Source organism: Psammomys obesus, unplaced genomic scaffold (genome assembly GCF_907164565.1).
Source record: "Psammomys obesus unplaced genomic scaffold, mPsaObe1.curated_primary_1811, whole genome shotgun sequence".
In the NCBI taxonomy this organism is placed as follows: Eukaryota; Metazoa; Chordata; class Mammalia; order Rodentia; family Muridae; genus Psammomys; species Psammomys obesus.
In genome coordinates, this window is record NW_026585644.1 from 28312449 (window position 1) to 28384051 (window position 71603).

Below are 71603 nucleotides of genomic sequence, written 5' to 3' on the forward strand. Positions count from 1 at the left end.
CAGATCTTTTGAGTTACTTCCTGTTTAAGGAGCTTCCTTGAAGGATAGGATGTTCCAAAAGAGGAGGAAACTGTTAAACAACACAGACTTGAAGGGAATCTGAAAAATATGAAGGTCATAGTGGAGGACAAGCTGCTTTCGGCTCTCCTTCCTTAGAAGTTTCCAGAGTGTCAGACAGGTCCTCCTAGCATTCCAGGATCCAGCTCAGTGGCCACCTCCTTTGGGACACCTTCGCTGTGAATGCTGATTGACTTGGAAACCAAAATGCAGTTGACCAGAGAGTGAATGGGAAAAGAGAGGGCAGTCCTGCTGGAGAGAAGGAAGAGATGGGAGAAGCCACAGGGTCCTTTTCTAAGGCTGGCACTCAGTGTCCCACATGGAACTGCAGGGCAGAGCATCAGTTGAGAGGAGGGCCTCTCCTATAAGGGACAAAGGAAGCATCCAGAAGACTACACTAGTTGTCTCTCCAAAATGAAGATTAATGGTGGGAGGGTCAAACTAGCTTGGCACCTCCTCTGAAGGCCTCGAAAGACTGAGTAACCCTCAGAGGAAGTAACCCTGCAGCAGGGAGAGGATGATGGGAAAGCCAGATGGGAACTGGAGATCAGCATGTGCTTCCCAACAGGGACCCTGACTCACAGAGCCCACAGCTTGTTCCAGGGTTGGCTGCTGTAGCCACTCTGTGGCTAATGTAGAGTCAGCACTTCAGCTCCACGCAGAGAGGCTCCCACAGAATTCTTCCATCTCCCATCAGCTCTCCTCCTGCCCAAACTTCATATATGACATCTTCAGTTTTGCAATCCTTTCGTGGGAGGTGAGGGGATATCTTGCTCATCTCTCTGGACCAGCCCCTCCATGACAATGCTGAGTCCTGCTGACAGTGACCAGGCCCTGAGTTCTTCTATGTCTCTTTAGAAGGGTGATAGGTTCCCTAAGGGCAGGGCCTCTATCTCAGAGGGATGCTGGGAGTTGAACATCCAGTTGCTGCTTGGTAGGAACTCAGCTCTGTCACTTAAGCCCCTCAAACTTGCTTTAACTCTCATAACCTACAGTATCAGGGAGCCAGCCAACATGGAGTTCTTCAGAATTCCTGCCTGAGGCTCAGCTTACATGGGCTTGCCAGGACCCACTCAGGTTCTAGATCTAAGACCTAGGACCTAGAGTTAGCTAGTGATCCAGCAAGGAAGCGCCCAACAGCTTCTAGTCCCTGCTTGCTGTTCCTCTCCCCATCAGAAGCCAACTGCTGACGAGTCAGTCATGGGTGCAAAGGGAAGCATGGCTTTTTGTAGTGTCCACAAACATGAAGGAGGGTTTCTCTGCTGCCTCAGGGAAGGTTCCTGCCACAGCACAGCCTTTAGATTTGTAGTCTGCCATGTCCATGAATATTCATGTCAATTTACAGCCAAGGGAGCAAGGCCAGTTCCTCTTCTCGGGACTATCTGTGGATGCCTTAGAAGCCATGTGTCTATTGCGGTACAGGAGATGTGGTCTGGGACCACATGGCCCTGGAGGAAAACCCTGGGAAGGCCGACTATGCTGCCTCCTGGGTGGTGGCTGGGGCTGCAGCTGGCCCTGTGCCTTTCATCTCCAGATGCCTGGGCCCCAGTCCCCACATGGTGTCCAGAAGGTTCCAAGGGCTGCCCTTGCTAGAAGCTGCCAGTGGCAGTGTTGACAGCAGGGGGCTACGCCACTCAGTGCCCTCGCAGCTTGTGGATTTTAGTTTTCACCACACCCGTCTCTGCCCTCAAAGTCCTGAACATCCTTTTAAGGGGTGTTTATTAACTGGATGTAGGGAAGAGGGTGGTCCACGGGTGGGGGAGGGCAGTGAGGGCATATGAGCAGGTATGGCTTTGTTCAAAAGGAGCCCTCTCCTGGGACTCCTGAAGACACGTTTGGGCTACTGTGTGTGTGTCTCTGTGACTGGTTGCTGCACCTGGCTGCTTGAAAAAATGGCCTTTTTCCTGGTCGCAGTGATGACCATGTGCCTTCGAAGCTCCAAGTGCCCAAAAGGGGTGCTATTTGCAGTGTGCACAGAGAGAGTACGTGCTTCTACAGAGCCTCTAACTATTGCTGGGGGAAGGGGGTGTCACCCATCCCTGGCCAGAATTAGGATATGGAGAAAGACTCAGGAGGTGTGCAACCACCAGTCAAAACTCAGTTCAAGCCAGGCTGTGGTGGTGTACACCTTTAATCCCAGTGCTTGGGAGGCAGAGGCAGGGGGATTTCTGAGTTCAGGGCCAGACTGGTCTACAGAGTGAGTTCCAGGACAGCCAGGGCCACACAGAGAAACCTTGCCTTGAAAAAAATGAACAAAGAAACTAAAAACCAAAATCACCAACTCAGTTCAAAACCTCAGTTGCCTGCTGCCAGAGCGGCTTCTTCTTCTTCAGTGCCCTACCTGGCTGGTGGCTGTAGCTACTCCCTGAGACCCCAGCTGCTTTGGGGCCAGCTGGACCCTTCCTTACTGCATATCCCCCAGAAGACAGTGCAGAGGGCGAGCAATCCAGGCCCTTCCAGAGACTAAATTCTCTCAGCTGAAGGCCAGGACTAGACTAAGCCAAACCCCAGTAGGCTCTGGGATCAGCCAAGTCTTCCCTTGGGATCTCAGTGTTTCCTATGTGTCCCAGGCAGGAGGGACAGGACAGGATCAGCCTTCGACACTCCTGCATTCTCACAACTTAAACTGAAAACATACACACAAAGAGAGAGAGCACTCTGCGGAGGAGACTAGAGAAGCTAGGACCTTCCCTGGCTGTGGTTCTGACACTGTGACCTGAATAAAAAACTTAACACAGTCTGGCCACATACACAGAGGAAGGGTGCTGTGGCCCAAGTGACCTCAGTTGCCCCATAATGACCCCTTTAAAAGCTGTTCTATGCCTTGTCCTTTAGCACCTTTCCTCTGCTCCTCATTCTCACCCAGCACCAGGAGCAAAGAGCTGGGAGACACAACAGTTAACGCCTGAACGAGTACGTGGATGGAATGAGTACGTGGTCTCTCTCTACCCTGGCTTTCAGCCTTCTAATCCCCTTCCCATCCCAGGGCCTGGCTAGGGGGCAGAGCCCAGGTGTTTCTCATTAAGAGTTTTATTGCAGATTCTCAGGCTCCAGCCAAGGAAGGCTGAGAGAGGGCTTAATCCTGTGCCCCGCCCCCAAACTGAGCTCCCACACAGCAGGAGTCAGGTTACCACGCAGGAGTTTGTCCTCTCTGGCCTTGCATCCTCTTGATAGGTCATCCAAGCCCCTTCCTTCCCCTGTCTTTCCAACTGCAACTACCAGACCATAGCATCCCTATAAGAAACAAAGCTAATTATCCTTTGTCCATATTTAAAATTCACTGAAGACTGCAACTCTTCCCTCTTGGTTCTTCATCTTCTTCTTCAATACAACCCCTGATTTGTGGCTCTTGTCCATTTCCATGGTGTAAAAATTACCACCATGGTCAGTTTTGAACCACCAATGTAAGTCTCTGAACTCAGACACACAATCAGCTCTCACAAGTCAACAGGAGTTCAGCATCATCCTCTCTGTCCCTCCTTTACTGGCCTCTGGCATCCCTCCAGCCCCATCCTCCACCACTTCCCCACCCCTGATACAAACTCAGTACATTGAGTGACTCCTAAGTATAACTAGAACGTTCCAAAAGCACCCTGTCCTCTGCCTGGCCAGCTCCTTCAGGGGTTTGAGTTCAGATACCTCCTCCTCTGGCGAGACTCCTCTGACCCCATGCTGAAAGGCATGGTCACTAGCTGTGCCTACAGCATGCTTTTGGACCTCTATGTGGGTTCTTGCCATGGGACTGTGAGTTCCTTTTCTGTTCACCCAGGGTCTTGGCCCCTGACCTAAAAGAGATTAATGATTGTATTGAAAGAGTGAGAGGCAGACAACAACCTTAGGTCTCCCTTTGGACCCAGGACCATCTCCCATATAAGCTTCCATGTGGAACCCTGAGCTGCCTTTTTGGCTAGCATCCTCAGGGCTTGTGTTGCCCATAGTCCCGCTACTGATAGGACATGGCCCCCAGGGTCTGCTGTGAGCTATGCCACGGGTATAAGGGCACAGAGATGCCTGAGGTGAGGAAGACATGAGCTTTCATCTTCCTTCCTCCCGGCTTTTTGGTTCCTTGTAGGCTTATTACCATCATGAACCAATGCAGCTCACAGGAGCATTCTCGAGACCACTCTTTCCTGTGCATTAGAATAGCCTCAGGCTTGGCAAGGCAGCTGCAGCTAAGAGAACATCCCCCTACCTGTCCAGGTAGCTTCTGTGACTCGAGCAGGAGTGCTTGCAAAGAGCCCACAGCAGACTGGTCAGTGGTTATAAACATTACCTTAATGTATGCTCCCACAGACCTAAATGATGAGCTGAGAGCTGCCCGCCCTATTTCCCAGACAAGAAAATTGAGGTTCCAACGAGTTAGCAGTCAGGCAGCAAGCGGAATGGGGTCTAAGCCCCAAACCCTGCTTCTGTATTACTCCTTGACGCTAACACAGGTGGGTGGGTGTGTCTGGGGTCATCGAGTTCTAGGCATGTAAGTAATGCTAGCTCTCATTTGCAGAGATCTAGATCCTGCTGAGCGGCAAGGAAGAAGAAAGCACATTTGTCTGTCTCTTTCACAGTCTTGGCTGAGCCTGAAGAAAAGCAACCACATGTTTGGATTTCCAATGAGGAATCGGAGGCTGAAGGAGGTGGAAGGCTCTGCTATAGGCCCTCTGCTAGTGCAGCAGAGCTTATCTAGACACCCGAGTCTGAGATTTTAGGCTTCTGTCTGGCACAGGTGAGGATGGAGGTTGTAAAGGCAAGGCTAAGAAACCCTTAAGAGCTGCAGGTCAGGCTCTGCCCAGCATTCTCTCCTCTGTCCCCACAGTGGGCAGCCTTGCAGCCTTGAGCAAAGTCTCCCCTTCCTACACACATGTCCTCTCCCCCATCTGCAGGATGGGAATTAAACCTGCACCCTATGCAGCCTCAGGGTTTCTGATAGTGAGACTGTGATAGATTATGATGGTTGTAACAGCTAAGAACTGTGGGTGGGAGCCCTGCTGAGGGTGGGGGTGAGCCTAGGTCACCACTCATACTGAACTTTTACTATAAGGAACATCTCAGGGACGCTCAAGCTCTCCTCTAAGAAGGGAAGATCAGGCCAATCGTTTGTGGTCAAAGCAATGAAAAGCTCCTTGGGAGGATGCCCTGCTTTGTGTCCAGCTTCTGAGAACTGGAAGACCCTTGTCCGTTGTACCAAAATAAACATGGCACATCTGACACAGAAGGATGACTTTATTAAAGAGAGAGGCACAGTAATTAACATGTGTTTCTTATAGCCCTGGGAACCTGGAGGGTGCAGACCAGTAGCTGATGAAGTTCCTCCTCCTTCGGAGCAGAATACACCCACATGTCACAGGTTCCATGCTGGCTAGGCTGTACTTACAAGGGAGGTCTGACCTGCTTCTGTATTAGGAGCCGTGGGGCACGGTGCAGGCTTTGTCCCTCATCCCTTAGGCAGGAGGACCAAGCATGAAGGAGGATGTTTGACTCTTTCTTCATTACCAGTCCCAGGCCTGGCTGCCAGTAGGCATGGGTGACCATGTCCTGGGAGAATCCTAGAAAATGTGAGTGGTCATCTCTCAACTAGCACGTTCTCCAGCTGGTGGGGAGTTGAGGCGTAGACTGGGGAACTGAGGTGCAGATGGTCGTGGGGCAAGGGAGTAGAGGGCCACTCCAGCCTTGAGCTGTCACCATGCAGTCACAACTCCCATCATTTACAAAGAGCAACTGCTGTCCATTGGGTGCCTCAGCCCCATGGCATGTTTGGAGATAGTTCACATGGCTGAAAAATGATTGAGCAAGTGCTTTGAGCCCAGGTGTCCAGTTCCAGAACTTTCTCTGAACCTCCATCTTGTCTTCCTCTGTGGGCTCTAAAGGCATGACCACATCCCCTGCTACCTCCATTTGCACAGATTTAGAATTGAAAGTGTCACTTTTGCCTGTCCACTGGCTGTGCAGATGTCAATGCATCCATTCCTTAACAGAGGGTATCCCAAATACAGTCTGCTTAATGAAGCTGTGGGACTTTGCAGGGATGAAGGAATGAATGTAGACTAAAATATTGCTGTCTGGTAGGGAAAGGTATCCTTACCAGAGCTGGAGACCAGCCTGGGAAGCTAGACTTAGAAGGTTCATCCTAAGAAATTTTATCCATAGGATATCTGGAAATCCATGTCAAAGCTATGGGGACAGAAAGATCTGAGGGCGGAGAGAGTTAACCATTAAGAACATGGAGAAAGGGGCTGGAGAGATGGCTCAGCAGTTAAGAGCACTGACTGTTCTTCCAGAGGACCAGGGTTCAATTCCCAGCACCCACATGACAGCTCACAACTGTCAATATACTCCAAGATCTGATATGGATGTCAAACAGACATACCTGCAGACAAAATTCCAATGTACACAAAATTTTAAAAAAGGAAATAAACTTGGAAAAAAAAGAACATGGAGAAGTTTGGGGAACAGAGTAGGTCTATATCAAACTCTAGTGACAGCAGAGACAATTTTGCTATCCCTAAAATATAGTTTATGTACTTTTATTTGAGACAGGGTCTCTCAGTACACAGAATAGGTTGGCCTCACACACAAGAATCCAATTGCCTCCACATCTGAATGCTGGGACTAAAAATGTGGGCCACCATGTCCCCTGATATACTTTATATGTTTGGGAAAACTCTATCTCCTTTCTGTCTTTTTCCCATTTTCTTTTAGCAATGCTAGGGATCAAACATGGGGCTCGTACATATGAGGCAAGCCCTCTCCCAGTGAGCTATAGCCCAAGCCCTTCGTCTTCCCTTCATCCGAACTCACCCCATGAACACAAACTAGAAAAGAAGTTCAACTAAAAACAAGAGGAAGTTTTAAGTAAATCTTAAAAAAAAAAGTTCACCTTTGTTTTAAGTGTTTTCTACAGGTCAGGTCCTGGAGTCTCCATGGAGAAGGGCTGGGGCCAGAATCCCAAGCAACTAGGGATGTAGATCCTTTCTCACCTCCCAGCTCAGTGCATCCAACTCAAAGCGATCACTATTTCCCTTTCGGGGGATTTAATGGCTCAACTCCAAGGAGACATATGTAGGTCGGTGTATTACTATGTGTTGAAATACTGGAATTTCTGAGCTGTTTATATGGCTTAGAGGACCATAATATTTAATGTAGGGAGGGACTGGGAATGGTCCCCTCTCTTGTTGCCCTGTCCCCTGTCATTTCCCACACAGTCAGAGCAGCAGAAAGGTGGCATGGTGACTAGGCCTGTAGTTGGCTAGCTGGCTGGTTTACAGATAGGACTCACGTCCAGGCTTGTCAGTCACTAGACATACAGGGAAGGGCAGTAGGAAACAGAACCAAAGGAACTCTGGACTTTTATTTCCGAAAACCTCAATCCACTGATTGGTCTTGCCTTTATGAACACCTTCTAAAGCCATTCACAGATCCTTCTCTGTGGCCCCTGATTGCTCCAGGCCATCATACCTCTCAAAGATCCCATCTAGGCTTCCTGAACCAACCAGCCCCCAAATCCCCTAGCATTGTAGCAGTGGGGCTGCCTGAAGACCAAGGCTCCACATGCTAATCCCTCCAATACCTTAGTATTGGACTCAGGACCCATCTACAAGTTGGGGGCGGGGGGAGAGCTGATGAGAAAAGTGGGTCCCAAATGTGAAAAATTAGATTACCTTGGGAGGAGGGGTGGAGAAAGAATAATAATAATAAAAAAGAAAACACAAGGGCTGAAAAGATGGCTCAGTGGTAAAGCACTCGCCTTGAAAGCTTGAAGGTCTGCCTGTGGGTTCTTACTGTATACCCACCTATAATCCCAGATGGCAGGACACAGAGATAGTAGACCACTGCAGCAACATGACTATCTAAACTAGTCAAACCAGTGAGTTCTGGGTTCAGATGAGCGACCCTACCTCAAAATATATGTTGAAACACACACACACTTATTTGATGGTGATCAAGAATAACACATCAGCCTCTGCCTTCCACATGCGTGTGCATGAATACCTGTGCGTACATACACCAAGACCCACACACATTTGAACAAGCATAGAGAATATGAGCACACTACTCCCCACACAGACAGAGAAACACACACGGTGAGAAAGGGTGATGAGATTCCTACTTCATTTGCAGTTAAACAAATTCGAACAAGAAGCACCGTGATGCCGTCTCCACCCCCACAGACAAGCAAACGGGCCCGTTTGTCAAGCTGTGGCAACAGTTCTTGTTGCAGTCTGTGTGCAGTGACCAGTGTGACACACTGACACCTTTTTCAGAAGACGAGTGTGAAGAACATCCTCTTCCATCTATCCAGGACCCCCAGCGAGAAGGGCTCCCTAAGTGTATGTGCTCACGGTAGTTCAGGAGGCTGTGCACGGTAGACCTAAGGACGGCAGCATATGCCTGCTAACCAGGCATCCACCAGGGGAAAGAGCTGTGGTGGCTTCACTGAGTGGGCTCCTCAGCCATTATGAGAACAGGGCGGAGCTGTCTGCAGGTACTGGCACGCTAAAGGAACCACACAGCTCTCCAATGCAGAGAGCCAGCCATTTGTGCGCGTTTTAAAAGCATAGACTTACCCTCATAGGAACATACATGGAAAAAAATATTCTGGAAACATTCCCTGAAATCCCATTAAAGGAAGTTGCCTTTGGCCTGAGCCACAGGTGGGAAGGAGGAACTTGCTTCCATTTTGTGCTTTCTCTCTCTGTTTGGATTTCTAGCCATATGCTCACAAGTAGTAAGTTTTTAATTTTTCAAATGTCATTATGAAGAATCTAGATGGTAGCCTTGAGATAAGCTTGGTTCTGTCTCTGCCTGTTTGCCTTCCTGCCTTCCTCACCCTCCTCCTCCTTCTTTTCTTCTTGCTACCCCCATACTTTTGATTAAACCTAAGGCCTGGTGTATGCTAGGCAACCTCTGAACCACTGACCTATATTTCCATCTATCCTCCCTTCTCTTTTATTTGTTTGTTTGTTTGCTTGCTTGCTTGTTTATAAGTAGGCTCTCACCAAATTACCCAAGTTGGCTTCGAACTTGCAGTTCTTTGGTCTCACCTTTTGGAGTAGCTGGGATTCCAGGCCTGTGGCACTGTGGTCAGCCAGTTTTATCTAGTATACTTTTCTATATTAAAAAACAAAACAAAACAAAACAAAAAAAAAACAAAAAACAAAAACTAAAAAAAAAAACCAATGTATTTAAATGCTTTTGCAACTACCACACTCTGCCCTAGAGATAAAGTCCACACAGCCTCAAACAGGTATCCTGGGTGGCTTCCTGTCTACCTTCTCTCCAGTTTCCTCTCCCTAGACTCCTGGTTGCAAATCTAGTTGATCCTATCAACTTCCTAAGCCTCATGGGCATTGTTGAGTTGAGGCCTTAGCCATGCTGTTCCATATTCCCTCCCAGATATCCCCAGCACACAGCTTGGCTCGGGGAACACCTCGTGCTTGCCCCCAGGGACAGAATCACCCTGACCGGTTCCTAGCACCTTTCTCACTGCCACCATGTTCTTCCCCGATGTCATGGCTTTCCACTGACTGGCCTCTCTCAGTCTCTTATACCAGCCTGGAAAGCAAAGCCAAGAGCAGCACTCAGCCTGGCATGGAGGAGGCTTTGTCAACCTGGGCTGGAGGAACTGGCTGGTGACTAAACACTAAATAAAGTGCTGACACCTAGGTCGTCCCCACCACCAGCTCCTTTGCAAGGTGGCATTCATTTTCTCTGTCCTAGACACAACCAGCACCGAGGCAGTCTGGAAGGGCAGACAAAGCAGTCTGCAGCAGGCAGCCTGCTCGACTCCAAAGTGGATTTATTTCCTCTTCTGCGGGTGCCAAGTCCCTGAACAAATATTTTCCTGGAGTGGAGGAATGGATTAGCTCTCAGCTTTAAGTGCTGGAAACAGCGTCTGGGGAAGGCAGGTTCCAGGAAGCAGGGAAAGAGCAGGGCCAGGTCGCTGCTGGAGCGTGGGGACACCCACCAGTGCTGCCCTCTGTGCGATGTCCACCATCCTATAGTTGAGAAGGGGCTCCACTCAACAGGCCCAGTCAGACCCAGACAAGCAGCTGGCTTGCTTGGCATGCAGCTGTGGCCAGCTTTGCCATGGGCCTCTTCATCCATAAATTAGAATCCTCTGGGATTCTGAAGAAAACGCCAGCCATGTGGGCTGCCCTGATTCTACTGAAAAAGCTACAGTGGAGCTTCAAGGAACTAATTAGAGTCTCAGAAGCCCTTTTATAATAAGCCGCTTTTCTTCATGTAACTTTCCTATGGCAGAATCACATGCCCAGAGTACACTCACCTAACTGCATGACCGATGGTTTATTTACATAGAACTTCACCCTTGTAATCACCACCTACATCAAACCAGAGAATATTTCCTGTACTTTAGAAAGTTCTTTTGCATCCTTGCCTAGCACACCCTCGGACAGAGGCTCCCAATGGTTTCTATTATGGTCAACTAGGTTCCTATAGCTGGGATTATGTAACCTAGGTTCCTTTCCTTCTGGCTTCAAGCAGTTAATAAGTTGCCTGTGTTGTAATTGCCTTGGTACTTTGGTTCCTTACTTATTGCCAAGTAGTATTCCTTTGCATGACTATGCCACCATTTATTTTCTATTCTTCTGTTGAATTTACTTCTGTATCTGGTGTGTGATGGCTACAGATGCTAGGAGCAGCCTCACACACATCTTTTGACAGATATATGCTCTTCTTTCACTGGAGCTATGGAGAGGTGACTGTTTTCAGTAATTACTATCATGCAAATCTTCCAATGTGAACTGGCACCCCCTCCAACAGCTCAGAAGCACTCCAGTGCCTTCCTCTGCCCTCTAACACTGTTGAGCCTTCTATTTCTAGATTGGTAGAGGGGGTTATCTATATTATTCATTCATTTCTAAGACTTGTTGGATTTAGAACAGAATAGCAGCCTTGCTAGACACGGTGAACACCCCAAAGGCGCTCTTGCAGGCTCAGACTATTTCACACCAAATGTCAGCCTTCAGGGAGCAGCCAGGGCAGCAGACATCTTTGGTCAAGTAGCAATATATGCCCGAAAAGAAGAGTGGTTAGGAAGTAATAAGGTAGCATTCATGTGCCTCTCCTAACTTGAACTTGAGTAGTCATGGTCTGATTGGGGCAATTTCATCATATGAATGTGCATAACCAAGAGTCAGTATAGTTTGGGGGAATGCTACGATGTTGGTTAAGAAGGGAGAGGGAAGGGAGAAAGCCAGAAGGCTTGGCCACAGCCAGGTATGGATGAAAGAGCCTGAAACTGCAGCATTGTGGTGGTGAAGCCAAAGTATTTTCTAAACCCCTCTAGATCCCTGGCTCAGGACCACCTCACAGCTACAGGGAGCAGGCGCTCACCCTCTCTGAGGTAGCCTGTGACTCTTCATGAGCCAAGATGGAGAAAAATAACTTGACAGGTACAAATGGCTGGGATACTTCTGAGGTGGCCGTTTCTTGTATTTTGATTCCTGTCATGCATTTCCTAGTCTGCCAGGTATCATTCTGGGGCCAACCACCATCAGAGCCTGATGTAGGAAAGGGCTCAAGATTTCTCACTTCAAGGGCTACTGTTCTCTCTCCTCACATAACCTTTCCTCACCAAGAGGAAATCTCACACCTTTGCCTTTGGGCTCCCTTCAGGCTGACAAAGGAGAGAAAGATTATCCAGGAGCATGCTTCAAAAACCCTGATAGCTCTGCCTCTAAGTCTCAACACAGGCCCTCCATGCTGCCCTATTCATCTGTAAGGCCTCCTCTTGCCCTGGCCATCATCACCTTTCTAGTGCTTGCTTCAGCTTTCCAGGCAGTGTGATGCCTCTGGAACCCTGTCTGAGGTGAGGTGGACCTCCTGCCTGCAACACCTCTTCTCTATGTCAGAGGCCACTTTGATCCTCCAGATTTGGTGAACCTCCTGCCTGCAACACCTCTTCTCTATGTCAGAGGCCACTTTGATCCTCCAGATTTGGTCCAAGGGCTTCCTAGGTGAGTTACAATGACCCTGATGCTGGACAAATGTCCCTATCTTTTTGATCCCCACTAGCCCCCACAGAACTGCCTTGGACACCACTCTGCCCTTCTCTTCATCCGTCGTCTGTCTCTATAGTCTCTGTATTCCAGACAGCAGGAAGATTTGCATGATTGAGGCCCAGGATCTCCATTCTGGATGTGACACAACATCCAGAGCACAACCCCAGAGGCAAGCAAGGCTCAGACTGCAATTCAAACAGAAACCAGATACAAACTAAGAACATGACACTCTCAAGCAACACTCAGAAAGTCACTCAGAAGAACCCTCAGGGGGAAATCCATGACTATGACTTCCTACACAGAAACCAGCACCCTCATCCCAAGCTCTTCTGATGGCAGGAATTAAAGATAAAGTGACAGAAAGGTGCCCAGTGGCTTCTTGCAGGGGGACAAGGGTTCTATGAAACACAAGACAGCAAGCTGGGGTGAGGTGAGGAGACAGGTTGTGAATTGCCTGAGGAATTTACAGTGATGTTTAAATGACTCCGTGTCTTAGCTTCTTCCTATAGGTCTCAGGTGGAATATAAATTAATAAAATTAAGGGCTATCTGGAAGGACAAGTCTATCACTGTTTTTATTACCCAGACCAGGGACTGAAAAAGAACCAGTATTCTTTTTTGGGGGGAAAGGAGGGAATTGTTTTTGTTTTTGTTTTTTAAGACAGGGTTTCTCTATGTAGCCTTGGCTGTCCTGGACTCACTTTGTAGACCAGGCTGGCCTTGAACTCTCATAGATCCTCCTTTCTCCACCTCCTGGACTGCTGGGATTACAGGCTTGCGCCACTGTGAACCAGTATTCTTCTTTTCAGTGTTTTAAGGAAAAAAAAAAGAGGTTGATCTAAGGGAATGTTTTTCTGGTCAGTATTGGTGACAGAAGCTAGGGCCTCGCTCATTCCAGAAAGGCAAGTGTGCCACCACTGAGCTACACACCTCCAGCCCTCTTTGCAGCTTAATTTTTTTAATATTAAAAATTGTAATTTCTGAAGAAACTGCGATGGTACCCGACTATAAGCTTCATCCCTACTGACTGGTGCTCATGGTCCTGGAAGGTATGCTGCTAGAGGAGAGAAAGTAATCAATGTTACCCAGCTACCAACCCTGTAACCTACAACAGCAACCTGCCTGCAAAAGACACCATACAATAGTGGCACAACTGTTATGGGAGTCATTAGCCACTTTTTGATGGAATTTAAGGCTCACTCTATGAGATGGAACCCATACCTGACGTGGCTAAAATAGCCGAGAACCTGAGACTAGAAAGGTTGTGGGCACTAGGAGAAAACCTGTTACTGCTAGTCTGTTAAAGGAACATAGCAATAGAATGACTCCTAAGGACACATCGCTATACCCACAGGCCAGTGCGCCACCCAGCCAGCATCAAAGAAGCATCTGTAGGTGGTAATTCAGACAGAGACTCACAACTGGACAATATGCAGAGTTGGAGACTTTGGAGCAGTCAGCCCTCAAAGGGATGTCCTTATCAAACCTCTCCCCTTAAGGCTCAGGGATCCATCTGCTCAGAAGAGGAAACCAAATAATTTAAGAGCCAGAGGTGGTGTACGACTCCAGAGAAGTGCCACCTTCCAGACACAATAGGGCTGATGCACATATGGGCTCAGAGACTTGGATGGCACACACAAGACCCGCACAGGTCCAAGCCACACAAACGACAGCATGGAAGAACAGAATGTGACACAAAGCCCTACACCTTACCAAGAAGCTATCAGGAAGCTATTTGCGATGGATGCCTGCTGGGAAATGGAAAATCAGTTTTCTCCAGGGGAATGACACTGTACGGGCATGTGAATTACACACACCAGAGCCCCCATGCCCAGGAATAGTTAGCCATGTTTTTGTGTGCTGTTTTTGTGTTTATTTGTCTGCTTTTGTTTGTTTTGATTTGGACTTTTGCTTTTTTTCTTTTTGGGAGAGAGAAGTTGGGTGGAGAGGGAAGTGAGGAAGACTGGAAAGGAGCTGAGGGGAGAAGGGTATGATCAAAACATAAATTTTTTAAATGAGCAAAAAATAATTTGGTTGACTTAGTTGGGGAGGGTGCTCCTGTGTATGTGTGTAAAAGTCAGAAGGCAACTTGCAGGAGTCTGCTATCTCTCTCACGCCTCTGTATGGGTCCTGGGGTCAAACTCAGGTTGTCAGAGTTGGTGGCAAACACCTTTTTACTTACTGAGGCATCTTACTGGCCCCTCTTTTTGCTTTTCATTCTGAGTCAGGGTCTCTGAAAGTTGTCCAGGCTGACCTCGAACTCATTCAAACTAGGTAGACCTTAAACTATCAAGCTTCCTCCCTGAGCCTTCCAAGTTGTTGGGATTACAGGTATCTGTGTCGCCAGGCCCAGCAACCAATACTGCATGGGTGGAGGATGCCATCTGTTAAGCAAGCTGGAACCTGCAGACACTGCTGTTATCAACAGGTACAGTGGTCCTTCCTGCTCTGTACCACCAAGGACATGTCAGGTGCCAGGGTTGGCCTGCACCAAGAGCCAACATCTAGCTGACCCATAATCTGGGGGCCTCCAGGTGTTCTGTGCCTTTTCAACTTGCCAATCTTTCCCTGTCATTTTTTCCCATGCTTGTGAGCCTGACACATGAAACTGTTTGCTAATGAAAGTCTGAGAATTGCACAACAAGCAAATAGAACAAAAGCAAACTCTGAAATTCAGAGTCAGCAGAGCCTTCATGACCTCAGGGAAAGGAATAATCTAGAGGGCTGGACAGGTGCAAAGCCAGGAGCCCTAGGATGAGGCAAGCCCAAAGTCTTGCCCTGGGGCCTGGGCAATGATGGCAGAGTCTGTTGCTACCTGGAACCAACCAAGCCATAATGCAGGCCAGTTAGGCTCCCATTCCAAAAACCAGACAGAGCAGGCCATGGCCAGACCAAGAAGAAACTCCACAAGGACCACCAAAGTGTCTGCTGTCCAAATGGACATATACCATTTATTGCAATTACATGGATGGGCCCAGCCTGAGGCTCAGGCACTGTCTCACAAGCCCTCAGCTGAGTGCTGTCTCAGATCTGACCCCACCCCCACCCCACATCATATCCAGCCATATGTTCTGGCAACAAGTTCTGGGATGAAACACAGGGCACAGGCCTTTTGTCTAGCTGAGCCACCAAGCAGCCTAGCCAGCAGCTGGAGCATCGTTGAGCTAAATAAGCAAGGAGTCCTCAGAAGTGTCCCAGCAAACCTGAGGGAGGAAGGTCATCCCAGGTGTCTGCTCTGCAAAGCAAGCGTGACTCTAGTGACCCCAGGTCAAGATATGCTCAAGTCCCGGTTACTTAAACCATTTAGAAGAGCAGACGTCAGGTCCTGTAAAACCTTGAGTGAACCTACCAACTTCCAAAAGAGGTTTAGCCAAAAGAAAAACAAAACAAAACAAAAAAACAAATAAATCAGAGGAACCCTGGATCCAGGATCCTATCCCTTGGAGAACTGGAGGCACATAGCCTTGAGCCAAGCTTTCCTGAGCTATCAGGGTTTGGGCAAGGACTGGCTATGTCTATACCACCAGCCCAGAGAAGAAGCAAAAGCAGTAGAGTTCATAGGACTCCTTTATATTAAAGTTTATTACATCTGCAAAATCTACTGTACAGAACCCATTGGATTAAGTAGCGTTTTGCCAAAAGCAAAAGACACTCACTCTTTGGGAAACATTTCTGACTCCAGCCTGGGACAGGGCCACAGGAGCTGAAGGTGAACTTGGTTCTTGATGGAGGAGCCAGTGCCAGCCATACTCAAGATGTGTCTTGTCAACTTCCAGGAGAAAGGGTGACCAGAGATGGTACTAAAGGCGGGGCCACCCCTCCCCCCAGCTCTACAGTCTTCTTCCCTCCATTCCTAGACTGTGACCTAGGAGTAAGTTCTCACAAAGGCTCTTCCATGTCACAGTGGCCCAGGCACAGCCATGGCCCTGCGTCCATGTACACAGGCATGAGCACTCAAGAGGTGGCTATCCCATGGCACCCTGGACTAGCCTGGACAGCTTACTTGTAGGCCACCAAGAATGGGGCACCACACAGATAGTCCATACCCTGTTGCACACGTGAGCGACAAACTCAAGAGACAACACACAAACTAAGCCTACATTTTGGCGTCCGGATTTGGTTCTTCTAGGTTAAAAAACAAAACAAAACCAAACAAAAAAAACAAAACCAAACAACAGAAACAAAAAGTCTCATTAACCCCAATATTGTCCCCCGAATGTAGATTAGGGAAGCGAGGTGAGGAACAGCAGTCAACTGACTTGCCTTACCCCAGGAGTAAGGTCTACTGGGGCTCTAAACAGAGAAGTTAGAGGAAACATGTGCAAAAACAAGTTGATCTCTAAAGTAGACCTCCCCACAATGAGAAGTGAATTCCGAGGAGCCCTGGACTCCATCCCCCCCAACCACCACCACCACAGCACGGCCAACCCTAGCGGTCTCTATGGGTAAGTGCTATGGCAAGTCAGCCGAAGCCCCTCTCCTGTCCCCAGGATCCTCCAGCCCCAATAGGGCAATCTAGGTCCAGAGCAGTTGGGTCCCCTTTCCGTCCAGAGCTGGGTCTCCATTTGGAGTAACCAAGTTGGAAGAGCAGACATCAGGTGTGGCTGTGGTAGAAAGATCAGATGCAAGAAACCCTTTGCGCCCAAGCTTCTAGGCAGAAGTCAAAGAAGTAGAATGAATTCCCAGCACACCCTGGGAGCACTCGGGCAAGAACAGCTGGAAGAATCTGGGTACTGAAGGGATGGCACAGCGGTGGGGAGGCCTGAAGTTTTTCACAGAAGAGGCGAGTGGGAGTCTAGTGAGTGGTAGGGGTTGGGGGGAGAACTATTCCCCCATCAGGCGTAGAACTCCTCCTGCTTGGTGGGTTTCTGGTAGGCACCACCATTGGCTTGTTTGGGCTCCTCCAAGGAGTAGCTGCCTTCATCCTTCTTCTTCATCCGATACAGCATGAAAGCCACCAGGCACACAGCGAAGATGAGCCCCACCAGGCCTCCAGCAATGACACCTAGGGAATGGACAGAGGCTGGCTCAGATCAGTAGCTACATGGATTCAGCAGCAGGCTCTCCCCAGCTGTAGTCAGCCCTACTCCTTCCCCAACCTGTGGCCAAAGATGGTTGCACCCCAGCAACCCAAGCTACCTCAAGGCCACAGCCTGTCTCCTCCTACCTGCTTGAAAGAAGACTTACCTCCCAGCACTTCCTTCCTGTCCAAAAGGCCCTGAGAAGCACCTGTAGCTCCTTCATCCACTGGGGGCTGATTCCGAAGGCCAGGCTCTACAGCAGGCACAGCTGTGTTCTCCCCAGATGTTTCAAAGGTGAAGTCCTACAGAAGGGTAGACTGGGATCAGGTCGGGCTGGAGCCATTGACACAACAGCAACCTGTGGCATTGCCATACCCTGTTGAGGTTCCTCTGCCACCCTCTCAGACACACCCAACCTCTGCCAGCATCTGCCATGGAATGCCATCACACTTGGGACCCTGGCTGGCCAAGGCACAGCTACCACACAGATACACACAAGAATCTATGACACAAAGCACACATTTTTGGTATGAAAGTTCCCATGATGGTCTAAGACAGAAAATTCACCCTGATTTAAGTTTAGGTTGCTAACTCTTGAATGATGGATGTCTAAGAAGTCTCCTACTGATCTTGTAATCAGTCTGTTTAGGGCAGGAGGAAGGTGGGAGTCTGTTACCCCATCATTATAATGAGGACCACAACGAGCTTTATAGGACAAAAGATGCTAGGCCAGGCACCAGGTACTAGCAGCCACCCAGGAAGTCCCCAGGGAATAGAAAGCTACTCACCTGTTCTCCAGAGCCCTCCCCTGTAGGAAGTTGGTTGGTAGTCCCATCCTCGGCAACCACATTGATGACAGAAGCACCTCCATCCTCCACACTTGGAGGCTGATGGTCAGGTTGGCCAGGTGCTATGGGAGCCAAGGTCTTATGGGGGCCAGGTTGCACATCCCTGTGGGGATGAGATGTGACAGGTGCCTGGGTTGTAGTGGCTCTGGCTGTTGAGGCCCGTTGGGTGATCAGGAGCTGTGTGGTCTCCCTGGGCCTGGTGGTGGTGACCTCCTTTTCCTTGTCCTGAGCAGTGAAGCCAGTCTCCTCTGCTTCTGTAACAAGCACTGACTCTTCCTCCTCCTGCTTCTCTCCAGCTGGCAGGATAGAGGTAAAAGCAGCCTCAGCATCCCTGCTGGTGGGCTCTGGAGCTACGGCTGTGGTTGTCGGGAGCCACACATCTTTCCAAGTGGAAGATGTCTGCCTTGACAGAGTGACATCCGGCAAAGCACCTGCAGGGATCACAAGTAGAGAGTAAGAACACAGGGTCAGGGTAGGGGAGGTCTTCCAGGTGTCAAGCCTGACGTTCATGCTATGAGGAGGCTAAGACCTGAGTCACCCAGGGTGAATTAGCCAAGGCTGAACTCACTTTGAGAAGCAGGCCAGAAAAGACACCCTTTGGAGCCTCGCCTGCCTGGGAGCAGCCTGCTCACTGAATTGTGAGAAAGGTCTCAGGAGTCTGGGAGAGGATTCTGCTGTCAGGACCCTAGGCCAACGCACACACCTATTCTATCATCTTCCCTGAAGGCATAGGCTCCCAAGAATGCATGGCTTCATCTTAAATCTTATCTCCCAGCCCTTTGCTCTATGGTCCCCTTCCCACTGCTACCTTGACTTCCCTTCTGAGCTACCCCCTCTTCTGTGATATCTCTCAGGCTAGCTACAGCCCAAGGCCTTCTCTCCCCCCAGAGAACTGGTATCTAGAGAGCAAGGTCCCAACAGGCTCTGCACTATCTGCAGCTCCCAATACTCTCTGGGTCAAAGTATTCCCATCTCACAGATGGAAACACCAAGACTTGGTAGAGTAGAACTCCTCCTCCAAGGATTGGCTCTAGCGGCTGCCCATGGCCTCTTGGAACCACTTCCCTTCTTGGAAGTGGCTTTCCCTTAACTGAGCAGTTTGCAGCCGGACACCATTCTTCCCTTCGGTATTGTCCCTCTGACTCCACTGTCTGAGAATGGGGTGGGGGAGGGAGGGGACTCATGAAAGCTAGGTGACTGCCTGCTCACCACCCCAGCCATGACCTGTGGCCATCTAAGTGTTCTGGGTCAGCCTTACCTGTGCCTGAGCCAGAGAAGTTGTCAGAGTCATCCCCAGAGCCATCCTGATCTTCAGGAGGCACATTTACAGCCACAATTTGCTGCAAAAGATCAGAAAGGGGTAGGAGATGAGGCTTGGCCAATGCTCCGCGTCCCTGGGTTTCTATCCTAGGCAGCTGAACAACCTCAGCCAACCACCCCAGCTACACATGCAGGAAACCACTGCATGTGGCTCCGGGGCTACTAATTCTGAGTCCTGCTCCTACTCATATCCCCAATGCTGTAACAACAAAGCCTGGTGCCAGGTAGAACTGCAAGTGATGGGGACATGGTCGTAAGCCCAGGGTGCTGTCTAGTCAGGAAGCCCAGCCTGGGAACAGAAGCTGTGACCCCTGTGAAAGCCATCAGTTGATCCTACCCCAGGAATCAGGCTTTAGGGCCATCAATGGGGAGCTTTCACACACAGGCCCCTGAAATAATCTGTACCTAGAAAATCAGTGTCCAGCTGCGCTCGACAGTGGGGTGTGGACACAGAAGCCCCCAGTGTAAGAAGCAGAGCCAGGCCAAGCATGGTGGGGCTATCTGTGCTGAAGCAGTTCTACCCACACAGGGTGGTCTCAGGCCTCGTCCCAAGGTCCGCTTTCTCCTCCACAGGAAGGACTGTATCCTGGCCTTCTTAGTGAAGAAAGGATAGGGCGCCCTTTGGGCTGGGGACAGTGGAAGCTAATTCAAAAAGGCTTCTGCATTAAGGAGGCTCCAGTGAATGGGGCAGTAGGCCTGGGATGGGTTCTCCTTGGCAACGGCGGCTGCAGGAATGTGGCCCGCCTTGCCTGCTCCAGCTCCAAGGGGCTGCAGGTGGTGGAGTGCAAACACAGTCCCACAGGACTTGGGCAGAGAAGCGGAGCACTGCTCCCCCCCGCCCCCGCCCCCAGCTAGACAGGCTGGGGAAGGGCCCACGGTTGTCGCCAGCACCGGTTCCAAAAGAGCAGGTGCAGGAGGAAGATCCGGGTAAGCAGGGGATGGGGAGGGGAGATATGGGAGCCCTGCTCAGCAAGGAAACTAGCCCAAATAGCCCAGCTCAGTACAGACCATCTTACAAGGCCCCCATACAGACCAGAACAAAAAATGATTTTTTTTTCTTTTATAAAAAGCATAACAACTGGGAGGAATAGTGTATGCCTACAATCCTAAAAAAAAGTACATGGTTTGGCTAAGGGCTCCAGAGGCCTCCTGACCTCTGTCACTTACCAACTGAGTGGCCTTAGAGATGTCACTACAAATTTATAGCCTCAGTTTCTCCACCTGTAAAATGGTGCCAGTACTAACATCTGCATTACAAAATGGCCACAAAATTTCTGTGCAAATTGAAAAAAAAAAAAAAAAAAAAAAGCATACAGTCCGGCAGGTAACAAGTGTCCATTCTAAGTAGTGCCTGAGAGCCACTGAACCTGTGATGAAGGACACTGGAATTTGTGGCGATTCCCGATGCCAGGAGGCTCACACACACGGGGGGGGGGGGGCATATGCTCAAGATGGAATTTCAGGAGAAGAGAAGGCAGGAGGGAGCCAGCTCAGCAGGAGCCTCCTTAGACCATCAATCAGAGTGGCCCAGCTGAGGCTGAGCACCAAGGAAATAGGGTCACCTTGGCCCAGGAAGCCTGACAAGACCCAGGCACAGCCCAGTCAGCCTCACAGAGCAGAGCAGAGCAGAGCAGGGAGAGCCGAGGGGGAAAGGTACAGTCATAAAAGCACGACAGGCTAAAGAGGCAGCTCAGCACACAGGGAAGCTGCAAGACCAGAAGTAACCTTGAACTTCCTGTACACAGGAAGCCTAGACAGGGCCATCTTCAAGGACAATTGGTTCAATAGGGCTCAACTCCAGAAAGCAGTTAGAGCCCATCATGGCCCAGACCCAGTAGATGACTGGTTCTCAGCCTTCCTAATGCTGCGATCCTTTAATACAGTACCTCATGCTGTGATGATCCCCGCCACCATTAATTATTTCATTGCTATTTCATAACTTTAATTTTGCTACTGTTATGAATCGTAATGTAAAATATCCGATATACGATCCCAAGGGAGTCGTGACCCTCAGGTCCACTAGACAAGAACAGTCCCCCAAGATCATAGCTTCCTCCTCCTCCTAGGTCTCAGCTCCACCTTCTCCTAGGCCACTGACACCCACCATGAGAGGGAAAGCTGGAGATGGAGGTAGAGAGGTCCCAGATGCAACTGAACCAGCCCAAGTCCCACATCAGGGGTGCAGATATTGTTCAACATGAGGCACCTAAGGCTGCAAAGATATATTGGGGCCCAGGCAAACATAAGGCAGCCAGCCTCTACCCTCCATAGAGAAGCCCCAAAAGTCAGCAATTTTCCAAAGGGGGGGGCTTCTCTCAGAGATAAGACTGAGTCTTCACAGGGAAGCAATTTGTACCCCTGGCTTTGCTCAGCTTATCCCGCTGTGATCTTGTTTACACAACAAACTTCTAGAGAAAACCTTCACTGAAACCAGCAAACCAGGTCCTGGGCAGGGAGAGGGGGTGGGGCGCCAACCCTGTCCCACACCCTAAGCCTCCAACCTCTGCTAAGGAAGAGAGGCAACTCCCTGACTGCCCCACCTCCACCCTCAGCTGGGATCTCTCTGATGGAGAGAAGAACTGGGGTGGTGCAGGGGGGATGTGAGTCTGAACCAGAACCCCAGATCCCAGCTGACTGGAGCCTTCGATGCAACTTTTGGGTACCATTTAGAGCCCTGTGTGTTCCTGAGAGCTCGTAGAACCCTACTCAGTATCTCTTCTGACCTGGGTCCTTCCAAGACCATGTGGCCACGGCTTAGGAATGTCAAGGGATAAGAAAACTCCCATCGGTGACCAACCTCCTGCCACTACCTTTCACTTCTGAAGGCCTCAAGAAAACCAGCTGCTCACCAAACAAATCAAGAACAGAGAACAGAGCTGGCGAAAGGGCTCATCAGGGAAAGGTGCTTGCCAGTGTGTGATGACAAATTTGATCCTGGGACTCAAGTGAGGCAAAGAAGAGATTCCTGTAAGTTTGCCTGACCTCCTCCACATGCCTGTTGTGACACATGTATAACACACGAATACAGGGACACACACACACATACTTTTAAAAGCTTATAGAAGAAACCTCATGGTAAGAAAGATTTTTCATGGTCTGTGCTATCAAACCCAGGGCCACTTAGCTTCCTCCTACTGAAGCACAGAGCCTGGAAGCTGGCTAATTTAAAAACCTCTAATGTGAAAGTTCGAGGTTTGGTTTACCTGGAAGGATCATGGAAGCAAATATATGGAATGCGGACACGGGGTGGAAGAAAAGACTAGTCATCTCATCTGCTTCAGGCATCCCTGGGCCTGTATAGTAAGGACCCTGGAGAGACACCCAAGGCAGGGGCCCAGTCCCAGAGAAAGGAGGCAAAGGCCTTCCCTAGGGATGGAGATAATTCTCACCACTCACTTTATTTCCTACACCTCCCCTGCAGCTCCTCAGGTCCTGCTGAGATTAGCATCTCTGATAGATAAGGAACAGCACTTCCAGGGTAAAGGACCTAACCCAAGGCCATCAGCCAACAAGTGTCCCCACACTGAAGGACATCCTTCCTTCCCTACTCCCCAGGTCTAAGGACCGCCTCCTCTGGCTGAGCCCATCTGTTGCCAGCAAACAGCCTCAGTGACTTTGCCACAGCAGCATCACCAGGAAGCAAGATGAAGTACTTAGCTCTGCCTAGTAGCCCAGGTGGGTTCCAGGCACACACTTGGATAGTATAGAAGGATAGTATAGAAAGAACAGCATGGGTCAGGACTGAGTAGAGGGGAGGGCTTGCCTCCAGCTGTGAGTTAGTGCACCACGTTTGGAGTTGTGGGCAGAGGGCTGGCCCGGATGCTTAAAAGCAGCCTGGAGCCACTTCCTGCCAGCTCCCACACCCACACTGACTGGAAGGAGGGCCACCCTCTGTGGCAGGCACTACAGTCCGATGGAGCCCTGTGTCCTGGCTGCCTGGGACTCAGGGTAGTCTATGTTCTGGCATTTTGTCATGTTATCCTGACTGTGAAGACACCTCAGCTGTGCCACAAATCAAGGAACCAAGTGGGTCAGAGATTATTGGCTTTTTGGAGAGAATGCCCAGCTGCTCCCCACCCCAGTGGCTGGGGGTACACAGACTTTTGGCTTCCAATCAGCCCCTACCAAGTCACCCTCTGTGCAACTTGAGTGATGTCTAGATCACACAGCCCTTAAGAAGCATCACTGACTGCACAGGATGGCACGCTTTGTATTTTAAGGCATACACCTCCAAGCCTGATGACTTGAGTTCCAGCGCCAGGACCCACATGGTAGGTGGAGAGAACAGACTTTGCCAAGTTGTCCTCTGACCTCCACATACATGTCCACACACATAACACATGAAGTTATAAACTTAAGGTCACAGAATTTTTATATTAAATGGGTTCCTCAACTTCAAAAATCTGGACTCGTCACCTGGGAACTTGAAGGTACAAACAAGGTAAGAAATAGCCTTGTCTTGACCCTAACAGAACTCCCAGGACATGCCCAGGGCCCCACTCTAGGGGCTTCAGGAAGGAGAAGCCTCAGAGGCTGGGCAGGAGAGGATAAGACAACTTGCTAACAAGTCACTAAGGCAATGCTGGGAACGTCACTTCTTGGAGTGGGAAAGAGGCAGAACTATGGGTTGTCTGTGGCTGCCTGGTGCCGTAACAGAAGCCCCAGCTTCTGTGGGTGGGAGAGCCGGAGTCACTGAATCAACAAGTCCCATTAGTCACAACAACCAGTGACAAAGAGCTGCTGTTATCAAAGGAGCTGGGTCATGGCCATCCCCAAGCAGCCTGGATCCCAGCTAGTCAGCGGCACCCACACCTGTTCCAGGAGCCCAGGCTTCAGCCACATGGTCTCTGTCCACTCAACATGCTACCGCTGGGCAGTGCAGGGATTCATGCCCTCCACCCCCACAGTCACACCCCTCACTCTTATCCAACCAAGGCTCCCCTCCACAGCAAATACCCTGGGGTGATGCAAGTAGGTTCACAGGACGCAAGAGATCTACCCCCACTACAGTGTCTTAGTCAGACCTACGGATCTAAGAGCAATGGGCTATTGCTCACCCCTCTAGAACCCATAAGTCAGGGGTTCTGGGCTACAGAACTCTCAGTTTCACCTCCCTCTGTACAATTGGAGGCATGACCTTGAGTGAGAATAACATCCAAACTACCACCTGCATCCAGCGACCCAAAGAGCTACCACAATGTCAAATGACACTTCCTGCTCAGAGGCTGTACTTTGAAAGCAGTCACCTGACAAGGAAAGGTCCCACAGAGGGGCCATGGCCAGGAGTTGGGGAAGGCAAGACCTCCACTCCAGTTCCCTGACTGAATTCAGTGTTCAAAGACAAGGTACTAAGTAGCCAGGGAGCTCTGTAAGCCAGTGGCAGGAGCAGAACGACCTGGGAAGGCTCTAGACTATTCTTGACTTCGATGGCTTCACTCTAAGCACACACCATGGTGCCAGGAGGGCCTGCTTCACCAAGGAGCTGAGGGAACTACTCAACCTTCCAAAGGCCCTTAAACCCACCAAGAAAAGGAAGACCCTCCTTCCTGCCAGGGCCCGCCAATAATAACCTTGTTTTCCTAAGTAGCTGGCCCCCCAGCCGAGCATCTTCACATTAGCTGCCCCACAGTGTAACCTGACTGACATCAGTGGGAGGATGCTGCAGATACTGAGCTATCCCAAGGGGCCCCAGAGGTCAAGCTGAGCCTCACGGGCAGCTGTGCTACAAGGTACAATGTGTCTCCAGGAGCTAAAACCCATTCCTTATCCTGGTAGACCTCAGCTTATTTCTTGGTGCCCTACAGTCTGGGGGTCTTGCCCATGCTGCTTCCCATAGTCATCTTTTCCTCTGGTCCTCACTGGAATGCCGGGAGCATGTAACAATAGGGTGGACTGTCCCGAAGCGTCTCCAAAGAGGCTCTCAGGGACGGTACCAGATCTAGCTCAACTACTCCTACACTGGGTGTCTGGGCAGTTCTCTGTGTCTCATATCCATTGGGCTGGTGGGGAATGAAGCGGCCTGACTGGATAATTCTGAGTACTTTTATGGCTTTGTGTCAGGTTATCCACAGGCTGGAGAGTATGTGATGACAGGAGACCAGAGATTCGTGCTGGGGTAGTAGCCAACCCCTCACTTCTCTCCTAGGGAGCTGAGAGTGTAGGGAGGCCTCAAGACCCAGAAACCCCCTCCTAAAGCCTTCAGGCAACACCCAGATTTCCGGCTGACAGGCACCATGATTTATCAGCTTTCTGTCTCTCCACCAAGAATCAAGCTGGGACCTGCAGAGAAGGTGACTGGTGACCCAGCAGGGGAATGAATGAGGGACCCAGCCCAGGGTGGGGCCAAGGTGAGGACAGGCAGGTAAAGAGAAGTGTTAGCTGCCTAGCTAGGGAGCCCAAAGAACCTCCAAGGCCCAGACCCTGGCAGCACTTCCACTGAAAGGACCAATTTCCCAAAATCCCCAGGGACCACACACATCGCCACATCCCCCACCACCTCAGAAATCCCCATTGCTGCTCCACTTCGGCTACTCATTCCCTATGTGTGTTGGGGATTCTTGGGAATGAGTAGAGTGGAAGGTCGATGTCCTCTCTTGGTTTTAATGACCCCTTTTGTCAGCATTTCCCTTTAGTGTAACATCAGAGGGCAAATCAAGGTCAATGTCAGAGCCAAGTCTCCCAGCCCCAGGCCCTTTCCCTGCACCATTCCTCCAATCTCAATACCCACCATAGGTCAGTGTCACTGAGTACCCTGATGCCCACACCTCCCTGTGGGGCTCGCACCTGCCCTGCAACCCACATGCCAGGACTAGCCTCTGAGCAGGCTCAGCTGAGAGCTGGGTGTGGAGCTGGGGCTGGAAGACCAGTTCCTCTGCAGCTCCCACCTGTCAGAACCCAGCCAGGACAGGCAGGGTGAGATTCAGTCAGTGTGGAGCCAGGGCACCTGGCCCAGGCCCAACCAGCCTCTCCCTAGGCACTGCTCCTAGAGGGACCCAGACTTGCCAGGACCCCTCTTCAAGTCCTTTGGCCCTGACCAGCTGGATGTGCCAAAGGAAAATGAGAAGACACAACAGAGTGAAAAGATGTCTTATAATTTGGGTTGTTTCTTGGAACAAACCTTACTTTGGCTACTATACCATAGGAATTTGACAGAATGATGGCAAGAGGGCTCCTAGGGCCCAGCCTACAGCTTTGAATAACCCATGTTCTCTGGCTGGGGGGTCTGGCTCACCATCAAGGGGCAACCAGACACAGTGGCTGAAGCAAAGGGCAGCAGACCATAGGCATGGTATCCAATAGTGGTGGCAGGTAGAGGGCAGGGATACTGGGCACAGTGACTTGATGACATCCCTCTCTACTTTCAAAGAGCATTATGGCCCAGGTAGCTGCTGGAGGTCCAGAATCAAAGCATCTCTGGGTTGCAGCCTGTATAGATAGAAGGGCTAGAAAGGCCTTCTCGAATTGTCCCTACCCCACTCCATCATGCTGACCCCAGCCTATTGCAAAGAGATGCAAAGGGCCACCTCAGATTCCCTTGGGTACAACTTGCTGGTCAGGGCCAACGGACTTGAAGAGAGGTGGTTGACAAGTCTGGGGGTTAAATCCTGTCTGGAGCAATGTAGGAACCCCACCATTCTTGATTCTGGGATGTAAACTCTCAACCTACCAGCACCCCAAAAACCGCTACCTATCTGATTATAGACTCATCGGGGCATGGGGACCAAACATCTGTAACTCATAGACTTCTCATGGCCATTCTGCCCTTGAACTTGCTAAATAAAGTATCCTCAAGTTTCACAGAAGCAGAAACTACAGCTTTCAACACACCTGTACCCCCAGCCAGGCTCCAGCTCAGAGGTTGAGGACATGGCTCCAACTCTAACCACCAAATCTCTTCTTAGTGTCCCTGCTGATGTGCAATACCCTTTTGAAAATTAAAATGCCAGGGGTTGGATAGATCAGGGGTTAAGAGCACTGTCTGCTCTTCCACAGGTCCTGAGTTCAATTCCCAGCAACCACATGGTGACTCACAACCATCTATACTGGGATCTGATGCCTTCTTTTGGCACACAAGTGTACACAGATAGAACACTCATTGAATAAATTAATTAATTTTTAAAAAAGAATTAAAATGCCTGTAAGGTACCAGTCATTTCCATCATGGCATAAATCTATTTCCTATGGGGGAGGGTCTAATTCTGGAACTGGGGCACTGCAGTTGGGTATGGGTTACAATAGACGGGAAAAGGTTATAAAAAGGAGACTAGAAGATACAGAGAGCAAATTTCTTTAACCTCTGTCAGAATGCAGGTGACAGGAAGACCATGCCCAGGAAATATGCTAAATTTCCTCTTTCCCCTTGAACTACAAGATACCTATTTATCCTGAGAAGGCACTGAGGCTCCTGGGAAGCAAAGAGAAGGCAGAGAATGCTGGGAGTAGTCCCCTGACAGGGTGGGCTAGCCTGAGGCATAGGACTGTCTGGGTGGAGCCTGTATTTGAAAAGGTGGGTGGGTTTCTCAGTCCCCAGAGTGGGCCCCAGGCCTCACAGGAACAAAACAGCCGAGGCCGAGAGGCCCTTTCAGTGAACTAGAGACATGCATAACTCGATAGCCTCTGTAGTTGACACAGAGGTGGCTAGAAGGGAATAAGGGAGCAGGGCCCAGCAGCCTAGAGGTCCTGGGGCCAACAGCGGGTGGGAGAATCTAAGCACCTGACCCCTGGCCGTGGTTCCACGCAAAGCATAGACACAAATCTAGACCTTAGGAAATCAGCCATCGCGGCCGCTGTTTCTCGAGTAATGTGCCAGGTACCGGTCTGAGCACTTTCCCTGTATTAGCTAACTTATCTCTAAAACCACTTTCAGAGGGCAGAGCTGTATCTATCTTGCACATGTAGAAATTGAGGCAAAGGGGACAGTCACTTGTTTAAGGGCAGATAGCCATCAGAGTGAAGAGGGGCCAGGCAGGTTTGCTCTGCCGGAACCCAGCCATCATCCCAGTACAGCCAAGAGTTCTCACTCTACAGAAAAGCAGCCTTCGCCGGCACTCAGTGGGCTCAGGGCTGCGGTCCACACCCACCCTGTACCCCTGTCCCAGCTACGTTAGTGCCCATTAGGGAACCTGCTTCCTCTCACAGTAACCCTCAGTCAGAAGTTCCAGGCACAGGAACTGAAACCCTGCTCTCCTGAGTCCCCAACCAGGTGCCCAAGTGTCTGGTTTTCCCTGACTTCCTCCCCGTTTGCCAGCCCAGCTCACACAGCTCAGGCCAGGATCCACCCTCATGGTGGAGATGAATGTCTGGTCTGCCAGGAAAGGCTTGGATTTCTGAAGAAGGATAAAAGCCATGTTTGCAGACCTGGGGTAAGACCAGAAGGGCCATTCATATGTCCCCCCCCCCCCCCGCTCAGGCACAGCCACTGGGGGTGCTGCACACAGCAGGCCAAGCTCAGGCAAGGAGAGAACCCCAACCACTTTACATATGACTTTACTAATCTTTTCAAAAGCCCTTCTAGGAAGGATATGAGGAACCCCATTTCACAGGTGAGGAAACTGAGGCTTAGAAGTAAAGAGTTATGTGCAAAATTACGTAGGAACTGATAAAGCCAGGATGTGGGCCAGGTGGGCCAGATTCTATGCCATCCTTCTCTCTAGCCTAAGGAGACATAATCAGCTAATACGCTAGGAGCCCCTTACTCAAGCCCTGAAGATTTGAGTTAGCTCGGGCTCCCAGACATAGGCAGATCCAGACTTCAATAGAAAGATAGGTGGCTGGTACGTCCAATGTATGCCCAGCCTGTCCTGTCTCAGGGTTCTCCAATGGAGCCCTCATGATCACTTCTAGGAATCTACAAATCCAGGCCTGCCTCCCCCTGGGGATGAGCGAACAGAGGGAACACTGTGCCCGTGTGGAATGGCCCAGATCTCCTTCAGAGTGCTTTGGGGTAAGGGCAGGGAGGCAGGACAGAACCTAGAGATCATGCAGCCCGCAGACTAAGCCTAGGGGCCGGAAGCGGAAGCAAGGGCTCCGTCCCTCCCCAACATGTCATTCAGGGAGACATGTGATCCCAGCACTGCACCACACCCCCTCAGCTTTCTCTGGGAGAAGCGGGAATGATGTCAGCCTCCGCAACAATCTCAGCAGCTCCTTTAGACACTCTACAGCCCGGGGCCCTGCGAGCTCAAACCTGACCCCCATATCCACCTGGAACTTTCTTAGGAGAGGGGACTTCAGAGGCCTGGGTGCTTCCGGGACAGCAGGGATGCTGAGAGCTGCTGCAGAGGATATCAGAGTTGATGGCACTCTCTGGCCCTCAGACACAATCAAGTCCCCAACCAGTGACGCCCCAGGAAGATCCTTAGCCACTGCTGGCATGGCATCCTGGGTCAAGGACACACCAGATGCCACAGATAGATAATAGCACCCCAGTTTCCCGAAGAGCCCTCTTCCTAGGGAGGGGTGATTCTCACTCTATCCACCCACCCCAGGTCTAGCATCAGTTCCTGTGTTCTCACCCTGCCAGACCTGGGCCCCCTCTTCACCTGACCAGTCCAGTGGCTATAGGAAGGCAGACCTGAGCATCAGGCTGGGCTGTGGCCCTTACACTAGAAAGAAAGATGGTGTGCTAGAAGAGGGTGTCTGGCCACAGAAAGACCCAAATGGGGAAGATTAAAGGTGTTCTTCCCCATCATTTGTACTGGAAGGGTTCTCTTACCATTCCTGAAGACTGGAATGGGAGAGGAATGCTGGGAAGGGGGTTACCCATAAGAGAGTGGTACCTGACCCTCTTCTACTTCCTGATACCCCATTTGAGAGATCTTTCCACCCACTCCCCATACCCAGAAAGCCTGCAAGTCTAAAGCATTGAAGAAGCCTGCTCTGCAGTCCGGACTCCCACACAGAAGCTTGGAAGACACAGGCAGGGGCCGGATCACAAATGCGCTTCACGACACCGTCTCCGGTCTGCCTTGGTGGGCCTGTTGGATTGATGGGCACTCTCCCTCGGTGCATTTCCTGCACCCCCAGCAGGTGCTCTAGGCAAGTTGGCACTTAACGCAGAATCCTCCTGGGACAGCAGAGACATGGGTGGCCCGTGAGACACCATCAAGTCCTGCAACACAGCCAGGACAGGTCAGAAGCACTTGAAGTCATGAACTCCCCTTTGCCTCTCTGCCCCCAAGGCCTGTCTTGTCTCACTGCCTGGCCCCACTTCATGCCAGTGGGCGCCAGTGGGTCAAGGTGGGTTGGGTAAGTCTCCAGGGAGGACTCATGGGGCCTGGCATCGTGACTCAGCTGATGAGCCCAGCGATAAACACGCCCACCTGCCCACTGCCCCAACCTGCCCGGCACAGCTTTCATTCCTGCTGATGAGCGGACCTTGGGGAGGGTGCCAGGATGCCTGGGTGTGGGTGTAGAGAACATCACCCGGCCTCCACCCCCAGCCTGACCTTGCCCAGAGGCCTCATCTACCCTGGTTCCCACAATGAATGCCAAGGGCACCGATCTGAAAACCTGCATCACCCCCTCCTGAGTGGTCTATCCTGAGACCCTGGGAGCAGTTAGTTCTCCAGAATGAGTCCCCAGAAGGAATAAAGATAGAGCAAAAGAATCTTGGGAAGCCCTGCAGGATCACCTTCACCCATCCCAGGAAAAAGTCTCCCTGCCAGCACATGACTCTAAGAAATAGAGGCCCTTAGCTGGGTGGTGGCACACGCTTTTCATCCAGCACTCAGGAAGCAGAGGCAGGTGGATCTCTGTGAGTTCAAGGCCATCCTGGGCCAAACCCTAAGGATATACAGAGAAACCCTGTCTCAAAAAGCAAAAGCAAAAAACAAAACAAAATTTAAAAAAAGAAGAAGAAAAGAAAAGAAAAAGAAATGGAGGCCCTTGAGCAGATTTCACAAGCCTAGAGGGTCAACTACTTCCCTGGGCCACAAGGAAGTCAGGGACAAAGCTAGGACAAATCTAGGACAAAGGAAGGAATAATTTCTGCATGAGTCTAAGCCCAGATACAAAGAGCAGAGCTGAAGTTAAGAAGGGGGAAGGCACCAGAGAGGGAGGGAGTTACAAATAAGAGATGACCAGGTTTCCCAAAGGTTACCACTGCTGCAGAACTCAAAAAGAAGCCTGACGGGGTGAGAATACCAGGACTATGAAGGCTACCGCCAGCATGGCCACAGCCCCTGAGCATACCTCTGTGCCTGAATGCACACACGGCTGCAGGCCTCAGGTGAGTCACTGGCCAGAACTTTTCCCAGGGCTGGAGGCCAGAGGAACAGATCCTCTCTATATAATTAGGCAGCCCACGAAGCCATAAACACCAGAAGATGGGAGACCTTGGAGAGGCTCCACTAGGAGCCTGAGCCCCAGAGTCAGCAGGAAAGACCCCTAGGCAAGTCTCTAGAAGAAGAACAAGTCTACTGCCGCGACCACACCACCAGCCCTGTCAGTGGTCCAGAGATTTCCCACCGAATTCTCCCCAGGTCCTGCTAAACTTGCCTCCACTTGCAGGCTTCACCAGACCTCCTGACTCTCCAAACACACAGCACATGCCAGGCAGCAGGATGCCCCTCCTCCAATGCCCACCCCTGGTCAGGGCTTCCCCAGCACTGACAAAGAGGGAAGTAACCTGGGAGGCTCTTTTGAGCGGACAGCAGTGCCCTTCACAGGCAGAGCTAGCCACCCCTGAGCGGGCTTTGCAGGGGCCTCCAATGTCCCTCTGGAGTTGAAAGGACACCAAGTACAGCATCTCACTTGGGAAACTGGTGCCTACAGTCTCCACCTGAAGCTACCCGCTTATGGTAAAAGACAAGACAGATGTCCATGCTCTTTCAACACTTGTCAGGGCACTCCTGTCACACTCAGCAGAAGGCTCTAGAAAGTGCATCCCCACCTAAAACCCAATCTCTGCTGGAATAGCCAACAGGCACACACCACACTGACTGTGCTCCGGGGCACAGGTTTCTGGAGATGAAAATACTTTCTACAGACTTCCTGTCCCAGTATCTCCCCTCTGCACACACTAAGGCAGGCTCCTAGGGGGGAATTTTCAAACCCCAGTGGCTGGGGGTTTGGGGAGGGGCGAGGAAAGGCAATTAGGAAACAGTATGTTCTGTGTGCTTTGGGACTAGAAATAATTTAACAGCCAAAGTGTTCCCCTAGCACACTCTAGCATTGGAAAGAGCCAGGGGAGAATGCATAGGAGTCAGGAGTCTTGGGTCCCAAGCTACCCACTTGTGGCCACGATACCCACCTCCTAGGGCTAACAAAGGCTCTCCCAAATCTCTAAGTGTGTTTCCCAAGTTCAGGATGAAAGACGGATTAAGCTGGGTGCTGCCTGGGAAAGGCAAGCAGGCACTGGGAAAAGCAGGACAGAGTCCTCAACACTCAGCACTCAGCCAACGACATGTGAGCTTTGTGTAGCCCCAGGGGCGCAGTGCCCACTGTCAGGACCCATCTGCTGCCTCCTGAGCTCAGCTTTCTATGAAGAGCTCTTGCCTGCATTCAAGCAATCATCAGGTACACACAGCCAAGGCCCGGAGTGTTGCCCAATACTCAGGGTTTGCCCAAAGGCACAGTGTGGGCCACAGCCCAGCCAAACACCCACTCCATGCAAAATGCTCACAACCAGGAGTGTCCAAATAAGATCTGTAAAGGCTATGCAGGGCCTCACAGGGTTCAGCCAGACCCCATGTGCAGGCTTTCTTGGGGGCTGTAGACATCTGACAGCTCCGTATGTGTGTGCCTGGGAGTGTGCACAAGCGTGCACGCATGCGCACAAAACACAAAAGGCCTGTTTCTGCCACTTTCCTCTCTGGTAGAGGACTGGCCTCTGTAAGGCCTTCCTTCCTCACTCTAAAGACAAGTCAGCGATATTTATCATAAAGGCTTAGGAGGAAAGACTAAGTAGGACTGTAGGAAAAGTACCAAGCACTCCCTAACAGGCTCGCAATGGAAGATAACCTTAACTCTCATCAATAGCTACCTTTCCCCTGGCACCTTCATTACAAAGCACTTTCACACCACCTCTTACGAAATGAGTACGCAAATGACAGAATGAGGGCACAAAGAACAGGTATAGTGATGTCTGCTCTACAGACGAGGACAGGAAGACTTGGGAGTGAGTCACTCAAGACTACACGGTAAATTGGTGGCAGAGTTCACCGTCAATATGGGGCTCTACTTGATCCAGTGCTGTTTCTGACCTGCCAAACAGTATGGGTGCTAGATTGTGTAGACCGTGCACTAAAACATATGCTGAAGAGATGGAGAAAGAACCAAAGCCAAGAGTCACAGTCAAGGATAACGAGTAAGGAAGGGTCCAGTCATGTACGGTGGCTCGCATCTGTAATTCCAGCACTTTGGAAGTTGAGGCAGGAGAATTGCTAACGGTTCAAGGCCATGCTAGGCCACAGAGTGAAAAATCTGTCTCAAAACAAAAGACCTATGTAAAGTACAGATAATAAGCTAGCCTTGTTAGTCCGAGGTAGCTGGAGCCAATAAGTCACAGATGAGAAAGATCACAGAACTAGAGCTCATGCTCATGTGTGCTTCTTGGAATTGTGCACATTTCTTCACTGAGGGAGTTCTCTAGGGCCTTCACCTGGTCAATGCCTCTCCACCACCCTAGGTCCAGGACAGTAGGGCTGGCAGCATCCTTTTGCCAATCCTACACCACCCCCACCCCCACCACAACGGTCTCAACAGAGATCCCTGAGGGACATCAAATTCACAGCCTGAGAGTTACCCAAAGGTCAGACCTTTGTTTTTGTAAGAATTATAACCAATCTGATTTGTTTTTCAGCCTGCCAAAGAAAATAACTCAGAATTGAACAGAGAAGCTGCTACAGGCAGGCACACCTGTGTCACTGGCTACCAGAAACTGAAAGGGAGAAGGGAAGTTCAGAATTCAAGCTGCCAGGCAACGGGACACAGTGCTCTTCAGAGCCACCCAGAACCAGGAGACTACTTGACCTGGCACCACTTGAGAGGAGGGCCCAGCATCAGGGGGGATTCAACACACCTAGCATTTTATTGTTGAGGATAACAGACAGGAAATAAGGGTTTCAGAATCCTGCTCAAAGGAAAACTACTTTGTTAAAGCGGGGCATGCTGGCACACACCTTTACGCCCAGCACTGAAAGTCAGATCTCTGTGAGTTCAAGGCCAACTTGGTCTTTATAGTGAGTTCCAGGGCAGAAAATGCTACATAATAGCCAGACCCTGTCTCAAAAAAATAAAAACAAAACAAGGATACTTAAAAAAAAAAAAAAAAGTTTGGCTACCATGATGATACATTCTCAAAGGACTTCAGGAACCAAAGTTCTGCCAACAGGGGAAAAAAATCTAGAAAGTACTGCAGAAACCAAGCTTTCCCATCATTCTTTCCAGGCCCTTCAGTCCACTGATGTGTGCAAATGAGGTTTTACTGAGGCCCATCAAGAGCCACAGGTAGGCTACAACCAGCTCCACCCTCCCTGGGGAGCTGAAGCCAGCAGTGACATCATCTCCAAAGGCTGGGCCCATTCCTCCCCCACTCCCTCCTACTCTGCCAGACCTCAGGGGAAATGTCTCTACTAGTCCAAATAATTAGGGAAAGGGAGAGGGAGGAAAGAAAGAAAGAAAGAAAGAAAGAAAGAAAGAAAGAAAGAAAGAAAGAAAGAAAGAAAGAAAGAAAGAAAGAAAGAAAGAAGGGAAGAAAAAAGCAAATAACTATTGCAGAGTGACTTTTTTTCCTTCTCTACATAGGCGAAACAAAAGACCATGGGGCACACACACACTGAGGACAATTTAGACGAAGCTGACTTGGTCTCTGGGGAGTAGTTCCCAGCAGTCTCCTGTCCCCGCAGCCTCCCCTTGACCATTGAACGACAGGCACCCAACAGTCACTCCCTGTCCTGCTGGTCCCCAGGGGTGATCTGACCTGCTTCCCACAGGAGCTAAGGGAGCGCTCAGAAGGGGGCCAGATCTCTGGCAACTTGTGGGTCTGCTCCCATTTGAAGCCAACCCAAACTGCGTTCACTCTTCAGGGACAGAGGAAGCTCTGAAAATGCCCTCACTCTTAGGAACCCCCTTTTAACCAAACGTGGGTTTTTGCTGGAAGAGAGAAAACAGACCAAACCTCATAAAATAAGGATAAGCAAAAAAGAACAAACACCCTTGCCTCCAAGTGGGAGTCTGGTCCCAAAACTCAGGCAGTGACTTGGGGGCTCAACTCAACTTCTTCCTCCAGGAAGCCTTCCCAGGTCCCTACCACTGGGACCATTCTGCTTCCTGGGCCTTGTGTCTCCCTAGAGGGTCCAACGTCCCAGGCCAGAAAGGCCTCCTGTTGCAGTACCCACTCCTTACCCATCACACAGGAAATTCCAGGCAACAGTCTGTAGAGATTTACTCCCTCCAACTGGCTACCCTGTATGAACAATGGGTGCTTGAGGGGCCTAGCTCACAGGGCTATCAGCCTCACCAAAGACCGCAGAAACGTACCCACCACCTCTCCAGAGCCTGGAGGAAAGAAAGAAACCCAGTACCACATCTCCACTGTCCCAGTGAGGCCTCACTTTGAGCCTGGAGAGTAGAGTCGGCGGTGATGCCAGGCGGGTCAGGAAGACATGCCAAGTGACTCCACTTTCTTCTCCACAGTGGTAACTATGATTCCAGGCATAATCTGAGTCCCACAGAAAACACACCCCTCAAGAGCAATTTCTTGGACCTTAAAGTCAGGAGTGCACCAGAGACTCAGTTTGGAAACCACATCCCTCCCCGAGAATCCCGATTCGGCACCACCCCCCATGGAACGGCAACTCAAGGACAATTGGAGTATGGAGGTTCTCTCTTGGACTCCAGAGTGATGGAGACCACAGGCTACCTGGGAAGCAGTGAAGACAGTGCCCTTTAGGAGCGATTGGGAACCTCTCTAAGTGCCACTTACAGGGCCTGGGTATCTCCCAGCGCTCAGCTCTCCTTCCCTGTGCACGTGTCTGCCTTTGCCAGGGCTATCAAAGTTAAGCGGACCAGATGTGGCCGGTGGGAGACTGCCCACTTCCGGAAGGGATAAAGCCTGGGGCTCCGAACCTCGCCTCTGCCTCCCAGGGGATGGCCAAGTCGGCCAGTGGAAAGGACCCCCGGGACTCCACAGCGGGTGCGGGGGCTAGGGGCGTGGACACCCGGCGGGCAGCGCTGACACCTGGCGGCGGCCCAGGACCCAGCCCACGTCGAGGGCCGGCGCTGCGGGGCGGTTCCCAGGGAAGGGTTACAGGGGCCGAGAACAAAGCGCCCCCGTTGGGGAAGGCGGGCTAGCGGACGGTGGCTGGGGCGGGAGAGCACTTTCTGGGGACCCTCGACCAGCTCTTTGTCGGCCAAGTTGCTCATTAGAGAGACCGAACCCCGCCAAAGGTGGATGGCGGCATCCTACCCAGAGGCCTCCCCCAACCAGTCGCCAGCTCCACGTTCGTCCCCCTTTCCCCGCGGCCCTACTGGGCGGGCCAAGGGACCCGCCTTCCCTGCGCGCGGCTTCAGCACAAAGCCGAGTCGGGGGAGGGGAAGAGCCGTACCGGGGTCCACTCGCGGGGAGAGTCCCCCGCGCGGGCCATGCGGAGGAGGCCCTCCGGGGGGCAGCACAACTTCAGCGACCCCAAAGTTGGGTTCTTAGGGTCTTTAGCGTCGTGAAGCCAACTTCCCCGGAATCTCCCACTGCCTGCTCGGTCCGGCTCACCTGGGACAGCCAGAGAAAAACCCAAGGGCCCCGCGCCACCCTCCTGTGTCCCATGTACAGCCCTGATTCCGTACCTCCGGCAACCCGCACGTCCACCCCCTCCCGCTCCCGCGCGGGCTCCGCTGCGCCCAAACTTGCCCGGGTGCAAAGGGCCGGACGCCCGGGCTCCGTGGCGCTGGGGGCGCAGCCTACAGTCTGGTTTGAATTAGGTCTAAGGAAAGGGCGTTGTGACCATGGCCACTGCATCCCTCCGGGTCACTGCCGGAGGCCAGGCCGCTGAGGTGGCCAGCAAAACAGCAACCGGAGAGAGTGACTCTAAGCCCGGCCGAAGGCCGGGAGACTCAGACCCATGTGGAGTCATTTTACTTAATTGAGCGCGGGGAACCAACGGAGGTTCCAATCTGCGGGACGCCCAGACCACGAGCTGTGAGCCCCGCGTGGCACCCACGGACCGTGTAGGGAACTGGGACAGGAGTCTTCATCTAAGGGCTCACCATCCCTAGGATCCGCCAGGCAGCGCGGGAAGAAGTCCCCGCTCCCCTCCCCCTCCACGTGCCGCCGCCTGCATGGCATCGCCGGGTGGCGAGTCCGGGCTTCCCGCCGCCTTCCAGCCCTGCCCGGGGCCACACTCACCGGGAGGGCAGGTTGCAGGCGCAGCGCCAGCGCGCAGAGCCAGAGCCAGAGCGCCGCGTGCCTCATGCTGCCCAGACCGGCGGTGAGAGCTCGGCGGGCGGCACAGGTCAGGGTTGCGGGTTACGCGGAGCTCCGGGCCGGCTCTGCTGATTGCGCTGCGCTTTGCTGTCCCGGGCGCCTGCCTAGCGCGCTGCTGTCCTGAGCGAGGGCTGCAGGTTCCGCCGGCTGGAGTCAGCTCCCGTGTGCCAGATTCCTTCCTCTGCGCCGGGCTCTGTCTGCTCTGGCCCGCACTTCTCCCGCCGAGCTCCGCCTTATAATAAACCCACGGGCTCTTTGCCGTTGCAAAAACTAGCCGCCCACCCCCAGCTCCGCGGGCCTGGGTAGCCCCAATCCCCACCCCCTCGAGCCCCGCCCTCCATGCTGCCCCGCCCCTTGACCGCTCCACCCCCGGAGATCCAGCCACACCTCCTTCCACGCCCCCAAGGATCGAAGCCCACCCCACTCCTCAGCTCCCGCGGGTCTGAGGCCCGCCTTCCTCCCCTGAGCACCGGTGCCGGCAGTCTGTGATTCCCGCCTCGCGTCTTCCTTGATGCGTGCCTGATGTGGACCCAGGTGCACCCGCTGCTAGGGCCTGGTCCTGAGTCCGGAGGCGCTGACCAGGAGAAGGGCAGTTGTGGATCCTCTACCAGCGAGGTTGCAGCGCCCTCTGGGCGAGAACGCCCGGCGCACTCCAGGTGAGCGAGATTTTGGGGGCCACCTTGGAGGCCCACAGCGAGGAGACTATATATAAATCAAGGGACAGTTGTATGGCTCCCGCCTCCCCACCTGCTGAGACCCCTAGAGTCTTGGAGCACTGGTCCTTATCCGCAAATTGCTGGGCCTTTAAAGATGAACACTATCTGGAAGAGCTGGCTTTGTTTGTTTTTTAAGTTTTTGCTGTCTTTCTGTAAGAGACAAAGCCTTCTCTCTTCGTAGTCCAAGACCAAAGGAAACAATAAATGGCCTCTTTGTTTCCAGGTGACCTCAGGCATAACCATCAGACGAGCTCCAGCTCCAGTTGAGTTCCTGCCTCCTCAATGATTCTCTATAGGGCTTGGACCTCACGGTTTCCAACACCCTTCAAACACGTCAGTCCAAAAAAAGAGAGCACAGAGAGCCTGCAGGCGTGGCAAACGGCAGAGAGAGCGAAGGAGAAGAACCGGCCCTGTCTTGCCCTCAGTCTGTAGGTGGTGCCAAAGGACCTTTGCACCTGAAAGGCAGAGGCCAAAGGCATCTTCTTCATCCTTGCTCCTTGGGCAGAGCTCAAGGCCCACATCAGTCGGCCTGGCTGAGAAGTTCCATCTGAGCTCCAGCTTTAGAGCCTACACTGTGGAACCCCCCTTCTGGGAGTTCAGCAGCTTCCTTTACGCACCCGTAACACCATCCATGCTTCCAGCAGTGTTTGAACACCTTTGTCCTCGGTGAACTCCCCCTTTTGGGGTCTAAGCTACCCTAGGTCTGTCTGTGGGCTACTGATCCTGCTGGGTTTGTGCCTGGATCCTTGAGGGTCTTGGTAAGGAGCACCCAACAGCGAGGCCCAGGAAGGCTTAGGACCAAAAAAGCAGGCCCCTCCTACAGAGTGGCTCCGGGGCCTGCAGTCATCTCCTCAGTCCTTTGAGCCCAACATATGGAGGGAAAATAGGACAATTTGGTATTTTACCTTCCTAGCCTCTCAAAATAGGAAAAGTGGGAACAGGAAGTGACTGGCAGGGGCGGTTTGTGTTTTAAACATGACCTGTGTGATGCTTCCTTCAAGTTAAATAGACTTAGCCCAGATGAGCAAGGCTGTTTAGGGGCAGACAAGGAAAAGGATTCCTACAGGGAGACCCCAGGAAAGGCACATACAGAGAACGGAGGCAATGGTCCTGCTGGTCTTAGAGCCCAGGCACTATCTTCCTGGCTCGTGCTCCCTCCCTGTCCTCAGTATGCAAGAGAGCCTTTGCCAGGAGCTGGAAAGCTGGCTCAGTGGTTAAGAGCACTGGGACTTGGGTTTGAGCCCCAGCTTGCACATGGCAGCTCACAACTGTTTGTAAGTCCAGCTCCAGGGCATCTGACACCCTCACACAGACCTACATGTAGGCAAAACACCAATGTACATAAATTAAAAATAAAACCATTTTTTTTAAAAAAAGGAGAGTCTTTGCTTCATTTCCCCCCTCCCCCCATTTACAGCCAATATATACTTCTGTGACTAAGTACCCCTGCCTGTACAGACTAGGAGTCCTGGTCACTAGAAAATTAATGCCTGGCTCAAAAGGAAGCCTCTAGCCTTCCTAGTGAGGGGCCTCAGGAAAGGACATGTTATTTGTTTGTCTTGTGAGGGTTTTTCTAGGTAGCCTTGGCTGTCCTATGCTCAATTTGTTGACCAGGCTGACCTTGAACTCACAGCAATCTCCCTGCCTGTGCCTCTCAGAGGGCTGGGACTAAAGGCCTGTGCCACCAAGTCTGGCTTGGTTTGTGTTCTAACCATGGGTTGTTAAATACTTCCCTTTTCATCTCTGCTGAACCCCTAAGTCTGCAAGTCTGCTTTTTTCCCCACTAAGTTCCCCCAAGGACAAAGCCTATAGGTCATGTTCTTATTCTTCCTACAAACACATATGACTTCTCTCTGGGAGAAATGCCCTCTCTGCGGAGGCTGACAGCATCTATCAGGCTGAAAGTGCACCAGCCCTCTTGCCCAGAAAGACTTCTCTAGGCCATTCCTCTTTCCAGGTGTCTCTCCTGTGCCCAAAATGCATGCCTAATGCCCAGCACCAAAGGGAAACCGAAATGCCTATGAGTGGTCCTGCATTTGAATTCCATGTAGTATTTCTAAAATGAAGGTATTTAATCCCTGACATGAGAAGCTTCTTCAAAATTTATTTTGAGCAGGAGGTAATGGCACATGTCTTTAATTCCAGCACTCAGGAGGCAAAGGCAGGAGGAACTCTGAGTTTGAGGCCAACCTGGTCTACAGAGCTAGTTCTAGGACAGCCAGAGCTACACAGAGAAACCCCATTTTGAAAAACAAAACAAAAACTTATTTGAGGTGAAATATGTATTTTAGGGGAAAATATCTAACATACATAACATATTAATAATGTATGTAATAGCCAGGCATAGTAGTACACGCCTTTAGTCCCAGCACTTGGGAGGGGAAGGTGGAACTCTGTGAGTCTGAGGCTAGCCTGGTCTACACAGTGAGTTCCCAGGGAGAGTCAGAAATACAGAATGAGACCCTGTCTTGAAAAAACAAAACAAACAAACAAATATATATATATATATATATATATATATATATATATATATATATATATATATATATATATATATATAATAAGGAAGAGCTGGAGTAGAAAGAGCCAATAAGAAGTATGGAAGACAGTTTTTGTGTTCATTCTATATTTCTGAAGCATTTAAAATGAAAATATCTATTTATATTACTTGTTTCATTTTTGTTGGGCTTTGGTAGGGTTTTTCTTTGTAGGCCAGGTTGTCTGAAACTCAAGGCAATTCCCCTAATCAGTCTTTCAAGTGCTTGAATTACATATGTGCTTGATTTCTTTTTCTTTTTTGAGACCCATGATCCAGGCTAGCCCATACTCACTATGTAGCTAATAACCGTGAGTTTCCAATCATCTTCTGCTTCCCAGGTGCTAGGTGAACAGATGCACCATTACAGGTACAAGGCATTGTGGGAAACCACATCCATGGCTTTACATTAGGCAAGCTGAGCCTTTGAGTTGGTTCTAACCTCAACCAATAAACTTCCCTCAAGCCTGAAGACCAGGACCATTACCATTTGTGTCAGGACTTACATTTCAGCCAATAGCTTTTACGCACTGAGACATCTTGCTCAACCCTTTTTATTTTTTTAATTTATGAAATGGAGGATTATAGATTTTGGTAGTTAATTTCATGCATCAACTCTACTGGCGCCCAGATAGCTAATAAAACGTTTCCAGTTTTGTGAAGGTGATTCCTGAAGAGGTGAGTATTTGAATCAGAAGACAGAGAAAAGAATATCCACTTCCACCAATACAGGTGCATATCACTCAGTCTGGTGTGAGAACAGTGCAAACACTCTCTCTCTCTCTCTCTCTGTCTCTCTCTGTCTCTTGTGCGTGTGCACACACATACTCTCTCTCTCCCTCATTCTCTCCTAGAACTAGACATGCCCCATCCCTGGTCATTTGGAATCTCTGGCCCTGTGACTGACTGCAACACCTTAATCTTGGGACTATAGCACAGAGGCAAGAGACCGGGGGCCTTCTCTGCCTAGGTCATCTCAAGAACCAATTCCCATAGTAAAAGTTCTTGTTTATACTTATATCCTGTTAGTTCTGCTTCCCTGGAGGCCCCTGACTAATACATAGGCACAAATGGGTTCTCCCGATTTGTGTTCTGTTTTAAGGGTTAACTCATGTTGACACTCGTAGCCCTGATCCATGTATTTTAATTGTTGTACTATAATCTGCCTCATTGTTGCAATCTAAAAATGCCACAGTGTATCCATGGACACTTTGTTGTTTCTGATAGTTGCTGTGCTGTTGGTTTTAAGATGTTATATACAGGATTACTGTCAGCTATTTGCTTCTGTTATTCTGAGGACAGAACATGCTAGGCAAGTATTCTACCACCATGCCTCGAAATGAATTCTTATGGCTCGTATCCACTCAAGTGCGTATGTGAGAGTTACTCTAGAAATGCAACCACTGGATTATAATACAAATATCTTCAAATTTCTTATGAATTATTTAAAACAATTTCTCTAAACAAATGTCTCCAAGAGGCCCATAACTGTATATACTCCCAGTGGCAGTTAGGAAAATTGGCATTTCTTCTTTTGAATATTTATGTATTTATTTATTTTGTGTGTCTATGGAGAATGGGAGACACGTGCTATGCAGTGCATGTATGGAGATTGGAGGGCAACTTTCAAAGAGTTGTGTCTCTCCTTCAACCATGTGGGGCTTGGGGATCAAGCTCAAGTTATCAGGCTTGGTGGCAACCGACTTTTCCCACTGTTTGGTCAGAAATTATTTTCCAAGCCTTGGTATGATGGACCCTTTATGTTTTATCATTTGGATTCATGTCACATCACAGTAGCTGTCATTTGATTTTCAGCATCTTTCAGCAAGATGTCTCATAAAGCATCTTGCTGAAGTTTTTTTGTGCCTGCCTGGTTGGGAAGACATTTCTGGTTACTTCCCAACCTGTTCTCCCCTTTCTCAGCAGAAGTTTCCCTAAATTGGGCCAGTGAGGTGGCTGAGCTGGGGAAGTGCTCTCTGCACATGCTTGATAATCACAGTTCTATCCCTAAAGGTGGAAGGGGAGAATGGAACCCGCACAATAACAATAACACCCCCCCCACAATAACAATAGATGCTTTCTCTAATCCTCTAAATTTCAGATGTGTTCGTAGCCACTGCAAATAAAGATTACCTTACCAGCATCTTTTACAGCTGTCTGCAGCCACGTCATTTGGAGTTTGCCATTGCTAGTGATGAATGATCAGAGATGAGGAAAAACAACAAAACTTCAGGGAAGCGCCAAGAGGAGAAGGCTCATGCACTTCCCCCACCTTTCATCTTTCCTCTTAATTAGAACACAGACATGATGTCTGTAGATGGAATAGCCATCTTGGACCATAAAGTGAACTCAGAACAGAGGCCACCCATGACAGAGGAACAAGAGTGGAGCAGCATGGGATCCTTCTCCACCCCACCACCCCCTGTGCATAGGGCTAACCCTAGATTGCCCACACAGACTTGCACGTGATGGTAGGCATACTTACTTGTTGTTTAAAATTCTTGTTTAGGATTTTCTATCACTTGCCGGCCAATCTAACCCTAATACACAGACTAAATTGGCCTTTATGCATGACTAAGAAGATAATCCCAAAAGAGTTTGGGAGGACATATGGGAGTGGGAGAGTGGCGATGTCCGGGGGGTAGACAGGGAGAAGCCTTTTGAAGGTGCCACTGAAAGCTTCTAGAAGGCCAGCTAGCCACTTTCCCAGGATGGACTACATGCTAAACTTTGCATATGATTCCAGTCATCTAACAGCACCTGTCCCCAGAGCGAAGTAGATGCAACAGGAGTGAGCTTTAATTAGGAAAGTGGTTCTCAGCCTGTAGGTCATTACCCCCTCTGGGGTCCATGTCAAATATTTACAATTATGATTCATAACAGTAGCCAAATTACAGTTATGAAATAATAACAAAAATATGCTTGGAGGGGTCCCCAGAGCACGAGGAACTGTAGGAAAGGGTCTCAGCATTAGGAAGCTTGAGAACCACTGGCTTAGAAGAAGCCTGTCTGAAGGCTGGTGCTGGTCTCCATCCTCTAAGGCTCTGTGGCATCGCTCTACTGCTCCAACAAAGCATGGCCTGACTCCCAGGGTGGGGCACAGCAGGAAGAGCTCCTGTCTGTGTTACTTCTTTTCATGTTGCTGGGACCCATTAACTGATAAGAAGCTACTGAGGGGAGGAAGAGTTTATTTTGGCTTACAGTTAGACATGACATAATCCATCATGGCGGGCAAGGCTGGAGGCAGGAGCATGAGGTGGCTGGCACACTGAGTCAGCAGTCAGGAAGCAGAGGGCAGACAGGTAGTGGGACTCGGCTATAAAATCTTAAGGCCCTGGGTCATCAAGTTGGCTCATCGGGTAAAGGCCTCTGCCCCTGCCACTCCCAGGTATAACTGAGTTAAATCCCCAGAATCCACATGTAAGAGAAAGAGAGCTGAGCCCTGTCCTCTGACTTCCACATGTGCAAATAAATGTGATTAGCCAGGCCTGCTTTTCCCTTCAGTGGCCCACTGCTTCCAGCAAAATTTCACCTCCTAAAGTTTCCACAAACTTCCAAAGCAGTGTCACCAACTGAGAACCAAGTATTCAAACACACCAGCCTATGGGGAACACTTCACATTCAAGCCACAATAGTCAAAGCCCCAACTGCTGTAGGGCTGTTCTTGGACCCATGCTGAGACACGAAGACTTTTTTGTTTGTTTGTTTGTTTGTTTTGTTCTCCAAGACAGGGTTTCTCTTTGTAGCCTTGGCTGTCCTGGACCCACTTTGTAGACCAGGCTGGCCTCGAACTCACAGAGATCCGCCTGCCTCTGCCTCTGCCTCTGCCTCTGCCTCTGCCTCTGCCTCTGCCTCTGCCTCTGCCTCTGCCTCCAAGAGTGCTGGATTACAGGCGTGTACCACCATGCCCAGCTAAGACACAAAGACTTAACAACTTTGGAAAAGCATTGATGCCTGCTGAAGAGCTGGGTCTGCTCATATAGATACTGAAGGCTGTGCATGGCCGTTCTGGGTTTTGCTTTTGTGTCCCAGCGGCTTGGAGGCAGCAAGTGACTCAGTTTGCAGCTTTAATCATGCGAGTCGTCATCCTCAACCACGAATTGCCCCGGCCTTGTGTCTATCTCCACACATAGTCACCTTCCCCTTGTATGCTGTTGCTGACATTTGGTAGAACACCAACAAGGTGGAGAGGGAGAAAGAAATGAATTCCCTTCTTATAAACATCATTAGACACCACACATCCATGTCAGAGTCTCCACTTCCCCAGGGCAGACGCCTGAGGCCGCCACGCTCCGCCATATGCTGTTCCTGAGAGCACAGAGGCTCAGGAGCCTTTTCCTGTCAGGGAGGTGGTTTGCAGTTCACTCACTTGATAAGCTTGTCCGCAGCTTCTGTGTCACTTAACCCAGGAAGCATGGCTCTACCACAAAGATGGTCACATGGTCCTGTGTGCTAACAGTTCAGATGTGTTTGGATCCCGCACGGATGCAGCCAGGAGAGCTGGCTACCCAGCCCTGCTTTAGAGAGCCCATGGAAGTCAGGCCGAGGGCTGGGGCCTAGAGATCCCCAAGCGAAAACACACGGTTCTCATTTTCTAAAAGTTCGAACGGTCTTTGGGGAGAAAGAGATATAAACAACCTTTATAAAACAAAGAAGTGTGTATAATACTGGTTTGTTTACCAGAAGCTGGAGGGGGCAACGGCTTCCAAATGCAGGGAGAGCTTTCCAAATGGCCCCACAAATGACAGTGGAGGCAAGGGAGCATTAAAGCCATTTGAACCTGACATTGGATGGAGAAAGAGAGTTTGGGCTCTATATGAGTTTCCTGTGGCTGCTGTGACAAATTGCTACAAATGTTGTGACTTAAAATAACACACAGATATTCTTTTCCACCGCTGGAAGCCAACTGCACAGGGCTGCCATCAGGGGTTGGCAGGCCTGCACTGCCCCCTGAGGCCGGGGTGAGAACTGGTCCCTTCTAGGTCACCTTATGGCAGCATCTCTCCATCCCATACAGCCAGAATCAATGCTCTTCAGCTCCCCCGTTTCAGCCTCCCCTGCTTCTCCTCTGTGTGGAAAAGCTTTCCTTGGGCTTTCTTTTATAATAATATAAACGAAAGACTGGAGCGATGGCTCACCATTTAGGGGCTGCTCTTCTAGAGAACCTAAATTCAGTTCCCAGCACCCATGTGTATGTGGGGGGAAGGGAACAAAGCTACCTATAACTCCAGTCCCAGAGCATGTTACACCATCATGACCCGCAAGCACATGCTCACGCTGTCACACAGACACATGGTTAAAAATAGAATAAAATAAATTCCCTTAACAGACGATAAAGATGACCACAGCGGACAACAGTTGGTTCAACACCTGTAATCCCAGCACTTGGAGAGCTGAAGCAGGAGGATTGCTGTGAGTTCAAGACCACCAGCTTGGGCTACAGAGTAAGACTCTGTCTCTGAGAGAGAGAGCAAGAGAGAGAGAAAGAAAGAATAGACATGATCAAACTGATGTGAACTCAGTGGTAGAGTGCTTATCTTGCTTATACAAAGCCTTGGGTTCAACCCCACCACTACAAAATAAATAAATAAAATCTATATGATTACCTTTTAGGCTTCACTCGAATAATCCAGAATAATTGTCCCCTATCTCAAAATGCACAAGTTGGTCACAGATGACCCCGCCCCCAGCTGCATTGTTTTGTACTATATGATAACACATACAGGTTCCGGGGATTTGAATACAGTTTAATGCTTGTTTTATTTTTTTGGTCTATGTGCCTCAGTATGGCTTTGTTCAGGCAGGAGAAACTCCTGACCATTCAGAGCAACAGAGACAGGATCAGCAATCCTCTGGCCACTTCATGGAGGACCAAGGGCAGAGAAGAAGGCTGAATGAAGCCTGACACACGGGGAAGACCAGAGGAACGCAGCCATCCTGAGTGTAGCAGGGAGGGGACAAGGAGGTAAGGAAGTAAGATAAGATGGACGGGGTGAGCAGGCATGCAAGGCGGGAGACCCAGGCTATGGGTATAGTTCCAGGCACTATGGGAAATGGATCCTGGGTACCGAAGTTAGGTGATGAACCCCACCCAAGGCTGGTGACTCAGTGTAGGCTGTCTCAAGAAGCCGCCTTTGTTGGAGGCTTGACAGGAAGCACTCGTGAAGGTAGGTGTGCAAACACCAGCCACACCCTCCCAGGTGTGCCAAGGAGAGTCACCCTGAGCCACTTCCTGGGGTGGGACAGCTCACTCCTGGCCTCCAGCAGCTATCCCACACAACATTCATCAATGACCCAGTGTCTCAGCAGCCCAGGCTCTGTGGGAAGGGAACCAATGTAAATGACCCCTGTGAGGGGACAAGTGCAAAGGTGGGTCTCTACAGGGATTCCCAAAGGTCCTGCAGGCATGCAGTGCCCTTCCACATACTTTTAGGGCCACTTTGCCTGGGTGACTTTGGGCAAGCATGGTGAGACTTTAATTAGCCCCTCTGAATCAGGGAATCCAAGTGCTTACCTACCTCAGGGACTTGAGACCAGTGGGGAAGATAAACCCTGGCAAGCATGTGCCTGATCATGGAGACGCACATGCATGTGGCACTCCCTGCCTTGAGGGAGACTAAAGATGTCCCAGGCAGGAAGGTCAGAGAGAGAAAGATAGACAATTTTACTATCTTCCCTGTAACTCTGGGCAAGTTCCCTAAGCATTTTGACAAAACACAGGTAAAACACTAAGCGTTTCATGTGCACAAAGCACGGCTCTAGAAATGACGACGCCGTGTAAGCTGCGGTGAATGCTAAAGAGACACCTGGACTCACCAGCAGCTGCATGAATCACGGGCTTTGTTGGCACAACATAGGACTGCCTGCACAGGACTGCCTCACTCTCAGCTCTGAGATCCATATGCAAATTTATATGACTATATTTATATGACCCAGTCAGCAACTGGGTTCCTTCACCCTAATGTGACTGCAGATTTTTAATGAGACTGTGTGGGGCAAAGATTACAAAGTGATAACTTTGAAGATTACATTTGACCTGTAGAAGTGATTGGTCCTGTGGGGACAGAGAGAGTGGGGGAAGGAGAGGGAGAAGAACCCTGATTTCTGCCTTGGCCAGTAGAGCCAGAAGAGCTAGCACAAACTATACAGCAACAGACTGAAGCCATGAATGACGCAGGTGTCCTTCTAGCTCTCCAGCCCCCAGGGATCTGAACCCCGGGGGGACCCAGCAGAGCAGCGAAGCATGTGGCAGCAAACTAGAGTCAAACTCGATCCTGCCATGTTGGGCAAGTCACAGATCCTCTCTCTAAGCTTCATTTACTGTTCCTGTGTGATGACAACATGCTCCTCTCAGAGATGGAATGGGGATTCTCTTAGTCTACCTTGTGCTAACATAATAGAATGTCCTAGGCTAGGAAATTTATACGAAATAGAAGTTTATTTGTGTCACTGTTCTAGAGGCTGGGAAGTCCAAGATTAATGGGTTAGTGCCTGTTTAGGGCCTCCTTGCCCCATCCTCCCTTGGTAGAAGGCAAAAGAAGAGGAAGGAAGCAGCAAGCAGAAGTATGGGGGAGGCTATTATTATCTCAGAAGGGAATGAGACCATGGCAATCACCCATTCAGAGTCCCCATGACCTAAATGCCTATCAAATGTCCCACCTCCCACCATCTCTGCTCTGTGCATGGGGTGACCAGAACAAGGACTTTAGAAAACATCTTGGAGCCAGGATGAAATGAGATAGTATGGACAAAACAGTGTCTGGCTCTTAAATAAGTGCTCTAGAATTTTCAGTGACTGCTTTTTATTATAGCCTGTAACATCCGTCTGTGATTTTAGAACCCACATCTGTGGAGATCTGAAGAAGCCTTTTGTGATTGGCAAAGCTTGCTGTTCTCCAGTTTCACTTCTGCTCACTTCTGGAGACCACAGAGGTCCTGGAAGCTTGTCCTGGGGCCTGATGTCTCTGCTTTTCCTGTATGCTGACCACCCAATATGCAATGGGAGTGTACAGGTTCTGTGGGTGTGCGCATGCGTGTGTGTGTGTGTTTCTGTGTTTGTGTATGTGTGTGTGCCCATGCACAGACACACAGGCTCACATACTGCAGAGTTCATGTTGCAAGGCTCCAGCAGCTTTTCAGCCGTCTTTATTTTCTCTTTTCCTTCTTTGGAAGTCTGGCAGCCTGCCTGTTAAGACAGCAGAGTCAGTACTAGAGAGGCAGTGGCAGGAGAATCTCTGTGAGTTCCAGGACACAGAGAAACTCTATCTTGAAAAAAAAAAAAAAAATCAAAACAGAAAACAAAACCGAAAGAGAGAGAGAAATTCCCTCAACTGGCAGGGTGGGGCTGTGGGGTTCAGGATAGGAAGATAGTCTTTGCCCTCCGGGCCTCACCTTGCAGAGACAGACCCAATGAACTGACGAACTGACGTTCTGTCAAGGCACTGAGCCCAGTGATAGTAGATGGATGCGTTGTCTCAGAGTACAGAGTAAAGGAAGGGTGTTCCAGGCAGAGTACAAGTGTGAGCCTGTGGAAAAGCTGTCCAGGGGCCCGTTCTGCAGACCGCCAGCCTTTGCGGGGGAAGGTGGGGTGAGCTGGGATCACAGAAAGGCTGTTGACCAGGATAAGAGGGCAGAAGGGAAAGGAGCCTAGCCCCACCCACAGGTCTCTCCTTATTGGCCAATGCGAACACTCACTCAAACTTTCCTTTGAAAATACCGCTGTTACCCTAGCCCTCCAGCGTCTGAGGGAGAAGGGTCACTGGTTTAAGTCCAGCCTGGGCTACATATCAAGACCCCGTCAGAGAAGAGATGAACAAAAACTAAGCTTTGTTATTATTTTCACAAAATTAATATTTGCTGGTTATAACAAAGTTGAAGCCATACCAAAGCTCTGCTAATAGCTTAGTGTGAAAATCTCCAGGTGGTGTCCTGAGTGAGTTAACACTTTTTTAAAGATTTATTTATTTATTATTTATACAATATTCTGCCTGCCTATGTGCATGCACACCAGAAGAGGGCACCAGATCTTACTATAGATGGTTGTGAGCCACCATATGGTTGCTGGGAATTGAGCTCAGAACGTTTGGAAGTGCTGTTAGCCTTTAGGCCATTTCTCCAGCCCCAGCTAACACTTTTTATGTCAGCAATTATATATGATGGGCATTGGTGTAGATTCGTCTCATCAACTGGGGAGATGCTCAGTGGTTAAGAGCATTTGCTGCTCTTGCAAAGGACTAGAATTTAGTTCCCGTATCCACAAAGTGGCTCACAAACATCCGTAACTTCAGTTTCTGGAGTTCTTGCGCCCTCTTTTGGCCTCCCCAGGTACTGAAAAGGCAGGCCTGCAGGAAAAAAAAAAACTCAATAGGTGTAAAATAAATATATTTAAAGGACACGTGCGTGCGTGTGTGTGTGTGTGTGTGTGAAGTTATGGATGTAACTTATTTACTTATTTATTTGCTTATTTATTTACTTACTTATTTCGGGATGAGGTCCATTGTGTTGCTCATTATGTTATAAGCCTGGCCTCCAATTCAGGTTTCAGAGATCAAGCTGCCTCAGTCTCCCAAATAACTGGAATTTCATGTTCACCAGTACACCTGGCTTACAGGGCATTAAAAAAAAAAAAAAAAAAACAAAAAAAAACTACAGTGTGGGAGTGCAGGTGCTTGCCTGTAAATCTTAGTATTAGGGAGGTAGAGGACCGAGGATCAGAATGGTCTTCACCATTCTCAGCAAATGAGGCTTTATCTCAAAAACAAACAAACAAACAAACAAACAAACAAGAGTAATACACGGATCACTGCAATACATGGATATATTCATTCTATAAGGAACTCAAGCAAGCCAGACACATATCCATAATCCCAGCACTTGGGAAGCAGAGGCAGGTGGATCTCTGAGTTTGAGGTCAGCCTGGTCTACAGAGTGAGTAGACAGACAGGGCTACACAGAAAAACCCTGTCTCAACTCCCCCGCAAATTAAACAATAGAGGCATAAATAAAATAAAATAAAATAAAATAAAATAAAATAAAATAAAATAAAATAAAATACCAACGCCTACATCTTCCCTGTATTCCCTTCTCCCCAGTTTAGCTGGAATTTATTCCTGTCGTTTCTATCCATTTTTATACATAAATGGTGCACACACACACAGTTGTATATATATGCTTTTCAATACCTCCTGTGACTTACCTTTAGAATTTAGCACTGTATTAGAAAGTCCAGACTCACTGGAGCTGATGCACTCCTTCAATCCCAGTGCTCAGGAGGCAGAGGTAGGTGGATCTCTGTGCGTTCAAGGCCAGCCTGGTCTACAGAGAGTTCCAGGACACCAACACTACACAGAGAAACCCCGTCTTGAAAAACAAACAACAAAACAACAAGGCTGGCAGGGAGGTAGGAAGAGAGAGATAGAGACACACAGAGAGAAAGAGAGCGAGAGAGACCAGAGTCCATTTGCTGCTAGCAACTCTCAGGATAGCTCTGCCTTGATTTATTTAACCTTCCAAGTTCTGCTAGGTGGTTTGTACGTTCGTTCGTTTCTGAATAAATAATTTGCTGTTAGAACCAGCGCTGCTGGGGGCTGGAGAGATGAGTCAGCAGTTAAGAACATTGGCTGCTCTTCCAGAGAACCCGGGTTCAATTTCCAGCACCCACATGGCAGTACAAAAAGTGTCTGTAACTCCAGTTCCAGGGGATCTGACACCTTCACATAGACATACATGCAGGCAAAACACCAACGCACAGGAAATGAAAACTATTAACATAAAAATAAAGCTGGAACTAAAAATAAATAAAATTTAAAAAGGGACCTTCAGGTGGATCCATCACTAAGGCAATCCTGTCTGGGAACAAAGCGGGCACGCTGCGGTGGGAGAGATTCTGACCTGTCCCCATGATCTGGAAAAAGGCTCTGAAAGATCTTTGCCACATTTTTAATTTTTTTTTAATTGCACCAAGCCCTATTCTGAGCGGGGCGTGAAGGCACCCAATGAATCAGACAGAGCGCTGCTGAGGAACAAACGGATCCTGGCTGTTGGAGGCCCAAAGATGGTGATTCAAGCGCATGGGACCCTGCACTGGGTGGGTGGGGAGGTCAGGGAAGAGGTCCCAGTGGAACAACCAACCAGCAGAAGTGCAGGTAGGCAAAGATGCCAGCAGGAGGCGGGCTTGGGCAACTGCAGTCCTTGAAAGGCCAGGACCACTCTTTGCCAGATGCTAGGGCAGGGCGGGTGAGGGACTGAGAAAGGGCGGGGCTGATGGGACGCTGGCTACGGATGGTGAAGGGCCTTAACCGCCAAGCTAGTGTGAATATTTTCTCATATAGGCTTCGAAGACCTCGGGCAGGATATTGACTACTTACAGTACTGGACGGGCATCTTGAGACGGAGGGGAGGTGGGGGGGGCGGGGCGGGAGAGGAGGGAAGCCCCGTGAGTGGGGCCAGAAACTCAGACCTGGAAGAAGCCTGCCAGGGGCCTTACCCAGTGAGGAGGGTGTCCCTCCATCTTCCTTTCCTCTTCTTACTCCCTTTCTCCCTTCCCTCATCTCTTTCTCTACTTTACGTCCTCCCTCTCCCTTCCCTGGACACCCCCCGTGCCCCTCCCCAGCCCAGTTACCTAAGCTTGCTTTGGATTCTTGGACTCAACTGATGCCCCTGACCCAGCCTCCTGCGTAACCAGGTCTGCAAGCTCAACACACCCACCAACTAGCTTCTCCTGTCTGACCCTTGCGTTGCTGTGGTACATTGGCTTCAGTTGTGAAGCTGTATGGATACATTCTTAGTCACAATCCTTGGCTTACTCTAGGATCATTCTTGGCAGTTGGACTTGTCAGTTTGGTCAGCTCGACATCACCTGGGAAAAGGGAACCTCAGTTGAGACAACGCCTTCAGTCAGATGCAGTTAGGTCTGAGACGTTTGTTTTGTTTTGTTTTTTAATGATTGATGTGGGAAGACCGAGTCCACTGTCAGTGGTGCTAACCTTCAGCAGGCGAGCCTGGGCGGCATTAAAAAGCAAGCTGAACAATCCTTGAAGAGCAAGGCAGAAGGAGGGTTCCTCCATGATTTCTGCTTTAGTTCCTGTTTCCGGGTAGCTGCTTCCGTCCTGACTTCCCTCTCTGATGGACTGTACTCAGGATGTGTAAGCTAAATAAACCCGGCCCCCACCCGAGTTGATTTTGGTCATGGTTTATCTCAGCAATAGAAAAACAAAGATAATTACTGAAGAGTAATCTACCTTTTGGTTGCTCCTGTTCATTTGTTAGGATACGTTGATTGCTTTGAATTGGTGGCAATTACAAATGCAGTTGTCATATTAGCTTTCCATTCCTGTCAACAAATCACTGGCATAAACAACTCATGAGAATAAAAAGATGATTTGGGCTCAGCTGGTAGTTTGCAACCATGTTTGGTCCTGTTGCTTTCAAGCAGTAGAGTTGCATCATGTCATGGTGACACTGGGTGACAAGGCTTCTTGCCTTGTAGCCAGGGTGAAAGAGGCAGGGGCGGGGGGAGAGAAACGAACATTCCACAATCCCCTTGTAGGGAGGCCATACTTCCACGGAATAAAGCCCCCTGTGGCTCCATCTTCTTCCCATACTGACACACCTCTAACACAAGCCAGAGATGCTGACCCCTCTGGAGACCTTAAAGCAGTGGTTCTCAAATGTCCTAATCTTGTTACCCTTTAATGCATTTCCTCAGGTTATAGTGACCCCCAACCATGGAATTATTTTTGTTGCAACTTTGTAACTGTAATTTTGCTGATATGAATTGTAGTATAAATATGTTTTCTGGTGGCCTTAGGCAACTTCTGGAGTACGGACCCATCGGTTGAGAACCACTGCCATAAAGAATCTCGGGGGAAGGGGCACATACCTTATCAGCTCGAAAGACGAATATGTCTGAATCTCATTCCTCAAGCCTGTAAGCCACAGTGAAGGCCTGGACCTGGGTTTTCCGTATTAAGTGAGATACTGATAAATAGATGGATGGATAAACGAACAGACTGAAAACTGCTGGTAACTTATTAGGTAATTCTTCAATCTGTCATTTAATCAATAACTGGACACTGAGGGCTGGTGTTTTCTAATCCAGACTTTACATTCATTCATTCATTCAACAGATATTTTTACAAGCAGACCAAGGAAATTTTGCCCTATGGAATTTACATTCTCATTGGTGGGGTATGGTAACTCAACTTAAATTTACTTAAATAATTCAGCCTATCAAAGTGTGAAAAAAGCTTTAGAAAAAAAGAAGAAAAAATACACAATGCTGATATAAAAAAAGATGATGTTACAGGACAAAGACTTGAAAGAGGTTGGGGATAGACTAGTCAGGAGGCTGGGGAAGAGCAACAGCGGAGAAGGCGGGAGAGACAGGGCCAGAACAGATCCTGTAAGGCAGTGTTCTCAACCCTTATACTGCCATGCTTTAATGCAGTTCATGTTGTGGTGACCCCCAAACATAAAGCTAGTTTCATTGTTACTTTATAACTGTAAATTTGTTACTGTTCAGAGTCACAAATTCTTTTTGGAGATAGATGTTTGTTAAAGGGGTTGGGACCCTGCAGGTTGGGGCCCACTTGCTTGTTCTGGAAGAACTTTGGTTGAGGTAAGGGGCCATCTCTATTGAGAGGAATGTTCTTGCCTCATGCAGTGTAGTTTCTGTGGCTGGAAGTGGATACCCATAGCACCGGGGTTCAGGTCTTCTAGCTACTGCAGCTTCAGGTTGGTTGTGTTTAATTGATGTTTACATTTTTGTGTTCATGTTTAGATAGGATCTCACAGTGCAGCTCTGGAACTATGTAGACCAGGCTGGCTTCAAATGCAGTGATCCATTTTTCTCTTCATCTGCTAGAACATGCCTGGTGAGGTTTGCTTTAAAAAAAAAAAAAAAAAAAAAAAAAAAAAAAAAAAAAAGCCTTATTCCCCAGATTGGCCTCAAATTCAGGATGTAGCCACCAAGGATTAACCTGAATTTATTATCCATCTTCTTTTACACATACCACCACACTCAGCTTTATGTGGTGTTGGGGGGAAAAAAAAAAAACCAAGCTAGGGCTCTGGCTTCCTATATGCTAGGCAAACACCGTCAACAGAGCTATATCCCAAGCTGGTTCTGCTGTTATTGACAAGTTATCTTCAGAGATCATGAAGTCTGCCTGTTTTCCAGGCAGCCCTTACTTGTACTAGACTGCATTGTTAAAACAGCAGACCTAAGTAGGTTTTCTGTTTCAGGGTCTACAAGTCTGAAATCAGGGTGTAGGCCACGGTTCTCCACGGGCCACCAAGAGTCTCTTGTGGCTCCAGTTTCAGTGGAGATAAGGGGCACAAACTAAATCCTGTCTGTTTCCATCATGATGAGGTGGTGTGTTCACTCAAATTCTTTTTCTTGTTGAGACAGGGTTTCTCTGTGTAGCCCTGAGTATCCTGGAACTTTGTAGAACAGGCTTGCCTTGAACTCAAGAGATCCAACTCCCTCTGCCTCTTGAGTGCTGGGATGAAAGGTGTGTGCCACCACTACGTGGCCAAATCCCCTTACAAGAACACCAGCCATACTGGATTTAGGACAGTGACTTCACTACAAACAGCTGTTATCCAGTACACCACTAATGATCATGAAGTAGACTCAAGTACCAAGACTGAAAGACTATGAAAACTTGAAAAACTAAATGCATTTTTGCCTTATGTTCATAGCATAATGGAGCTCACGGAGTAGAACATGTTGGCTTGAATGATAAATGTATCCATTTTTTCGAGACAAGGTTTCTCTGTGTAGCCTTGGCTGCCCTGGACCTAATTTGAACGCCAGGCTAACCTCAAACTCCCCTCTCTCTGCCTCCCAGAGTGCTAGGATTACAGGCACGGTCCACTGCAGCTGGCATCCCTCAGTTTTCCAGCATTTGAATGCTTAGTCCTTTGGGGAGGCTTAGTTAGGTGTAGCCTTGCTGTAGAATGTCACTACGGGTGGATTTTGAGAGCCTAAAGACTTGGGGCATGTTTGCTGTTTCCTACTTAGGGTCCTGAGATGTGAGCGCTCAGCTGTTCCTGCCACCATGCTTAGTGCTGGCTGCCCTGCTTCACTGCTGTGATGGTGATGTGTGCCATGTGGCTGTGGGTGCTCATGGAAGTCAAGAGGTATTAAAACTGGAGTCTCAGGTTGTAAGCCACCTGGTGTAGATACTGGAAACCGAGCTTACTCTCCAAGAGTATCAAACACTCTTATGTTAAGTCATTGAGTTGTCTTTCCAGCTCTAGCTGGCTCTTTAATCAAGCACTCAGCAAAACTGCCAAGTTCCTACCATCACAGTCACAACATCTCCCTCCCCAGATGCGCTCCTGAGGTGCTGGAGATGATCTCATGCTTGAGCATGGCCACGAGCTGTACCACTGAGGTGTTATTTCTAACTCATCCTGAGCTTTTAAACCTTAAAACCTATGTATGGAATCTAAAAGATACTGGATAAAGTGCATAAAGGCCCGCTTTGTAGTTGGGCTTTTAGGGTAAATATTACAAGACAGACCTCTGCTTCCTTCTGCACCACACCCTGAACACTCCTGACTTCTATGTCTAGAGCACCTGGACCCTTCCAGATGCCTCAACCCAGTCCTGGACAAGTTGAGGAGGAAGGGTAGACAACAGTGTTCTCCTGCGTTCCTCACTCCTCCTTGCTCCACAAAAACAAAGACAACATTAAAAACAACAACCCCCCCCCAAAAAAAACCCTCCCTGAAGACATAGTGTCCTGAGAACAGATAACTTAAGTCACCTTTTCCACAAACCCAGATTACTTTCATATCTGTGATCAAAACAAGATAAAAACTAAATAATTCAACTCACAGATAAGCAATTAAGTATAATGGTGTTTCTTCTTCTTACTTAGCATTATGGGAGATCTCTACTCAAAATGTAGGTCCTCCAGTAAGGGAAGTGGAGACTGCATTGGACAGAGACTCACTTGTCAGCTTTTTGATCACTTTACCCTGGCAGGACTGCCTTACCAGGCTACAGGGAAGAGGACACATTTAGTTCTGAGGCAACCTGATGAGCTGGGTTGGATGGGAAAGGAAGCTCCCTTTTTCTAAGGAAAAGGGGAGGGGGAACGGAGAGACTGGAAGGGGAAGGGAGGAGAGGGGAGGAAGAATGGAACTACAAGGATGTAGAATGAATTTAAAAATTAAATTAAAAAAATTCAAACAGGTCCTGCACCCCATCCCTAAGCTATGGAAAATAAAAATACCACTCTCCATCAAGAATCAAACCCTGGGGCTGGAGAGATGGCTCAGTGGTTAAGAGCACTGTCTGCTTTTCCAAAGGTCCTGAGTTCAATTCTCAGCAACCACATGGCAGCTCACAACTATCTATAATGAGATCTGGTACCCTCTTCTGGCCTGTAGGCATACATGCAGGTAGAGCACTGTAAACATAATAAATAAATCTTTAAAAAAAAAAAAATCCTGTGTTTAAAAAAAAAAAAAAAAAATCAAGCCCTGGGAGCCTGGTGGTGCATACCTTTATAACAATGCTTAGAGGCTCAGGCAGGAAGATCTCTCTCTCTCTCTGAAGCTAGCCTGTTCTACACAATGAGTTCGAGGACAGCCAGGGATACACAATGAAACCCTGTCTCAAAACAAAAACAACCAACTAAAATACTCCCACAAAAACAAGATAATTATCATAAAATAAAAGAAGCAAGCCCTGCGGCTAGAGAGATGGTTCAACAATTAATGTCCTAAGTTCAATTCCCAGCAACCACATGGTGGTTCATCTATAATGGGATTTGATGTGTTCCTCTGGCATGCAGATCTACATGAAGACAGAGCACTCATACACATAAAATATACAAATGAATCATCAGGGCGGATAGGCTGTTGACACAGCCAAATTTACAAACTCTGAAATAGTAAGGTAAATCTCAAACTCAGGTTTGGACTCAATATGCATTTTCCTAGGATACAGTCTCAAGTTTATGCAGAAGGGAAGGCACAAGTTCGTGTGAAATTAAATGACATAATCAGGTAATCTGAACTGAGATACAGAGGGATATTTTATCTAGAGAAAAACACAAGACCAGGTTTATTTCATACAATGTTATTCACACATTTCATTTTCTAATTTATACATAATATACAAAGAAGTGAAGATAACATTTCACATGAGCCAATAAGAGCCAGGACTTAGACAAACTGGTCCAGAAATGATCTATATCAAAAGGAGACACTCAAGAGTAAAGCCTAAGCAATTTCTGCCCAATCAGATTTCTTTATTCTGAAATGTCTGATTTTTCTAAAGTTCCATGCCAACATACTAAAAGGTGGAATCAGGGTGGGCACCAAAACTGGCAGACCAAAAAATTTTTACACAAACAGTTATTCTTCTAGAATATGCCTAAAAGTATTAGGAGGACTGGGTTGTCAGCACTGGGATGTATGAATCAGGACTGCTAGAGGATTCAGTTCTCTAAGACTTGCCACTTTCTGTACAAGTGACAGCTGCCTGGGCATCCAAAGGGAAGGGTGAGGGCAAACCATGGTGTGCCGAATTTCTGCAGAAAGAGCTTTTACCAATCTCTAACACTGATAGCTTTGATCCTGAAACCAAGGGCTGATGCAGGGAAGTTATTTAAGTTCAACCCAGGGCCAAGACACTCTGAGGCAGGCAAAACAAAGTAGAAAAAGGGGGAAGAGAGTCATTCTACATGGAAGAAAATACTGCTACTGTGACAGGGACATGCTGATGAACCAGTGTGACTGAGAATGGTGACAGTGGCTAGATCTAATGGCCTCACCAAAGGAATGTTGGGTTAGAAAGCTAGAATAACTCAACATGAAAGACTCCTGGCATCCCAAACTTCATGCCAAATTTTAAGGTTCATGATACGAGTAATGAAAGGATAGAATCTTTATACTCAATATTGTGCTGATTGTTTTTCTTCTGCAGACCTCAAGTAAAAAATTCCCTTCTACAATTCATCTGACAGAAATAGCATGTTCATTTCAGTTTTTAGTACTGAACATAAGTGGGTCAACATAAATGTTTATACAAAATACTGACTTCAACAAAATACAAAGCACTTTCTTTATCTTTCAGAAACTGAATATACAAAGCAATTTTTCCAAAATATTTTCATAGGCAAAGGATTAAAAACGATTTTAATTATACACATAAGGTCACAATTTTGCCTTAAAAAGATTGTTGGGAAATGTACATAAGGCCGCTTGTAAATGTACATCATGTTACTGTTATAATGTCTTATGTCCAGAGGAAAAATTGTTATCATACAGATTTGCTTACTTGGGAATAGGCTATTCAAAAATACAGTACTCTTCTGTACAAAGAAAAAAGTCACATCACATTTAAAGATGGAAAAAGCATTGGCCTCTATGGTAATCAAATCTCAGTCCAATACTTTCTATTTATTATGCACAATACCCTGACTTCAATTGAAAGTGATCCAGATCCTAGCATGTCCATTATTAACAGAGTCAACAACTATGTTATAAAACAAAATGTTTTCCACAATAATAAAAAGAAAGCTGGTTCATACTTCTGAAACCATATAAAGATAAAAAATTTTTAAAAATCACTCTCATTTTGGAGAAATAAATTTACATTATACAACACTATATTGCCAGGTTAAAGAGGGCAGAGATGTAAATGTACACTAAAATGCAAATGTTTCCCAAAGAGATAAAACGGATTCCATTTACAGCATGAAGGTTTACAAATGTACACCTGTACAACCAAGGAAAGTCACTACGAAATTAGCAAGGCTTTCATAACAAACACTGAAACAAGATCTGCTTTCAAATTGTAAACTTACACCTACCCCTACACACACAATGCGTTTATTTATAGGAAGGAAAAAAAAAAGCTCTCTGAATATGCAATCATGCGTAAATGCTGAGCTACCAACTCACGTCTCAGTGGCCTCTCTCACCTCTATCAGATTCCTACTTTATGTATCTACTATGAAAACGAAGAAAAAACCAACACTTCCTCAACAGTCTTGTAATTCTATAATTGAAACAAAATACAAATCTCCATCCGTTCTTGTCGCAAACCAAATTGAAAAGTTAGTGTGAAAGTTAACTTTTCATTCAGTGCAGCTTTAACTGAATGGAAGTGCCACCATGATTTTTTTTTTTTCTAACTCATTACAATTATAAGTATATACAATTCTTCTGTACATTCCCAGGGACATTATAGGGCAGTAATTTTATTAAAACCACATCCACTGTAAATAATGTTATCTCAAATCATTTTATTCTTGTCTTTCTGAGTTTTTCTTCGCATGATAGTTTGTGAATTACCAAAATACAACTTAACTTTCTCTTTAAAATATTAATAATATTTATGCAGTTGATTGTTAATCTGTTATAAAAGGCTTCACACAAAGGAAAAAAAATAAGAACTATAATTCTATATACATCTCTATAAACCTGTTGTGCTATGGGGTTGTAGACCTACCAGACTGCAAGCCAGTTTATTAAAATACTGTACTTTTCCCTTTAAAAACTATTTTTTTGTGACTTTACAAGATATAAATTTACAAAATATGTGACAACTTTTCCTTTTTTTTTGTTTTTTTTTGTTTTTTTTTTTGTGGGGGGGATACAGTTACATCATATACAGACGTTCTGTGCTTCACCAGAAATCCAATCTGATAGGTCTCTACTCAGGGCTGAATATAATTTATAATTCACCACCCCCACCCCCTAAATATACACAAGAACCTTAAAAATTTACAAATGGATGAAGAAAGTCAATAAATAGTTTTGCTTTAAAAAAAAAAAAAAACCCAAAGATTCATAGTTGAATTGTGTTTTGATAATTCACAAAGAAAACTCATTCTTTGAACATGGTTAAGTCATCTTCTCTTTTTCCTTACAGCATTCCATTTGGTGGTCCTCCAATAGGCCCTAGATCTGGGCTGTTTTTCAAATAGTATTTTTCCAACTTGGCCAGTATATGCTTCCCATATGTATATTTGCGAAGAGTAGTAATGTGGGGTCGAATCTGAAAAACAAATAAGCTCATTAAAAAACTAAGTTATCAGAGCTTCTGGTTTTTAATTCACTATTTTTTTGTGTGTGGGTGTGTACATGCCAGTCAGTGTGTAGAGGTCAGAGAACAACTTGAGAGTGTCCTCTACTTCCACTATGTGGACCCTGGATATCACCTTTAGGCATCATGACAAGTACCTTTATCTGTTGACCCATCTTGCCTATTTTCTGATTTAAAATGAGATAACTTTGTTATTAAAAATTAAAAAGGTATATATAAAAATATCTCAAAAACATTTAAAAAGGTCATCTTAACACTTTTTTTTTTGTTCAGTGAATCAATAAGCCACTGCTGTGTCACAAGCAGACAAGGGAAAACTCTAAATACAGTGCAGTAGGGAGCTGCTATGTTCTTCAAACTTACACTGTTCCTTTCCAGCTAGACCTACAGTGAACACAGTAGCTGTCACAGATGAGACTGGTGAATAGGCACTCTTCTCACACAGACACACAAGCTTATGATTCCTAAGTACAACTGGGCAATATATAGGAAATCATCCTTCAAAAATAATTGTGATTTTACTGAGTGGACTATGCTACCCATGCACTTTAACTAACTTTTCTAGTATGGAGAAATTAATCCTACAGAAGCCCATGTGCACTCAAAAGTCATGCAGATGGAGGTACGTATTATGATGCAATGAATTGCATTACCTTATGCATGATTATCTTCCTCTGAGCAGGTTCAGCCATATCAATCATCTTCTGAACCACGTAATTGGCGTACTGATCCTTCATCATGGTGTATAAGGCACTGTGAGGACCATCATTCTGACAGCAAACCTCGTCAATCAGTAAAGCTCTCTCAGCACGGGAAGCATGAGTAACACACTTTTCTACTACATTGCTAAAGATTAAAGGCACACACACAAAAACTTTGTTATTTTTTTTCTTTATAGCCAAATATTCTTGATTTTTCAATTTGCTTCAATTACTAGAAAACAGAAGACAAAATATCTCATTTTGTAATTACTTTAAAACAGAAATTAGTATCCCAGGACATCCCACAACTTGACACCCATAAATTTAATTATGGGCTTACTAAAATATTACATAGAAGGAGTTAGATGAGTGACTATTGCAATACCTGGCAAATTTATGTTGACTCAGGGCTAAGACCTTTCCTCTGATTTCAGAAACAATTTTGCTCTTATCTTCAGGTCGACCATGTTCCAGTACATGCTGAATAACATAATTGCCATACTGATCCTATGACAGACATAAAAAAAAAAAAAAAAATCACTGTCCATCATTAAAAATGATGACTATTTAATAAAATATGTAAATCACTGTCTAAAATTCCAGTAGAATGAAAAGATTACAAATATATTTCTTCACATTTTTACAGTTTAACAAATTACATTTCTTAAAAAATTTCAAAATATACAGACACTTCAATTATTAGGGGATTATACCTGTACCAACTGTTCTGTGTGTTGGTGAAGTTCTTCTAAGATGGGTAAGGTCTGCTCTGCAGTGCAGTGCTCTAGAATACGTTGAATGACTCTGCAGCCATAAGGATGGGTTGAAAGCACAAATACCTTGACATAAACAGAAGGACTGAAATGTACATCTGCTGTTACTTTAGCTTGACAGCATTTCCCTTTTACTTGTTGAGCCGCCTAGATGCCTGAGGATAATTCTCATCAAAAATAAATCTAATGGGCAAGAGATGTAGCTCAGTTGCCTAGCATATGTAAAGGCCTGGGTTCAATTCCCAGAACAGCAACCCAAACCAACCAAAGCAACACAATAAAAGGAACCTAGTCATAAGACCAATAGTGGATGACAGTAGAAATGAATGAATTCTACAAAGAGGGTTGCTTAGAAGTATAACCAGGGGTATTAACCATTGTGTTTTTGATACTAGTTATTTTGGCCTTTGTAAACATAGTTTTATGTTTTTTTTCCTCCTCAGGATTATGGAAAACACATTTGTAACTATTTCTATCTAATGACTTAACCCATTCTTTTTTTGTTTTTTGAGACAGGTCTCACATACCCTAGGCTGGCTCTCACACGATTCCTAGAGCTAATAATGACAATGCAATGTTCCTGCTTCCATCTCCTGAGCACTGAGATTACAATTGTGTTCAACTGTACCTGATTTACATTTATTATTTTCTATTTCTAATAAAAGTGCCAGGTTTAATCTTGTACTTAAAAATGCTAATATTCAAATTATAAAATGCTCTAAGAAAATTAATGTCAAAAATTAATCTTACTTGTCCTTTGAAAGCATCAATGATGAACTGCAGTGACTGTGGCTGAACACATTCAATGCATTTTTGTACAACATGGTTTCCATTTTGATCTTTCACACATTTGAGCACATGACCATCTAGCTCCTTGACCATTTCACTCTGCAAGACGTTTAAATAATTATTTTACCAAAGAATCCAATAAAAATATTCACATGGAACACATTTAAAAATATCAACGAGAACAAAGCAAACTCTATTTCCTGTATTTTAGAATATAAAAATTTAGAAAGCATTCAATAGAAAAGTTACTAAAGAATATCACAGGACAGACATAAACAGTGATACTGAACTTGCCATACTTAAACTTCGGCTTTCACTACATACATATCCTGTAATTATATTTAACATCCCAATCCTTTATTTCTAAGGAATCATTATTAATGGCTGCATGAGTCTTTCAAAGTGATTAGAATAAAAAATGGGATACTGGGTTATCTGTGTTTCACCTATTATCAATAATTATAATTACTGATGAATATTTTTCTTGTTTACTGCTTACAATGAAACTTAAAATAAAATTTTACTATTACTGACTTGTATGTCTAATTAGAACAGAAAATTATTACTACGAAGGAATGGGGGCACACATACTCAATCTAATTGTATTTAAAGAATCTTTAACTCAACTACATCCCAACACAATTATGGAGGAATCCTGTTAATTCAACCTACAACATGAATTTATGCCTAAACTAAAACACACCAGGTTACAAAATATAATTACCTTAAAAATTCATATTAAAAAAAAATAGATCCTACCTATTTACCCACCTCCTCATTACTGGCTAGTTTTAGGTCAACTTGACACAAACTACAGTCATTTTGGAAGAGGGAACCTTGAGAAAAGGGGCCCATCAGACAGGCCTGTGGTGGGCTTTCTTAATTAGTGATTGATGTGGAAGGGCTCAGACCACTGTGGGCACCCTGGGCTGGTAGTCTTGGGTGGTGCTATAAAAAAAAGGCTAAACAAGCCATTGGAGGGCAGTGAAGTAAGCAGCACCCCTCCAAGACTTCTGTAACAGTTCCGGTTCTTACTTCCAACATGTGAGCTGAAAAAAGCCCTTTCCTCTCTAAGTTGTTTTTGGTCATGGTGTTTTATCACAGAAATGAAAACTCTGAGTTACCCTCCTCTCTCTATTTGTAAACTGCAGAATTTGCTTTTATTGTACAACACTCAAAAAAACCTTTCTACATTATTACTATAAACTTAATTATTTTGTTCAATTCTATTTTCATGTAATATATGAACACATAAAATAACTTTATATTGAAAGTAAACTTAAGATCACCCAAGAACCTACTAAACAATTAGTGTGCTGCTAAGCATATACTTTAAAACCTCATAAAATAGCATTTATTCTCGTATCTTACTCTCAATTTTATTTATTCAAATTATCATAAAGATTATATTCATAACTTAAAAGGAATTCCAATGAATATGTAACAAGAATTATATTGGCCCTTTATTACAATATTGAGACTATCATTCTCTTTTCTTTCAGTAAATCTTTTCTCTGTGTGAGGTCCTGGCATGAGCTTGGTCTCAACTGCAGCCCCAAACAAGTCAATCTTGTTAAGAGGAGTATTACGTTTCTTCACTGATTAGACTTTTAAAATACATACTCACATGTGCGTGTGTGTACACGAATTGGAATACGAGAATGTTGTTTGTTTAAAATTCTTAAAATAGAAATACAACTAAACCTCAAATACCGAAACTGTGAAGCGCATGCTGAAACCGCAGATAATAAAAAGGTAAGCAATAGCAAAGACACAAAGGCACTCTATCTGCCAAACTGTAGGCACTTCACGGAGAGACAGTGAATAGATCAAAGTTCTGCTCTGGAAATTTTAAATAGCAATGAGCTGTTTAAGACAGACTTTATGAAAGGATCTTAAAGATGCCTGGGAGAAATCTTTAGGTCATATTTCCTTAAGATTAAAAAATTTTAAATTAAATATTATAAAACTTGTATCTCAACTTACAATTACCTGCTGATCAGAAGAAATAGACTCTAATGCTTTTTGAATAACACGGCAGCCATACATCTGCAAGGCTAACGGTAGGACGTGACCACGAATACGGGTAGCCAGGGCTAATTTCTGATCCAAACTTCCAAACTGAAAGACAGCATTAGTAAGAAATGAGCATGACAGTACTTTGCTAAATTTTGGAACATACTGTTTGCTGTGCTTTTTAACCAGAGTAAAATCTAAGACTAAAGAGATGCTTGTAGTAATTACCTTTTGGGGAGTGTTAAGTCAAAATCCACCTGCCTTCGCCTCCTGAGTGCTAAATCTAAAAGTGTGTGCAACCATGCCTGGTTTATCTTTACTCTTTTGTTCTTTAAAACTTTATTTTTTTAAATGTGTATGTGTACACCCTCAAAGGAGAGTGTCAAAGTCCCAGAAATTGAAATTACAAGTTGTTGTAAATCTTACAATATGGGTGTGGGGGAACCAAACTGTTGTCAAAACAGCAAATATCCTCAATTGCTGGAGCTATCTCTGTCTAGCCCCACTTTGGCCTTTTAGAGATAGGATCTGTCTCTAAAGACATTGGTGAGTAAGATAGACTGCCTCCTGTTACTCATCCAGGTGCTGGGATTACAAATGCATACCACCATGCCTAACTACTTACTTCTGTAGGTGCAGGTTCCTAATTTGGATCTTTCTGTATCTACAACAAGGAGGCCTTTACTGACTGGGTCATCTCCTCAGCTCTGGAACATATGATTTCTAAATATTTGATCCTAGTTTTATATGCATCATTATGTAAAAGTAACTTTAGAACTATCTGCTGACAAAACTGTGTGAGCATATAAACATAAATGCACTTACCTCAAAAAACTTCTGTATAACATAGTTTCCAAAAACATCAGTCATTAACTGATAGGCTGCCTGTAGAATTTCATTAAATACCATCTGTCGCTCAGCTGGAGTAGCTCTCTCTAGCTTTTGCTGTATGAATCTATACAGGAAAAATTTAAATCCCAAGATAATAAATCAAAAACCACCTTTGTGTAAAATCATCTGCATGCCCTATCTCTTGTGTATGTGTGAAAAAGAATCTTGTAATATAGCCCAGGCTGACCTAAAAATCACTATGTACCTTAGGGTAGCCTTGGGCACTTACCAATAGTCAGCAAAATTAAAAACTTTTCTTTTATCCTTTCCTTGAAAAGGGGAAGGGAGGGAGGAAAGGAGAGACAGAGGTGGTCTCACCCATAAACATTTGGATTTTTTTTTTTTTTTTTTTTGCGGGGGAGAGGGGTGTTATTTGTGTAGCCTTGGCTGTCCTGGACTCACTTTGTAGACTAGGCTGGCCTTGAACTCACAGAAATAGGCCTGCCTCTGCCTTCCAAGTGCTGGAATTAAAGGCATGTGCCACCACCATCTGGCAGACTCCTTTGTTTGTAAAGGCAGTAGTGTTCAACAGAAACAGCAAGAATCATGAGGAACCATAACCACTTACCTGGAGCCATGCTGGTCTTGAGAAAACTCAACTATATGTCCAATCAAGTCTCTGAGCTGAAGGTTGGGGAAGCGGTTGTTCCTGAAATCTTCTAATAGCCTACTGCGGCCAGAGGGCATGATATCAGATCTATTATATCGGAGCCGAGAAGGAGGAAAGAGCTGGCTGCTGGAGCTAAACAGACTCGAAGTGCTAGAAGCACTTCGGTATTTTGCTTCTGCTCCAGGTGCTGCAGAGATATACCGACCACTACCATTTGTCAGTCCTCCTACAACAAAGCAGCTATGGTCAGGAAATATTTCTGACAAGCTATTCCACAAACAAAAGTTACTTAAATTATAAACTTAGTCAAATAAGCTTCAACAAAGCTTTCAATTATATTAACAAGTAAATTATAACTAGCTAGTAAAATTCAGATCTGGAGCAATGAAAATGCTTTTAAATTCATTTGCAGTCTCAGGAAATTGCTCAGTGGTAGAGTGTTTGCTCAGCACAGTCAAGGCCCTGGGTTCTGTTCCCAAGAGCACAAAAAAGAGATTTAATTTACAGTACAAAAGCTTAACAATGAGTAAAATCTGTACTTTTGGAAAATACATTAAAATATATTGTTAATATACTTCCAAGTAAAGACAAGTCATTTTTAGTCAGTTCATTAATGTTTGAAACTTAAAAACAAACAAAAAACCAACTCCACAGTATGAGGTAACATTTAAATTATACTTTTTCTGTAGACTTGGAAGTGTTTATTAAAAACATTCCCCATAAAATGTCATTCTCTTGTAGATAAAGAATAGTAATAAATAGCAGTTATTCCTATAGCCATACTGTAAGTTCCCAACTTATGTTTATTCCATACAAGAAAATAAAAAGGCATTAACAGAAACAAACTTAAATGAGAAAATTGTTTCATTATGAGTAACATCTAATGTACTTGACAGTGTCCTTTTAAAACAGGAAACTATAAAGACAATTATAAAATGCAGATTTAGTAGTTTACAAAAAGCAACATCCCCCATCAGCTGTACTTATACTAACTGTACATATAGTAGTGCTAACACAGTCAGTCCAGGCCACAGTGTAGAGATGATCCCAATACCAGTGCAAAGTCAGAGACCTTAGAGTCCAAAAGAAATGAAAAGGGACAGGAACAGCAAGTTTAATACTCAAGTGTGAACTGAGTTTCACTCTTTCCTCTTCAACCTCTAGCATCTACTCTAACATATTTTTTTTTCTGTGAACTTCACACTCATTTAACAGTTGAATCATTAATCCTTGTTCAATATCATCAAACTATACCAAACTACATGCTAGATACCTGGTGTCTAAATATATCTAGGTATATACTAAAAATGAAACTAGAAATCTTAAAGAAAAGAAGATGTTATTTTTAAGTACATACATGTATGTGGGTGCATGCACACATGTGGTGGTTCTCTCAGAGGACCAATGGCAGATCTCCCTAGAGCAGTGGCTCTCAACTTAGTGGGTTGGGAACCCCTGGGGGAGGGGGTTTCCACATATCAGATATCCTGCATAACAGATTATATCCTACATTATTATTCACAACAGTAACAAAACTACAGTTATGAAGTAACAACAAAATAATTTTATGGTTGGGCATCACCACACCATGAAGAACTGTATTAAAAGAGTGGCATTACGAAGGTTGAGAACCACTGCCTTAAGAGATTATTAAGGAGAACGCCATGTGTTGACTTGATGGTGGCAGATTGAAGTTCTGCATATTCAAGCCACAGACATTCAAAATTTGACACCAACTACCAGAAGCTCAAAGAAGGTAAGGAAAAAGTTACCCTATGGAGCCTTCAGAGTATGGCCAAACCTACACTTATTTTGGACATCTAATCTTCAGAAATGCGAAATACATCTCTGTGGCCTGAGGTCACCTAGCTGTTTATTAATTGATTTTGGAATGCTTACTGTTAGTATTCTTAAACAGAGAGCACATGTGCTCTACTTCAGTGTGAATAATGGAAAGACAATAAAACATAGGAATGAATGTCACTTCAATTTGTTAAAGTTGTACTAATACAGTATTTTCAGATTAATGACCCAAATGTATTACCTTTCACTTTTTCTTATATTTAAAAACATTAAATACATTTAAATACATTAAAGTATACATCTTTCTATGTTTCTCTGACAGCATTATGATGCTTCTTTGTAATAATATAGAACAATGTCATTTTAGAAACCCTGTGATACAAATGTATTTCCATTTTATTTGTGTGAAAATGATCCTGAGCAGCTAACAACTTAAATCAAGAAAGCATAACTACTAATGAGTTGTACTAAATAATTAACTTAAAAGTTTGTAATAATGTTCTGCTGCATTTTGATGAAAACATTTAATATACTTTATGATAAATAAACTTGGAAAATGACTAACATTATTGTACAGGATGTAAAGTATATAAAATTTTCTAACTATTAATTACCCACACATAAATAACATTTTTGTTGGAGAAAAGACAAGGACTACATACTTAAATACTAATGTGAGCCTAGTAAGAAGCATAACTTTGTGTACCATCTTAATACGCTATTGCACCAATGTAGCAATTATGTCATGTTAAATTTAAATTTTGTGACCATATGCACAAACACTGGGTAACGGTAGACCAGAAGGTCCACCATAGTGAATATTTGGTATTTTTATTGTCTGTGGTTCTTTTCTAAAAGCAATTTAGAATTCTTATCTTGTAGTCTCTAATGCTTTAACTAAATGTATGGATGTATGGTATCATCACCACACAAAGTCTTAATAACTTCCCTCCTACAGGCCAGGTTTTAACATATGACCCATACAGACTTCACTCTTCATACTGGCATTATATCACTTCCTTCAAGAACTTACCGTGCCAACTCCATTACTCCATCAAAAGGGAGTGATTCTATATGGTTTCAAAGCTGTTTGGATTTTACATCTTTCATGAAAACTACCTTTTTCTATGATAATAAACACAAGAACACAAAAATACAAGAAAAACAAGAAATATCGGAAAAACATATTTCCCCATCAAAAGAATCAGTAGGCTAGATTTCTATTAGTTAAGTACTATGAACACGTGGACGAAGGCTACTTCAGTCTTTCTGGTTTCAACTGACTTCTCTTCGACTAATAAGTCTGTCATAGTCAAAAGACCATTAAGATACATCTGTATTTCTTTTCAAATATTCCTGATGAGATTTCATGGCTAGTGGCCTCAAAAACCATTTTTTAAATATTTATTTATTTTCATGAGCGTGCGTGCTTTTCCTGCATGTACATATGTGTGCCATATATATGCCTGTGGCTTCAGAGGTCAGAAGAGGGCATCAATCCCCTGGAACTAGAGTGACACATGATAGTACAATAGATGATAGAAACTGAAATCGAGTCTTCTCTGAGAGCAGTTGACTGCTCTTAGCCACTGAGCCATCACCCCAGCAACTTAGGAAACTATCAAATTTTTATGTAGTATCAAAGTTTGTTCCATAAGTTACGAATATAAATTGTATCTTGAACACACACAAATATATTTATTTTTTCTCTTAGTATTATTAAGTGGTGGTAAAAGACTCAGCTGGTAGCCTGCCAGTGGTGCACACCTTTAATCCCAGCACTTGGGAGGCAAAGGCAGGAGGATCTCTATGAGTTCCAGGACAGCCAGAGCTCTGTAGAAAGGAACCCTGTCTTAACCCCCACTACCAAAAGACTCAACTGGGAAAGTACTGTGAAAAATGTACCAAACTTAGAAGAATCTAAAAAATTTAAGTACACACATACAATATAAAGCAAAACAAAAAAACTCACAACTGTCAAAAAGAAAAAAACGAACCCTTCATTTTTATAGCAAAATTCACATATCTATCAAATTAAAAATAAAAGCCTGAGATCCACAACTTTTTGAGAACCAATCTGCTACCACAAACTGCAGCCCAGGCTGACCTTGAATTTACAAACCTTCCTGCCTAAATGCTTAGTTCAGTCTTAACACTTCAAGTTACAGAAAAATCTGGACTTTCTTATTTGTAATCTATTGGAAAAATTAACCTAAAAAAATTCTAATAACAAACTTGTTAACATCAAATTTACTATAAAGAAAAGCTATTGTTTCCACTGGAATTCCAATAGAACTAAATTATTTAATAAGGTACGGCACCACAAATGTACAAACCTGATGACAGTGAATAAAGGCTGTGGTTTTTCTCAGCCAGAGTATTATATTAAGTATTCAATACTGGATAAATTTGGGCTGTGTAACTAGTTAAATGTTCAGCACTATTCTTGTGTATATTAGGTCTTGGGTTCAATTTTTAGCACTACCAAAAAAACCCAAACGACATTAAAACCAATCTAGAACGGCAGTTAATAAACTACATGAAAAACAGACAATGAATAAGCAATTCACCTCAGTGATTATGAGTAAAACTTGTTATTTATATATTCTACTGAAAGTTTTTGCTTGTTGTTTTTTTCCAGACAGGGTTTCTCTGTGTAGCCTTGGCTGTCCTGGACTTGCTTTGTAGACCAGGCTGGCCTTGAACTCACAGCAATCTGCCTGCCTCTGCCTCCCTGAGTGCTGGGATTACAGGCACCCACTATCACGCCCAGCTATTTAAAATCAAAAAGACCCTTACCAATTAATCATAATTTTAAAATGAGTAATAAAACATTAAGACATTCTCTGAAATAAACTATTTATTTTACAGACAACTAGCAAGTAAAGTGTCTAAAGACAACATAACAAATCCACTTTCCTACCAAGTTACAATATATTAAGTCAAATTTTGCTATTTATAATTAATGCTTTATTATATATTTAAGATTCTAAAATCACAGACGATCCTTT

The 71603-nt window shown here is 46.7% G+C and overlaps 2 protein-coding genes across 10 annotated transcripts in view; both read right to left on the reverse strand.

Moving 5' to 3' along the window:
• Positions 1-14995: 14995 nt before the first annotated feature.
• Positions 14996-37980, reverse strand: Sdc1 (syndecan 1). Its single transcript, XM_055625826.1, has 5 exons — positions 37606-37980; positions 19201-19282; positions 17883-18373; positions 17261-17396; positions 14996-17078 (listed from the first exon to the last, which is right to left on the reverse strand). The coding sequence occupies exons 1-5, from the start codon at positions 37669-37671 to the stop codon at positions 16909-16911; spliced, it is 945 nt and encodes a 314-aa protein (XP_055481801.1). The 5' UTR covers positions 37672-37980; the 3' UTR covers positions 14996-16908.
• Positions 37981-57971: 19991 nt separating this feature from the next.
• The window catches only part of Pum2 (pumilio RNA binding family member 2), a 71508-nt gene continuing 57876 nt past the window's right edge, over positions 57972-71603 (reverse strand). For 5 of the 9 annotated variants that reach the window (XM_055625855.1, XM_055625846.1, XM_055625875.1 and 2 more), the window contains 8 exons: positions 66748-67015; positions 66114-66243; positions 65259-65393; positions 63234-63371; positions 62424-62549; positions 62096-62217; positions 61663-61855; positions 57972-60961 (listed from right to left, as the gene is read on the reverse strand). In XM_055625855.1, coding sequence (XP_055481830.1) covers positions 60830-60961; positions 61663-61855; positions 62096-62217; positions 62424-62549; positions 63234-63371; positions 65259-65393; positions 66114-66243; positions 66748-67015 — 1244 coding nt within the window. In that variant the 3' untranslated portion in view covers positions 57972-60829. The remainder of the gene's footprint in view (positions 60962-61662; positions 61856-62095; positions 62218-62423; positions 62550-63233; positions 63372-65258; positions 65394-66113; positions 66244-66747; positions 67016-71603) is intronic. The other 4 variants (XM_055625896.1, XM_055625890.1, XM_055625882.1 and 1 more) reach the window with 1 other exon arrangement.

What these genes read in the sequence shown, in the direction of transcription:
- Sdc1 (XM_055625826.1), bottom strand. Translation starts at nt 37,671, where the DNA reads ATGAGGCACGCGGCGCTCTGGCTCTGGCTCTGCGCGCTGGCGCTGCGC. An exon ending in GCCTGCAACCTGCCCTCCCG is followed by an intron (nt 19,283 to 37,605) that starts GTGAGTGTGGCC and finishes GATCTTTTGCAG; the next exon opens with CAAATTGTGGCTGTAAATGT. An exon ending in GGGAGGGCTCTGGAGAACAG is followed by an intron (nt 17,397 to 17,882) that starts GTGAGTAGCTTT and finishes ACCCTTCTGTAG; the next exon opens with GACTTCACCTTTGAAACATC.